Here is a 72,089-nt window from a genome sequence, read left to right as displayed (position 1 = left end):
TTCATTCGAGCACGAAGTGCGATCCACCACTGCTGCTGCTCCATTGCTGCTCGACGTGACGTGCCTGAAATCATATTATGATGTGCCATTATGATATGGATAGACTGAATCTGCCACCATTGAGCAGACGGTAATTATTTTCATATTGTGCAAACTAGATGCTCATTTCATTGAATGAGTCGATTAGCTGTTGTTGCTCGTCCAACACAACATTTGTATGTTGAAATGAACCTTACAGAGTGTAAGGCAACCACAAAATGAAAACAATGTACGGTTCAGATTGATGACGTTACTGTCAGAACTGAACAACAACTAAGAAGACGCACAACAAAGCCACTTTGGTTACAATCGTTTTGCTTGTTGGTTGGATGTTGTAGTAACAAACCTAAGCAATTAGCAAAAGAAAGGTGAGCAAGCATCCCATTTGTTGGGATGATTCCTAATGAGGGTGAAGCAATCACGTGGTGACTCACGCACTTCCAACGAACTGAGGGATCCTTTGTTCGATTTTATTTCTTGTCTAAACAGCATGCCTCTTTTTCTTTCGACTCTAAAGAAGGGCAAAGTTCATTGTATTGATCTTTCTTTCTTATCTTCACAACTAAATTATTACTTTAGCATTGCATAGTGGTCCAGCATGAAAATTTAACTAAAAATAGATCAAACGTTTACAACTTTATTGTATCTTTTTTCATATAAATTTTTTTGCGTGTTTGCATAACGTCAAAAAAGGTATGGAAAATGATTATTTCAGCCTCAAGATAACAAGCAATACTTTAAACTTTAGGGTGGTGGTAAAATGAACCTTTGTTAAACTATCATCTGGGCGGGCGTTCCCAGACCTAAACAAAAGGTGGGGCACCGTCCTTTCGAAAGCAAGTTTTGGACAGAAAATTACCACGTTATCCTAGAATAGTGGAAGTTAATACTCCAACGGGCTTGAAATCCGAGTTATATTAAAAATTTGATTTGATTTGAAATTGAACTGAACATCCGATAACAGATTGGATTTTAAATTAGACTTTAATTTGTAGCTGAAATTGGAAATCAATTCGACTTATGATTGGCTTTAAAATGGGACATTAAATTTGGTCCTATTTCAGGGATCACGATTGAACTTCAAAATTGGCCTTGAACTGCACTTTAAATTAGTCTTGGTATTGGACCTCAAATCGCGGTTTAAGTTGGATTTAAATTGGGCATGAAACTTGTCTTAAAATCGGACATTATATTGAACTTAAAATTAGGCTTAAATTTAATTCGAAATCATAGGTTAAATTGGAATTAAATTAGGCTCAAAATTGCACTTAGAATGGATTATTCGACATGAAATCGTACTTAAATTGGACTTGAAATGAAATTGAAATTGAATTGAAATTGAAATTTGATTTAAAATTAAGCTTGCAGTTGGACATGAAATTGAACCTCAATGAGACTTCAAAATGCACTTGAAATTGGACTTGAAATTTAACTTGTCATTGGACATGAAAATTGGCTTGAATTTAAACTCATCGTACTTGAAAATACTTGAATTCAAGTACGATACTTGAATACTTGAAGTACTTGGAAACACTAGTTAACAGCATTTATGAACTCATTAAGCTGAAGGTGGTTTTTCATGTAAAATTGGCCGCTGAATTAGAAAATGTGGTCAGAAAAATTTAAAGTAGGATAGTTTTTTAGATATGCATTAAAGTTGAAATTTTGCTTAAAGAAAGAAAGCACATGTACATAAATACAAATTTCTCCGACTGCGATACACCAATTTGAAATCTCTTTTCTCTATAATAAAGAGGAAAAAAATTGCTATCGATTAGTTGAACTTCATTTTTCTGTAAGAATAATAGTACTGTAGATATTTGAGAATTTGTTCAGAACAAAACAAATAAGAACGCATTTTTTTGGAATAATTTCAACTTTATCAAAGGTTTTAGACAAGATTACGCATTTCAAAAATTTCGCTTTATATGGGTCTTAAAGGCCAAAGAAATCATGGGGTTAATGATAACAATCGGTTGAAAATTGTAGAAGTTATGACCATTTTACTAAAATAGTAATATTTGCGCATTTAAACACCCCCTTACTTTACGCTTTTGCCCTCTTACTTGTCCACATGCCACAAATATACCTCTCTCGCTCTCTCTCCATCTCTCTCTCTCTCTCTCTCTCTCTCTCTCTCTCTCTCTCGATCTCTCTCGATCTCTCTCTCTCGCTCTCTCTCTCTTTCTCCTCGTTTTATTTTGCAAACACACGTACCACCATTAAAGTCGGAGCAAATTTTCCAATTATGTTTAACTGTATTTTATTATATGTAGAGCCATTTGATTCATGCTTATTATTTTTAGTATTTATTTATTCACATGCTTGTAGCATGGGCTACGGGAATCGAGGATTATTTGTTTCCCTGATGTAGTAATAGGATAGCACCGTTGCTTTTCAAGAGGTGACGCTTTTCTCAAAATTTCTCGGTTATCAGTTTAATTTGCGGCAATACGAAGTTTGTCGGGTCAGCTAGTGATCTATATAAATGGACACGGAATGGAAACGCAGTTTGCAATGAAGCAGTGAAATTAACCGGGGTTTTAAAAATATAGTTTCCACAGGCGTGACCGAGTTTATGTGGATTATGTTCACGTTCAAACTCATGCTTTGTTACGCTCATTTTTCTTACTGTTCTTCAAGCATGATCATGAGCATGATATTCAAATGCGCAAATATTACTCTTTTAGTAAAATGGTCATAACTTCTTCAATTTTCAACCGATTGTTATCATTAACCCCATGATTTCTTTGTTTTTTATCGGCCTTTAAGACCCACATAAAAGGAAATTTTTGAAATGCGTTAATCTTGTCTAAACCCTTTGATAAAATTGAAATTTTTCCAAAAAAATGCGTTCTTATTTGTTTTGCTGTGAAGAAATTCTCAAATAACTACACTACTATTATTTTTACAGAAAAATGAAGTTCAACTTATCGATAGCAAATTCTTTCCTCTTTAATATGGAAAAAAGAGATTTGAAATTGGTGCTCCGCAGCCGGAGAAATTTGTATTCACGTGCATGTACTTTTTTTCTTTAGGCAAAATTTCAACTTCAATGACTTTCTTAAAAACTATCCTACTTTAAATTTTTCTGGCCACATTTTCGGATTCAGCAGCCAATTTTACATAAAAAATTACCTTCAGCTTACCGAGTTCACGCTTTTTATTTTATTTTGTTAACTAGTGTAATTTATAAGGCTAATGCTACCTGTCAAACAAGAATAATAGCAAATCATTTTAGTCGAAACACATTTACTATTTTGTTTATTTTACCTCCGGGTACGTTCGTTCGAAACTCGTCACCAACTGATGGTGGGTAGTAGGCTGAGATGAGCCATTCCATGAGATGAACCAACGATCTGATTGACGCCGATCTGGCTTTGAGCACGGACCTCGTAAGGTATTGACCAACTCTTGCATGATCTGCTTTTAATGCGAGTAGGATCAGAATTGCACTAAAATTAGACATAATTAGACTGCAGTTAGACCAAAATAGGAATGAATTTGAATTAAAATTATACCAAATTAAATCACAACGCGACCAAAGTCGGACTATAAGGCTTATACAAATTTGAAAAAAAGTTTATGTCCTGGTCCTAAAATATTGTTGAAGGGGGGGGCAAGAAAAAAATAATAATATTAAACCTTCAATAACCAAACAAAAGAGAAGAAACCAGCGTTTATTTTTCCATATTTATTAAAATTTTAATACAAATATTTTGTACAGTAGTGAAATTTTAGTTCAACCCTTTCAAACTTCAAAAATTTTCGACCCAAGCACATCCTGTAAGTAAGCATCCTGGTAGAGATGAAGCAGTTTGATAATAGTGGAGTGCCACAGGATCACCTTAGAGAGCCACAAACGTATAACTTGATCTTAATTTTGTTTTGAATCTCCGTATCACTCGGTTAGTTACCTTGCTTTTTTAATAATCGAAATCCGTGTCACTTACTAGTTCAGAACTCGGTAACCACGACATAGTATCGTAATCTAACCATAGTGTGAAAATGGCAGTTTAGGTCCCTGCCACTTTATTACTTGGAACACTTATGCTGTGCTATCGACATGTTTTAAGAAAACAAATCTCTGAAGCTATTCACGTTTCTTGGTCAACCTTTTAGTCATGAATATCAGCCCGAGCAAAGTTTTAGAGCAAATTTAAAACAAAATTTGATATCTTGATGTAACGGATTTTGAATACTCGGTGTGATTTCATTTTGGTAGACTTAGCGGTTAAAATATCAAAAATGATTGCAAAAATTCCAAGCCGTGAAATTAAATTGAATACTACTTTTGTTATCAAAAATATCAAACGGAATACTTGCTGTTACACAATATTAATAGGAAAGCAGAATTAGTTGTCATTTTACTATTATATCATCATCATTTTGCTATCATCATATAATTTGAACCAACCATTTAACTAGAAAAAAATTTATATGAAAATAGATTAATTTAAATATTGAAGGTTTACTTACATCATAACTGGAATCTGTCAACAAATTTTCTTTCAATAAAAATGAAAACAAAATGATAGCAAAGTCTGATATAAGTGCCATTTTGAGTTGGTAACAAAACATGTTTTCTAGTTGATATCAACAGCAGAATATGTAATAATTTTGATATAGGGGAACTGTGGGTAAGACGAACAGGGTGGGTAAGACGGACAGGTGGTTGATTCTACCAGTTAGGCATTAAAATTCGTAAATGTTTTGATGGGCATTCAATCATCTTGCTATCTCATGATGTCTGAACGTTCTCGTCATCATTTAGAACTTTCAAATTTTGATAAAATGTAAAAAAACTGAAAATCAGAAGTGATCCTGCGTTTGGATGTAACTTTTTTGCCATCGAAATTAAGCTTTTTGAGTAGTTTAATTCTAAAATGTTACCAATAACATGAAATATTTCGATTTAATACCTTTTCAAGTAACGTCTGCATTGAAAAAATAGATAGTTTTATTTGCGTATGAAAAATTGCGAACGCTTTAAAAAAATGTATAATGATGGGGTGAAATGGACAACTGCTAATGTGGGTAAGATGGTCAATGAACATATTATAATAAAATTGTTGATTTTGCTTTTTAGTAATATCTCATGCATATAAATGAAAATTTAACCGGCAAATGTGGCTTCAAACAAATTAGCAGCAGCCAGGCATGAAATAGATTTTAAAATGCTTGTTTAGATTGCCGCTGTCAAACAATTTTCGATTGGCTGCCACTGGTGGGAGGGGGTGGACTGCCCCCTTCACTTTTGCACGTTACATCACCATATTTTACGTATTCAATTCGTTAATGGTCAAAAATAATAATATGCTCTCAGTTGGGGCGATTTAGAATACCTGTCCATCTTACCCCCACACATTGTCCGTTTCACCCGCAGCACTAAAAAAGTTCACTTTTTTGGACCATTTTTAATTCTCAAAATACACATTGAAAAACAGTTTTTTTTAATATTTCACTAGCCGCTTTTGAAAACAATATATTGAACTGAAGTAAACTGTATTTAGGTTTTATAAATCATAAGTTCTCTGTATTTTATTAGACGCTCTTCTTAACCTGTTCGTCTTACCCACAGTTCCCCTACTTTTGTTGTCAATCCTTGCTCGGGAGGCCTCTCCTTTGTCTATTAAGGATGCACACCGTTTCGAAAATTTCAAGTTTCGAATAGTTCAGTGACATCCTGCATGCTGCTTGCATCCAATGAATGGTAAAAACTGTATCGTTGAGTATCTCCAAAATTACGGTAGTTACTTGGACATTACGGAGTAAAACGACCAATTTTGAGCCCCGAAAACCCGAAAAATTGTGTTTCTATTTTTATCTTATCTAGTACCTTTGAGGGAAAAAATAATCCCACTGCAATTCAAAAATCGGAATATCTCCGTCAAAAGCGGTACCAAATTTCACTAATATATTGTTTAATTGATTATTGCCTCCATCTAATTCTTTTAAATGGTCATGGTAAATTAAAATGGAATCAAGCCGAAAGTCTGATTGCAAGCTCCCCAATTTTCGACGTCGGGCACTTAAAGATTAAGCACAATAGTTGCCTGTGACTTGCAGCAGAATCAGAAAGCTTAGTTGGTGAAAGAAAGTTGATCGAGACTAACGAGATAACTATAACTTTGCACATATTGGATAATTTAGAGATGTAAACTCATTGAACTGTGAAAAAATCCGCTTGCCACTAAAAAATGCAACAGACTAATATGACACTTTATTTTTTTGCCCCTTCACATTTCGAAAATTTTCAAAGGGGGGGGTGACATAAACTTTTTTTCAAATTTGTATAAGCCTAATTAAATCAAAACTATACCCCGATGAACATGGGACCTAAACTGGACCAACATTGGACTTTAATGTTGAGCTCAAAAATAGGATCAAAACTGTATTATAATTGAACTGAAATTGAACCAAAATTTGACCAAAATTGAACGAAAATTGGTCCAAGGTTGAATCAAATTCGAACAAATTTGACATAAATAAGACTATAAAAGCAAAGCCTTGATGTTGTATTCCTCTCTCGGAACTTGGCCTTCTGTTTGTTTGTAACTGACTTCGCTACCAGCTGTTAGAGTATTGACCTTTTGACTCTTAATTTATCCCAGGCCAGCTTCGAACCTACGACCAGTGTCGTACCTCGTGACCAACTGAGTTTTATTAGAGGTTTTTTACGTTATTTTGGACCGAAATTGAAGCAACGTTGGACGATGCAAATACCAAAAATAGGATCTAAACTGGATTGAATTGGGATCAAAGTCGAACTAGAAATGGACCAGATTTGGACTAAAACTGGATCAAAATTGGACTAAAATCTGTCAAAATTTGAACCACAATTCTACTAAGGTAACCATTGTACCATAATTGAACCGAAATTGGACCAAAATGGAACCCATACTGGATCAAAACTAATTAAAAAGCGAATCCAGACTAGAGGAAAACTAAATTAAAGTTGGGCCAAAATTGGAATGAATTTTGCCCAAATTAGAACTAGGATTATGCAAAATTGAGCAGGAATTGGGTTAAAACACATTGCCACAAAATTAGATTAGAACTAGACCATAAATAAACTACAATTTTGCTCCGATTGGATAGAAATTAAACCGATAGTGTATTAAAATTAGACCAAAATTGAAAGAAGTCAAACTAAAATTAAACGTAAATTATATCAAATTTGGACGAAAATTGAACCCATCGAACTACTGGATGCAGCTGCGACTGAAGAGTGGAATGAAATTGGAAAAAACTGGAGCAAAATTATCCTAAAAGTGGACCAAAATCAAACCTAAAATAAATCAAAATACACTAAAATGGGACTAATATTGGACCGCAAATTAGTCAATGACTGCACTAAAATTGGCCCAAAGTTGGGCCAAGATCCTATCAGAGTTTGTACAAAATTTGTCACATAGACTAAACCTGGATCAAAATTGGAACGAAATTAGATTAAAATTGGACCAAAATTGGACCATAATTAAACCAAAATTATGCCCCGATTGGACATACATGGGACCAAAACTGGACCAAAAATAGGCCCGAAACTGGACGAAAATTGCACAAAATTTGACTTAAATTAGACCATAAAAGCAAAGCGTTGTTGCTGCATTCCTCTTGCGGAACTTGACTTTTTGTTTTTATTTGACAGGCTTCGTAACCAACTGTTAGAATATGATCCAGATCAGAACTATGATCCAATTGACTGTTACAGCCTCTCCCAGACGAAATACGCACCTATGACCTCGAGGCCAACTGAAAGGTTTATTAGATTATATGGTCGGTGTTAAATCAAACCGGACCAAGTCGCAAAATTTACAAAAATGAGTTAAAGGCAGCAAACGATCAAGAATGCTCTATGCTACATTTTACTTTAATCAGGCTACATACATGCTGCAAACAGCCACAGTTATGAGATGATACCGAACGATTGATAGTTAGGGTAAGTGGACCCTTTATCTATAATGGACCTCGGGTACAGTTTCGGCGTTTATTTTAAAAAATGTGTAAAATATATACATCGAAAGTTACTCGTATTGTAAGTGCCATCGGTTACCAGTTTGAAATATTTCGTGGAAGAAAACTACTCAAGTACTAACTGGTCCACTAATGGTTGATTTACCCCGTAAACCAAAGAGAGCAGTAAACTTTGAACGCGTTTTTCTCAAAATCAGAATTTTGTCTCTTGGTTCGGTCTGACTTAACACCAACCGTATTGGACTGAAATTAGACAAACGTTGGACGTAGAAGTAGAAGGTCAAAAAACAGGCCCAAAAGTGAATTAAAATTGGGCTGAAATTGAACTAAAACTGGACCACAATTGGATTAAAACTTGGAATTAAAATTGGACTAGAAGGCCCAAAAATTAAACCCATTGGTGGACCGAGAAGAATTTCTTATAGGTCAATGGCCGCTCGAAACAGTTGCTCGCCAAATCAAATAATGGAGGCCTTCCTGAAAGGGTTATGTCTAGGAGTAGATTGTTTAATGCTTTGCGTATGAGGAAAATGTGGTGAAAAAGTTCTATTTGTTTATATAGAGTAAAAAGGGGTAAAAGTGCGATGGGGGTAAAAGAGTTATCGGTGCAGATTTCGAGTAAATTGACTACATTGGCATGGATGGGAGACTACTTTGACAGCTTGAATCTAACGTCAATTTTGGTTGCTTACGCAGCAGTTAATTTACGATATCAACAGGAGGATATTACTTGTTGAAAATTTGTAGCAGCGTTTTACGTCACTCATATAGCTGGTGAAAAGAATTTACAAAATATATTTAGCTTTTCCATAATTTAATCAAACTCCGTCAAGCATCTAGCGGGTTAAAGTGCGATTCATGGACGGGGTAAAAGTGCGACTCATGGACGAAGCAAAAATGTATAGCTACATAATTATACACAGCTTTAGGCACTATATTACAGATATTAGAAATGAAAGATCTGCAGAAAACTGTGTTATCTACAGATGTTGGCCGAAGGAAAACAATATTCTTCCGCTTATGAAACAAAAAACAAACGTTTGGAAAAGTTTCGATCTGCCGGAGGCTGCAATAAACCAGAGCAAAATAGGAAAGGTGCAAATTGAGAATATTCCTTACCGAAACATACCGCAGATTGAAGATAATATGCTTTTGTTAGCTACTGCTGTGCTAATTTCATGGAATCGAACTTCGCACTTTTGCCCCGCGGTATTCACACTTTTGCCCCACTAGTGGGGTAAAAGTGCGAATCGGCACTTGATCAGAAACATGAAACATTTATGTTGCATAACACTATAATTCCAGACGATTTATAGTTGAATGTGTAAACATTGAGTTACTGCATCACTATAAAATATATTTTGTTGTTGTCCTTCTTTATATCTCTCAAAAATTGATGACAACTTGAAACATCGCACTTATGCCCCGCCCTACTCTACATGATTATTTTGCATTAAATTCCGGTTTTTATTTAAGGGGAACCTTTATAATAACCTCACTCAAACTTAAAAAGTAGGATTTGAAAATATAGACAAACCTATAACTTTCCTGTCACAGACTTCGATTTCGTAAACTAAAGTACGCCCATGTACCAAACTCGTAAACCTTTTCCGGCTCACGTCTATTAATAAACATATTGCTTAATAGCTTTATTGCTTTTTCATTAATCACAATTTAGCACACTCGTTATCAAACTCGGCATAGAAATAACGGTTGTGTTGTAATCACGGAAGTCCCATTTGCTTCGTTTCTAGTTCATGTTGGATGGCAAATTATAGAAGTTGATATTAAACAATGACCATAAAAACACGAGGTTTTAACACACTATTCTAACACTAATAAGGCCCCACTTGATTGCACAATTTACGTGATCTTTTGTATTCACTTCTGCTTATCACAATTCATTCGCGCAGATTTTATTAAGAATTTCGCGAAATTTCTTGTAACTTGTGAGAGTTGATAGATTCATATACAGTGGGCCCCCGTTCGTTTGAACGATTCCTCATGCAAACTAACGGGGTTACTTTTTAATTTGAACAACTGGTAACCCGAAATATACTGAAACCTGTGTGAACTGGCCGCCCTGCTCTTTGTTATTGTTTTGGTGGTTTGTTTTAGTTGGCAGTTGCAAGTGCGAATATTGCATTTTCCGAATTTCTATCTTAATCGTTAGGAAAACGAAATGTGAAACCGATTAAACACGCTAGGTCAGTACAAACAAATCGTGTTTATGTGCCTTGTCTACATAAACAAATGATGTCATGTTGAGAATGACATTTGAACCATTTTTAATTTGCACGTCGTACAAACCAGCGGGGTTCAAATTGAAAAGTGTTTAGATTAAAAATTGTCAAACGAACGGGGGTCCACGGTATTATATTGATATATGTATATTGATAGCAGGTTTGCCAAAAGTCTGTTACGCTTTGTCTTCACGAGCAAATCTGGATTACGTCTTACCGCAGGGTGTCATTCCATAATTTAGATTATAGTTACCGTCACGAAAGCTATGCCAATTATGAATGAATTTTCATGGTTTAGATACCGATCGACTCATAATAGATGTAGCACAGACTAACAGACCTAGCACTGAAGTCTCATTCCATCGTCAATAAAAACGATCATTTCAAATTTTCGCTAAAGTCAAGATTCAAACAACAGTCGCTTTGCGAGAACGCCGGTCTCCTGCGTTGGCGCTGTTGTCAGATAATATACACTCAAGTCGCTTTTTACGCGCAGGATACGTCCCGCGTAAATCAAAACGGCGTAAAAAAAACCGCGTGAATTCCGAAAACCGCGTAAAAAACCGCGTAAATTCCGAAAACCGCGTAAAAAAACCAAAATTTCGCGTAAAAAAAACTTTGTGGATTTCAACACTACGCGAAAAAATAGACGTTTTGAGCACATCCGCGTAAATTCCGAAAACCGCGTAAAAAAAACCGCGTAAATTCCGAAAAGCGCGTGAAAAAAACACGTAAATTCCGAAAACCGCGTAAATTCCGAAAACCGCGTAAAAATAGTCGCGTAAAAAAACCGCGTATAAAAAAAACTTACTTATAAAAACTTATAGCATTTATAGCATTGCTAGGTTTATAGCAACCAACTCTGCGTAGCGCAAAGACTGCACCGGGTGATGCTAGTGTTTTTTCCAAGTTTTGCGGATGTCATTGATACGATGTTTTGTTAGAAAATTTGTTCAAAGTGTTACGTCTGTTAGTCTGTGGATGTAGCAACTATGTGGTGTCTATTATAATATTCTCGTTCAATCACTAATTAGTAAAAATTATCGAAAAGTTTTATGGTCAAATATCCTCATACATTTTCTTCGTGATCGTCTTACTTCACAGATATGGAAGACTGGTAAATACACCGTCTGTTTACTGTGATTTCGATTACATTCCTTTTAGAAAAAAAGGGACTGAGTTTCCCCGTCCCAACAGATCGAAGATTCTTTACGGTGATTAAACCTAGACTAGTTTGATTTCTTTGCTTGGTAAGTGTGCAAGAAAGAATGACAAAGTATCCTCGCACCAACAAAATTTCTTACAACCGCAATTAAACCTAAACCAATTTGACGACTGTGTTAGGGAAGTGTGCCAGAAAAAGTAACTAAAGTTCGTTGTCCCAACAGATCGCAAATTCTTTATGGGTCGGTGAGCGTGAGACGATTAAACCTAGACCAATTTGAAATCTGGGATGGAAAAGTGCGTGTAGTATTCGGTTGTTATATGATTCCCATATGTATGCGCACGTTTACCATTTCATTTGAAGAGTAGTGAAAAGAGAATGTATCATGTTGTGGCAAGGGTTTGCTACTGATAAAAAGGGATCGAGAGGTAAAATATCTTCAACGTGGGGGGAAGGGTTAGTAATAAAAACAATCTATGATTTCTGCAAGGTTGTCGTAAAGTCGTCCTTTTTTCGCCGGTTTATTTGCTTGTTTAGAGATTTTTGAGAACTACGTCTTACCGTAGGGTGTCATTCCAAGATTCAGACTTAGGCCAGCATCAAGAAAGAATGAAAGATTTTGAGCTCTACTAGCTCTTCTAATTCAGAACGGATTTTTGATGGTTCGCATATAATCCGGCAACTGTACGGTTTTCATGAAAAGATTGTTTTTCAATCGTTAGATAGCGAACACTAACGAAAACGAGCAAGGGTGAATTTCCCCATACATTTTCCGAGTGACAGTCCTGCTTCTCAGGCGCGGACGAACATTTCATACACCAAGCGTGTGGCTGCTACTGTTGTTTCAAGGAAACAACCGCCTTTCTGGCATGAACAGACTACTGAAAAGCATAAAAAGCAATCCACAGTCACTATCGACATTCATTCGCTGCTCGATTTAGTTCAACTTTCCTCTTCGATCTAGGCTTGAACCTTACCAGCAGTGGTGCACTCACGGACTGGCTAATGTAAATCAATTTTCGTGCCTTAATGATTAGCTACATATTCGGGCGACACGGAACATAATTATATGGCATCTGAACGACAAACTTGTTTTTTGATAATTGTCACAGCGAGGACAAACGTACGCTTAATGTAGATCTTTTGTCTAGAATTCAACCTTTCCGATTTTTTTTCTCTTCGAAGCATGTGATTAGTTTCAAGTAGAGCTTTTCAAATCTCTTTAAGAAACTTTTCTTAGACGAAAATTTTTCTAATTCGATCAGCGCAAAATGTTCTACCTTTAGCCGTATTTGGCACTAAGCTGGAAAACTATTTTTAATTGACTTTTAGAACAACTCTGTCGAGGATAATTATAACCAGTGTCGAAAACCTTTCCCGAGTCGAAGCAGGTGCTTCGGGGAACCACCTACCGTTGCGTGTGTCGTCTACCAACCAAACACTGCACAGCATCATCATCGTCCGGTGTCGGGGCGAGCAGGTGGGCTTGTGTTGTGGGTTGGGTAGGTATACTCCTGCCGCCTGACGATGACGATGAAAAGGCGAAATCTATATAGCAACACAACGAGAGCAGCATAGTGTGGAAACTTTTCGATAGCACGCTGGCTGCTAGCTGGTGGGTTTAACTAAAATTTGCACTCGCAAAATTCGTGCTGAGAGCTTCAGTTTCCCGTTGGCATTCGAATCGAGCAGAGCAAAGCAGAGCAGAGCTCGGCAGAACAGTAACAATCGTTCCGGTTCGGTTCGGTGTACTACACTATACTTGTATATTGTGTACTAAAAAGGATTAAGCGAAAACCGGGATACAGTCAGCATCCAGCTGTTCGTTGTACCGTAATGGCATTCATTCGTTTTCCCATGTGAATTGTTGTGCTCGTGTTGTGTTACTGTGGGAGTTGGATAAAAATAGTGCATTGCCCGGAAAAGCCGACAATAGCAGTGAAGTAATTATTCGAACCTGAATAGCTCTGCCGGTAGGTAGAGTGTGTCTCGAGAGCCAAACCGCTGTATTGGATTCTGCCGTTGGGTTAGTAGCTCTGATTCAAAGAATAAACAATGAATTGAAAATTTATTGGTTGTGAGATCAGCTGGAAACCCGGTTCGGGCAGTTTTATTGTGATCGTACCGAAAACAAACATAAATTCCAGTCAACTAAAACTGTTCCACTGTAGGCCAGGTGCATCCATTAATCACAATATGGCTCTATTTGCGTACGGTTATGTTCCCTCAATCGCAATTAATTAAAATGATTTTACTAATGAAACACATAATAATAATTACCTCCGGGCAAGCCACATTGCAAATTAATTCATTTACTTATTACCCACCAACACGTTGGTTCGTTCGTTCGTTCAACAGTGATTAGCGAGGCCGCAACAGTATTGATTACTGTCAGTTATCGTTTGTGAACGAACAGGTAATCGATTCTAGCAAGCCAGATAATTGTGAACGATTATCTCTCATTTGATGGTATGTAATCAAGAGCGTTGCCTACGAATATCGACAACATCGGCGGGTACTAGGATTATGTTGAGAGAGAAAAAATACAAAAATTCTGCAAAAACAATTTATTTTCCAACTTTACTGAAATGATTGACCATATTCCATAGTTTCGACCATCTACCTCCAAGTGAATTTAAATCCACAACAACGAAATGCATATATGGGTCACTTCCAGATTCATTCAAATCTGTCTTATCTTTCCCTCTTCAGAAGATCTTGAAAAATCACTACATTTGTGGTTTTGTGTTGCTCCGAATGCATTCACATTTACGACCAAAACATGCACGTATATTTTAGTTGTGGTGACACTGCTCTTTTTTTTGTAGGATTTGCACCATTAATCACTCGCTATTGCATTTGCAATACGATACTTTCATAGTTTTTGCTTATATGAACCCTTTTAATTTCCAGCATTCGCCGGGAAAAAAAATTACCACACATCTTTCACCGGATTTATTTCTAGTTTAGAATTTTTTCCGCACCTTCCGCTTTGCAGAGAGTGCAAAAAAAAATGATGCTTGTTTTGTGTTCTGTTCTCGGATTCAACAGCACAAGCATAAACCCCGCAGAAGGAAAGATGCCACTGCACTGATACAGTGTGTTGTGGCGTGGCAAAACTTATGTTCTAGCAGCTTTCTATCAATGGAAACTTTCCTCGCGCTGCCGAGAACTTTTCAAGGCGACAAACAAAACATAAATATCCAGCAACTCAGTGCAACATGAAATGGCAATGTTTGATCGCCGCACTTATAAAGTGTAATCAAAGGGAATCAGCAAAACGGTAACGTTTCGATTTTATTAGTTTTAAAACTTTAAATCGGTTTAGTTTTTTTGAGTGACGGTCAGCGTGTTCTTCAAAATTTATTGCAAACGAATCGTAAAGCAATCGAATTGTTAAATCTTGACATCTAATTGAAAAAATTCAACGAAAAAGTCGAAACTTTTTTCGACTTACAACTTCGTAAGTTTAAAAACGGACACTGATGAAGCTGCGGTTGGCAGTTACCGCAGAATTATGGTAAATAAAAGTTTATCCTAACTTCCTCGTTCCGTTGATTCGTGTGGAATAAGATAGTCAAAATTAATTTTATAATAAAATTAATTAAAAATGGAAAACATCAACAACAAGCACACATATCACGTAGCAGCAGGGTCACTCGGAAAAACAACATTTGTGTCCAACGCATTTCGCCACGAATTGCAGCAACCAGCAGTGCAGCGCAACCGTTAGCGGCTATTTGTCAAACAGACCTGACGGAAATCTCTTTACGCTAATTAATTATACGAGCATCCATGCATTGATCCAGTTTTATTGCATTTTTTATTGTTACCAAGATTGATGGTAGGCACGGTTTTATTTTGAATTACCTGCGTACGTACTTTTGCATGTTTCAAAAAAGAGAAACAGGTAATAATATATGAATACTCGAATAAAGATTTTTTTTCAAATGATATTTTACTTAGATTGATGAGAAAATTTACTTAAATTTGCATAAAACTATATTTGCTATATGTTGTGTGGTTTTTACGATATGAAATTTCGAAACAAGTGATGACGACTTAAAACTTTTTAAATATGTTTTTTGGTGAGGAACGGTAAGAAACATTGAAAATTTTACAATACTGTTGAAATTATAGATAGCTTTACAACATATAAACGGAACTTGAGTTCAAAGCAGAAATGGTACCATTTTTTGTATGGCAGAAGAGCATCTGGTTATAGAACTTTTGCGGAATTAATCCCCTTACTTGTTTTGCTTCGCAAATTTATATACAAACTTCTATATAGCTATGTAAACCCGAGCAGGAGCAAAGAGCAAAATAATATAAAAACAATATCAAACTGTGTTATAATGCTAGATTTTGTTATTGAATAGAATAGAATAATGAATAGTTATTGAATAGATATACAATGGTTGTAAGATGAGTGTAATAACTGATTTTGTATTAATACCTTATTTTGACCTTAAAATGACATTCGATTCATATTTTTTTTTATTGATTAAAGAAATTTTAGATAATAAATATTTCATAAAATTATTTTTTAATATGTCATATGCTACTGAATTTGTCATTCAATATCGTAATAATACTAAAATATATTATTCTAAACTCTGAATACAGTCATGTTATTGCTTTGTTATTAAAAATAACACAAGTAGTTATTCTTTTGGCCTTAAAGGAGCAAAATTTCGATATAATTTTTTGTTATTTTACCAACTATGTCAGCCAAAACAAGACCAAATTTTGATATGAGAATATTCGACTTCCATAACACATTTTGATATTATTTTGCTCTTCGCTCCTGCTCGGGAACCTCCAAGTTTGAGAATGACACTTGCGGCAAATTACTCTTACCGAAATTTGACTCTCTTTTATTACCACTGTCGGCCTGTGCAGTGTACAGGATAATTGCCAGAAGCCAGTACTGAAGTCCTGCTGAATTTTTACAATTTCTCGTACGTATAAAATTAACAGCTAGCATAGTGTCTTGTCGCAAGAAGCTATTTGGTATGTCATTCGTCGCTTCTACGGGATGCACTGTCCAAAAGTTTTTCACTTGAGCATTCATCTTGTTCATCTTCATGTTTTTTTTTTCTTATGGCATATCGACAATACCAAGTATCAACTCCAACAATAGTAAAATGTTTTATGAACTACTCATCAATTCATTATACCTATTCTAACGTATGCAGTGAAAAACGGATGGACGTATTTCGGATGGCGATGGAAAAAAATAATTCAGTAGAACAAAATATTCTTAAATTCTACATTCATTAAGCCTGTACAGAAAAAAACGACAGCCATGCCGAAAACAGTCGAGCAACTACGCTCGATACTTTGTTCGTACTGCCAGCGCCACCCCGGAGCACAATCCCAGAGCGCGCTTCGCCAGAGAGATGTTTTTCACCTTCAGCAGCTCTTTCTGGATGACTAGCTTCTGCTCAGATACGAACGACCTCGACTGACGCTTCCGCACAAAAACGTGTATTTTGGCCAGGTCAAGACGCGGAACAATGCGATCGCCTTGCTCTCGGTGTTCCTTTTCAATTTCTGCTGCATTTTACCGTCGCACAGTACCGTTGGGTGGTCGAACTCGAAGGGAGATGGTATTATTAACCTCGGATCGGCTACATTTCGTGAACTCAAAACACCGTTCGTTGCTAAGGGATAAAATGTCTCACGAGTGGATTTTATTCGCTTTTTTGCCATTTCGTGTTTTTGGAAGATATGCTTCTATTTGATTGCTTTAAAGTGGTTTTTGACGTAGGACTACGTCTTACGCCAAGTTTTGAGATAGGGTGTCATTCCAAAAAATCGAAAAATGCGAGCGTCACGAAAAATGAAAGGTTTTGAGCGCTAATAGCTCAGCGGTTTTCCGACCGATTTTCAATATTCTTACGCCAATCGATCGGAAAATCTTCTAAGAATTGACCCAAATGAAGAAAAGTATGGATTCTTGATGCTGAACTATTGAAAAATTGAAAATAATGAACCTATGTTTTACTAGAATTCTCGCTTTGTGATTGGTTGGAAGATTCTTTACGATGATCTAAACCTATACCAATTTGATATCTGTGCTTGGGAAGTAAGCCAAAACAAGCGACAAAGTTTCCTCATTTCAACAAGATTTCTTTAACACTGCGATTAAACCTAGACCATTTTGATGTCCTTGCTTGGGAAGTATGCCAGAAAGAGTGACAAAGCCCCCTCATACCAACAGATTTCTTACGAACGCGATTAAACCTAGTCCAATTTGATGTCTGTGTTAGGGAAGTGTTAGAAAAATGACACAAGTTCATTGTCCCAACAGATCGCAAATTCTTTACTGCGAGGCGATTAAACCTCGGCGAATTTGATATCTGTGTTGGAAAAATGTACTACAGCTGTAGTGTTCGGTTATAACACGACTCTGTATGAATACGCATGCTTGTCGTTCCATTAGAAGTGTAGTGAAAAGATGTGCTGTTGATCAAATAGGATTGAATTGGTAAAATCCCTTCAACGTGGGGAACCATGGGTAATAAAAACAATCTTTAATTTCAGTAAGGTAGCAGGAAAGCAATAGTTTGTGTTTTTGATTTTGTTAAATTGTTTTTAAATGTAAAATCTTTTGAGAATTGAACGTATGCAATGTTACTACATTGATAAATGTTACATATAACGCATGTAGCATTTATATATGTTGCATATAGCATGTATACATGAAGAATCGAATGATTACATGCTACTATCACTACAAAGACACTTACGTAGTCCTGCGTCACCTATATATGCGGTCGTGTCTTGTACACAACCCCTCTGATTTTTGTTACAGTTTATTGTAAGGGTTCGCGACGTTAGACATTGGACGGTAGGCATAATGGACGATAGCCATAATGGATGTTAGGCATAATTTACAAAACTTTGCTTTGCTATGAAAAAGGACTTGAGTCAATCATCACAATTCAATGAGAACCGGGTCAGCCCATTCAGCATAAATTCATTCGGTTTGAACATTCAATCCCCGCAATATTCTTATTTGAGATCTTCTGATTCTTCTATTGAGAATAGACAGTGAACGCCGAAAGGATTTAGACGTAACTGTTTTTGCGTCCAAACATGGTCGAAAGAACTAAGTAGGCTGAAATGCGTCACGTAGAAATAAAACAGTGTTTTTGTTTCACTGAAAACATTCAAAAAATCTCATTCAAAAAATTCATTGGATGTTTTATTCAATACTAGCTGAGTGCCCGATCTTACACGGGGCCGTTTTGTCTCACACCCAATTGCAGATCTGTTGTCGTAACGGAATTTCCAAAATGCAAGAAACCATACCTTTTTCCTCATTTAGACGTCCCTTCTCTTTTATTAGCTTCCACTTATTGTTTTACAACAGCTACTTGGGATACGGGAGGGTATTTTCCGGCTATTTTCTTTTTCTTTCGCTAAATAAACACTTTGCTCATATACTTTAATGTTACAGAGTTAGGCGGGGCATAAGTGCGATGTTTGAAGTTGTCATCAATTTTCACGAGATATAAAGAAGCGTGCAGTAATTGTGTTATGCAAAATAATTTCTTCGGTTTTCTGATCAAATGTCGAATCGCACTTTTACCCCACTAGCGGGGCAAAAGTTCGAAGTTTGAATCTATGAAATTAGCACAGCAGTAGCTAACAAAACCATAATATCTTTAATCTAGGATATGTTTCGGAAAGGAATATTTTCAATTCGAAGCTTTCTTATTTTCCCCTGGTGTACTGCAGCTTCCATCGGATCGAAAATTTAACAAACGTTTTTTTTGTTTCACCAACGAATAGACACTGTTTTCCTTCGGCCAGCATCTGTAGAGCACCCATTTTTCGGCAGATCTTCCATTTCTAGTATCTATAATACAGTGCCTGAAACTGTATATAATTACCTATGCATATTTACCTCGTCCATGAATCGCACTTTTGCCCCGCTAGGCGCTTGACAAGGTTTGATCAAATGGAAAATTCCAATTTCCATTTCAAGATAGATATGTGAGTGATGTAAAACGCTACATGTAAATGCTACAATTTGTCAACAAGTAACTTCCTCCTGTTGATATGTATTTGCTGTATAACGAAATCTATACCTATAAAAAAGGATTTCTGTCTGTCTGTCTGTCTGTCCCTATGTTCCTTTTAGAATCGAAAACTACTGAACCGATCGGCGTGAAAATTTGCATGTAGGGGTTTTTGGGGCCAGTGAAGGTTCTTATGATGGTTAGAGCCCCCTCCTCTCACTAAGAGGGGAGGCTCCCATACAAATGAAACACAAATTTCTGCATAACTCGAGAACTAATCAAGCAAATGGAACAAAATTTGACATGTAGGTGTTTTTGGAGACAAGAATTTTTTCTATGGTGAGTTGAAACATCTCCCCACTTTAGGAGGGGGGGCTCCTATACAAATGAAATACAAATTTCCTCATAACTCGAGAACTAATTAATCAAATGGAACCATATTTGGCATGTGGGTGTTTTTGGAGGCATGATTTTTTTCTATGGTGAATGGAGACCCCTTACCTTTTTAGGAGGGGGGCTCCCATACAAATGAAATACAAATTTCCTCATAACTCGAGAACTAATCAATCAAATGGAATAAAATATGACATGTGGGTGTTTTTGGAGACAAGAATGTTTTCTATGGTGAATTGAAACCTCTTCCCGCTTCAGGAGGGGGGCTGCTATACAAATGAAATACAAATTTCCTTACGACTCGAGAACTAATTACACTCAAGTACTTTTTTTACACGGTTTGTTTTTTCGATTATTAAGAACGGGGCAACTTAGGGACCATTCATTTATTTCTCAATACATTTGGGAGGGGCCCGACATTCGTCACGTAGTTTGTAAATGGTCCCTAACTTACACCGTTCTTGAGTAATCGAAAAAAACAAACCGTGTAAAAAAAGACTTGAGTGTAATCAAATGGAACCATATTTGGCATGTGAGTGTTTTTGGAGGCATGATTTTTTTTCTATGGTGAATTGAGACCCCTCCCCACTTTAGGAGGGGGGACTCCTATACAAATGAAACACAAATTTCCTCATTACTCGAAAATTAATTAATCAAATGGAACCATATTTAGCATGTGAGTGCTGAAGGCATGAGTCTGGAGGCATAATTTTTTCTATGATGAATTGAGACCCCTTACCTTTTTGAGAGGGGGGGGCTCCCATACAAATGAAATACAAATTTCCTCATAACTCGAAAAGTAATCAAGCAAATGGAACCAAATTTGTCATGTGGAGGGTTTTGGAGGCAGGATTTTTTTTAATGATGGTTTGAGACCCCTCACCCCTGTGGTAGGGGGATAAGGACTATCATGCAAATAAAACAGAAGTTTTTGCGTAACTCAAAAACTAATCGAACTCGAGAAATTTTAGACTCTTTCATAAAACATTAATCAATAACAAGACCACAAAAACTATCAATAGTAACATTAGCTAATTCAGCGCGAGACGGCCACAGGCCGCGAGTGTTGCCGGCGACCTGCCATCGGAAGCGTCGGCCACTGCGGGGGGCAGCCCCCCGTAGAGATTACCTCTATTTAGGTTTATTTATTTTAGAATTGGTGTTCCGCAAAATGGTATTCGGCAAAATGGTTTGTAATGATGGCGAATATTTAAATGCTATCCGCTTTATTTTATCAGGCTAAGCAATGGGGGGAGTTGTTTTCTACTTTACTGTGAGGAAATTTGTATGTTAAAACACCCATGAACTCCCCAGAAACTTGCAAAACTTGAGATTGTGACAAAGGTCATCCGAGATTCACGATTTATGTACAACACACTTTAATTTGTGGCAATACGAAGTTTGTCGGGTCAGCTAGTATCTATCGAGGGATTACATCGTCATGCTCAAGTTCTAAAAGTGCTCGAGATAATCGTGAACGACGCTTTGTTCGCTAGCTGCCAACACTACATTTCCTCAGATCAGCATGGTTTTTTTCCAAAACGTTCAGTCTCCACGAATCTCGTCGATTTCGTCTCGTTCTGCCTGCGCAACATGAATGAAGGGGTGCAAATTGATGCAGTGTATACGGACCTGAAAGCTGCGTTTGATCGGGTGGACCACGGCATCCTCCTTGCTAGGCTGGAGAAGCTGGGAGTTTCCGCACCGTTCTGCAAGTGGCTACGTTCGTACCTAACACACCGTAGGCTAAGTATGAAGATCGGATCAGTGGTCTCCGACTCGTTCAACAACATCTCTGGCGTGCCACAGGGGAGCAACCTTGAACCCTTGCTCTTTTCTCTTTTTATAAACGAACTATCAGCTCTTCTGCCACCTGGCTGTCGATCTTTCTATGCTGACGATGTAAAAATCGTTAAAGCAATTAAAAGGGACTCCGACTGCATTGTACTGCAACACCTTGTGGATAAATTTGAAGATTGCTGCTCGAATAACATGCTTACCGTCAGCATCTCAAAGTGTTTCGCCATCTCCTTTCATCGTAAAAATAAGCCCATAGCTTTTAGCTACAGCATGGCAGGACATTTGTTACAACGCGTCTATCACATTCGTGATCTTGATGTCGTCCTGGATAGCGCACTAACCTTCCGTATACACTACAACGACATTATCTCCAGAGCCAATAAGCAACTTGGATTTATTTTTAAAATCGCCAAGGAGTTCCGTGACCCGTACTGTTGTCGGTCTTTGTACTATGCACTTGTAAGGTCTGTTTTGGAATTCGGATCAGTGATCTGGTGTCCATATCAACAAATTTGGATCACTAGAATCGAAGCAGTGCAGAAAAAATTTCTACGGTATGCTTTGCGCAGTCTTCCATGGCGCGATCCCAGAAACCTTCCGCCATATGAGGAACGCTGCCGTCTGCTTAACTTGGAGACTCTTGAAAGAAGACGTGCCAACGCTCAAGCCACGTTCCTGGCTAGATTGCTACTAGGAGATATTGACAGCCCCGCTCTTCTGAGTCAACTAAATCTGTATACTCAGAACGACCCCTCAGAACCAGGTATTTCCTGCACCTGCAGGGACGGAATGCAAACTACGGACTGTACGACCCTATCCGATTTATGGCAACGCGGTTCAACGAACTCTACGGTTGGTTCGATTTCAACATGACGCCTAATAATTTTCAACGACGACTCTCTCGTAGACGATAAATTTGTAATTGTACTATTGTATGTATTTACTGTCATATGTGTTTATATCATGAAGACCACCTTGTGTCCGATGATTTTTTTTACAAATAAACAAATATAAAAATCGCTCTAAAATAACATTTGCACATAACTCAGCAACCGTGCTTCACAAATAACAAATGTTTATGATAGATTCAAGCTAAGAAAGTTGTAACCAATCCATGCCAATGTAGTTGATATACTCGTAATCTACACTGATAAATCATTGAATCGCCCCATTTACCTCCATTTTACCCCCATCGTACTTTTGTCCTTCTTTACTCTAACTATTTTCTCGAAAATGTGAGTAATCTGTTGTTTTTTATTCAAAGAACATCAAAACCATGGTGAATGACCAATTGGTTAAAACCACATTAAAAAATAATAATAGCATCAAAACCACCAGCTCTTCCACTAGAACTAGGCTTAGGTCGACGAAATAGAAATAATCGCTTAATAGATTGAAAATACCTTCCCTTACCCTATCCCACGTGAAAATTCTAAAGCCCCTTGGTTTTATTTAAACTTTATAAAGGGTTTATTGCGGTATCAATAATTACCTCTGGTTTTACTATGGTATTGCGCAATACCATGGCGATACGATACTGTACGATACGAGTCAAACAAAGTTATAATTTATAAAGCTGCAAAATGCATAATCGGTTTTATTGCTGTTTTTGGCAGAGCGTGATAAGACTACTTGAACTTATAACGCGATTCTTAAAGAGGTTATAAAAACCATCTGAAGAGGGGGCTCTTTGGTCAAAAGGCAATTTTATAGCGGTCATTAGGAAGTTCTGGTGGAGTTCATAGTTGTCTTCGCGATTCTATAAAATTGGTCATGAAAACCACTAAAGGAATGAAATTAAACTTTGAATTATACCTTGAGTCTCCTACTGTCCCTCAGCCACATGTAAATCTACCTTCTTTTCGATAATCCGTATAAAGTGAGTGATAGGGGAAGGTGGTATAATGCGCCCCTCTTAAGAATAAATGGATATATCTCTAACGTGCTTCACAAAATTAACGTTGGAACTACGAGTGTATGTTAGTATTTGAGTTGAAAATCAATTGCAATTATTAATTTCAAGTAAAATCTATACCTATAAAGAAGGATTTCTGTCTGTCTGTCTGTCTGTCTGTCTGTCTGTCTGTCTGTCTGTCCGTATGTTCCTTATAGAATCGAAAACTACTGAACCAATCGGCATGAAAATATGCATGTAGAGGTATTTTGGGGCCAGGAAAGGTTTTAGTGATGGTTAGAAACCCCTCCCCCCACTAAGAGGGGGGGCTCCCATACAAATGAAACACAAATTTCTGCATAACTCGACAACTAATCAAGCAAATAGAACAAAATTTGGCATGTGGGTGCTTTCGGTGACAAGAATTTATTCTATGGTAAATTGAGACCCCTCCCCTCTTTATAAGGGGAATTATAACTCCTCTCCTCTTTAAAAGGGGGGGCTTCCATACAAATTTCCTCATAACTCGAGAACTAATCAAGCAAATGGAACAAAATTTGGCACGTGGGTGTTTTTGGAGACAATTTTTTTTTCTATGATGAATTGGGACCCCTCCCCACTTTAGGAAGGGGGGCTCCTATACAAATGAAATGCAAATTTCCTCATAACTCGAGAACTAATCAAGCAAATGGAACCAAATTTGGCATGTGAAAGTCTTCGAGGGCAAGAATATTTTCTATGGTGAATTAGAACCCCTCCCCACTTTAAGAGGGGGGGCTCCTATACAAACGAAATACAAATTTCCTCATAACTCAAGAACTAATCAAGCAAATGGAACCAAAGTTGACATGTAGGTGTTTTTGGAGACAAAAATTTTTTCTATGATGAATTGGGACCCCTCCCAACTTTAAGAGGGGTGCTTCTACACAAATGAAATACAAATTTCCTCATAATTCGAGAACTTATCAAGCAAATGGAACCATATTTGGCATGTGGGTGTTTTTGGAGGCAACCATTTTTTCTATGGTGAATTGAGACCCCTCTCTTCTTTAGAAAGCGAGTTATGGCCCATCTCTTCTTTAAGAGGGTGGGCTTCCATACAAATGAAATGCAAATTTCCTCTTATCTCGAGAACTAATCAATCAAATGGAACCAAATTTGGTATGTGGGAGTTTTAGATGGCAGAAATTTTTTCTATGGTGAATTACGACCCCTTCCCCTTTTAAGAGGGGAGCTCCCATACAAATGAAATTCAAATTTCCTTATAACTTGAGAACTAATCAAGCAAATGGAACCAAATTTGGCATGTGGGAGATTTTGGAGTCTTGAATTCATTTTACGATAGTTAGAGACCTCTCACCCCTGTGGTAGGGGGATATAGACTCTCATACAAATAAAACAGAAATTTTTGCGAAACTCAAAAACTAATCGAACTCGAGAAATTCAAGACTCTTCCATAAACCATTAGTCAATACAAGACCACAAAAACTATCTATAGTAACACTAGATCATTTAGGACGAGACGGTCGCGAGTGTTGCCGGTGACCCGCCGTCGAAAGCGCCGCCCACTGGGGGACTTGCAAAACTCGAGATTGTGACAAAGATCATCCGAGATTCATGATTTATGTACAACACAGGTTAATTTGTGGCAATACGAAGTTTGTCGGGTCAGCTAGTCGTAGAATAAAAATGCCAGGACCACGTTTTTCATCGTGTTTACGCCAAGCATAACATTTAGAGCCTCAATGATTTTGCAAGAAATTGAGTTTGACTAACTGATGAGTATATTCATATTTTGTTAAAATAACATAATTTCTATGACGCGTTGATGTTATCCATCTATATTAATATCCACGAAACAATTTAATGCGCATATGCTGCACAACTCCGAAGACTGCTGAAAATTTAATAATTATTAGAAGACCCAGCGCGCGTTGCTACACCGTTTAAAAAGGGAGTAGATGCGTAATACTAGAGATTTGTTTGATCATAATCATGCACCAGCTCTTATTAATAAAACGTTTAAGAAGACTTGATCCCTGCTTATCGACAGACTTCGCAGCCGGCTGTTAGAGTACAGGACAATTACGGGGCTAATGCAACGACCCTACTGACTATCCAGCAGCACCGCCCAGCCGAGATTCAAACACATATCTATCATTAATAAAATCAATAGTGGAATTTAATTGGGAAAAAAATTCAGGTTTTGTATTCCACTAAGAGGTTTCAAAAACTTCAGTCAATCCACTGAAGTGCCGTTGCTAGCGGTTCATGACCATTCTTGTAGAGTTCTATCGGGAACCGGTCTTTCCGATGGCTCTACTACTATTCTTCAGCTGACCGATTTCTCGCCGGATCTCTTCAAGATCGGGGACAGGCACGCTGTTATTATTTGTAGGCAGTCCTAGGTTAACTTTCGTTACGTTTTGTTCTGTTCTGTTATATCGGTTTTGAGCTGCTCATCGAAAAACTGCATTCATCTGTGACCAGGTTTCCCTCCTCGTCCCTACACATATCTGGCTGCGGTGTGTATCCTTTGCGAGTTCGGTTCACCTTCTCATAGAACTTGCGCATCTCATTAGCCCAGAAAAGATGTTCTAGCTCTTCACGATTTCTGTCCTGTTTCTATTGACAGCTCTATTTTATTCACCGTTCTTTCCAACGCCTGGCCACATGTTCATCGTTGGTTTCGTATTTACCTCATCGTATCTTCCTCGATTTTGGTTTCAACATGAATACGTTACAGGAATTTTGCTTACCATTAGATAGTAGTCCAAGTCCGCATTTGGCTCGAACGACATCCGAAAAGTTCTGACCATCAACCAGAACGTGGTCGATATGACAGCAGGCCTCTTCATTAGAGCGTTTCCTGGGGGTGTATTCCATTAAGCATACGGACGTTAGGCATAATGGACGGTTAGACATATATTAGAAATTAGGTATGGCATTAGAGGGAGTCAGTACGTGGTCTTGGGAAAACTAACTAGAATGGGTAGACAAAGAAAAAGGAACAAACTTGGACGATTGTAATTTCTGCTAGGGGAGCTGGCCTGCGCTTCCAACGGCGGATTGCCGCCAATATTCGCAGCCTGCATCCGTCTTGCTCTGAATCAAACCTAACGTTGTGCACCCGTTCGACCTGTGCTTTTGTATCACCGATGACCTTCTTTATGTTATGTCCTGGGTACTCTCCATATGTCTTTTCGAGAAGCTCATAAAACTCTTTCCTCACGCCATCTGGTTTGTTAAAAATATCGTAAAATTCAGAATCTCTGGCCCGATAAATTTGAAAAATGCCCAACAGTTAAAAATTTTCAATAAAGAAATAAAATAAGTTTTCTGCCAATCAACAATATAACGTTACTGTATTTTTGTGTGGGTTGAGAGAAACTGAGGTACCGAAATAATTATATTGTGATTTGAACTAGTAAACTCTCTCAAATCCTAATGAAACCAAATCAAAATTTTCTCCCGACTGTAAAACACAAACAGCGAATCATATCTACATTCTAGCTTCATTTACATCTACTCATGCATGACAAAACGGGTTTGAGTCGTTTTCGTAATAGCTAAGTGCCGAATTTTGCCGTCATCAGTCGACGGCGGGACTGTGTGACAATAAAGTAGTTATATTCAAATGATGGGTACCCGCAGCGGTTGTGCCATGTGAGACTGGCGGTACGTTTTATAGCAAGTGTAGGTAAATCACAACATGCGTAGTAAATGCTGTCGTTGTGGGGCGGAAAATTGCTGCTCCTCGGTAAGCGACATACCTAGGTACATGTCGGTGTGTTGTTTTATGGCACGTATTCTGGACATCAAACTTTTTATTGGACAATATTTTATGGAAGATCAACATCACACTTTCCACTTTTACTAGCCCTTTCCTTCTACAATTTCCCAACTCTTAACAAATTATCCAAGCAACCCTATACTGTCAATAAATGTAGCAAAAAAAAAGAACTTAATCCCACACTATTTCAACCACACTCAGTATTGCTCATCTATCTTTGTGCCTCAAAATAAACATCCGCATTTGGGCCGCTGGCATAACTGGCACCGCATCCTTCCGCACAACCTCTTGCGCTGCTCTTGCTTGTGGTTCACGCTTCTGCGTCAATCAACCACCGGATCAAACTTACTAACGCTGTAGAACGTTCTCGACTGAATCTAGAATCCAAGTGTTCGTCGCTGCGCAAACACCTCAGCAAGTCGGCCTCGGAGCTCAGCTGTAACGATTGCGGCGGATCGGGCGATTCACCGCAGTCCTCGCCGCAGCGGGCACGCAGTGCCGTCGCGGCTCCTTCCATTCCCGGTGTCATCCAGCGGACGCATGGTTTTTTCAATACGCTAAGGGTGAGAATTGTTAGTTTTTAAAAAGGTACCATTTTTTTGATTGTGATTCCCATCCTAGAATCGTTGGTCCCGAGGTCGCAGTAAAGAACGGTCCCGTGGTGGATCCACCGGGCAGGATCTCGAACGACGTGACAGTCAAAGTGACTACGCGGCGGACAACAGTTCCGAGCACAGCAGCTCCGCTACGCCACAAACGCAATCACCCCGGCATCGGGCACAAACGATAGGCGATTCTCCGCTGGTGCGATCGAACGAAAGGAATGCCTCAATGAGCTCGGAGGGCAACGCTCTGAAGCTCACGACCAAAGTAGATGTTGAACCTAGCACCAGTAGTAGTACAGTAGCAGTAAGACACAACGATGTTCCCACCACGAGCGGATGCCCGGTTGCTGCCAGTGGCAGCACCATCGGAAGTCCGGACGACGTTCAACGGCGACGCGAAACCCAACTACGGCAACATTCGTTCTTCCAATTGCGGATACACCTCATCAGTGGCCACAATCTGGTGGCCATGGATAAAAGTGGTACGTAGCGTAACGTTTGCATTATGAATTTCGCCGCTTATTAGTCCTAATTCCACACATCCTTCCGCTAGTCAATCAATCAATCACTTGTTATGATTTTTCACAGGCACAAGTGATCCGTACGTAAAGTTCAAAGTGGGTGGTAGGCTGCTTTACAAATCGAAAACCGTTCACAAGGATTTAAACCCGGTGTGGGATGAGACGTTTGTCGTGCCCGTGGAAGACCCCTTTCAGCCAATCAATATCAAAGTAAGTTTGATTGTATCAACCATTTAACAACTCATCAATATCAGCGAACATTTCCTCCCCCTTCCAAATAGGTCTTCGACTACGATTGGGGTCTGCAGGATGATTTCATGGGAGCAGCCAAGCTGCAGCTTACCGCGCTGGAACTGAACCGAGCGGAAGAAATGATCATCAAACTGGAGGATGCCCAGCGGGCGAACAAGGATCTGGGGGAAATCAAGTTGAACATTACCCTGTGGCCGAAAACGCAGGAGGACAAGGAACAAGTAAGGCAATGAACGGTTCAATCGATTTAAAAGTGTCATATTTCTTTCACCCAACTTTACAATTTTATCGCTTTTTATTGCGCCACAATGCACCCACACATTCACTGTTGCACCACGGGAGCCGGAGGTTTAAATTGAAAAACTACCTTCCATACTGGATTCTTCTCACTCTCTGTCTCTGAAGAGTGGTAGAAGGATCTGTAGAAATTATGTTTTAAAATATGTCAAACCACTGGCGTGCCCAGGCTGGAACATACTGAGGCATACTAGGGCACGTGCCCCGCATTTTCTTGAAAATTTAATACAAAATATAATTTCTGTAACCCAAAAGTCCTTAGTTCTTAGTCCTCAGACTTGAAGTTCAGTTATAAATTAAGTAGGATTAAATTATAAATTAATAACAAAAATTGGAGAAATGCGAAAGATAAAGAAGAAAAACTAGCATGAACAAAAGAAAAACGAAATCGAAAATAGTGACACAATGAGACAGGAAAAAGGGGCGCAAATATAGAGAAAAGTGGAAAAGAAAAATAAACGGAAAAACGAGGAAAACAGAGGAGGCTGGACTGAAAAAGACGGAAAAAGAAAATAGAAAAGAAAACTAGCACAAACTAGACCGAAAAGGAGTCAAAGAAAACGAAATAAAAAAGGATAAAATGAAGAGATAAAATGAAACCGGAAGACAATGGTATAAAGCGACAAATAGAAGGTGACAGAAAAGAAGGAAAAGCAGGGCATAATAAGAGAAAGAACGAAACAGACGAAAACAGAAAATAAAAAAGGAGATAGAAAATAAAATCCGAGACTGAAAAAAGGAAAAGCCAGTCTGAAACTAAGGAAAAATGAAAGAAAAAAAGCGAAAATAAAGACTGAAAAGGGCGAAAAACGGGACAGAAAAAGAAGAGAAAGAGGAAACGAAGAAGGAGGAGAAAAGAAAACCCAGAAATAAAAGACGAGAAAACCAGACAAATAGAGGGAATACATAAAAAGAACAAACCGTGACAGAAAGGTGGGCAAGAAAGAGAATACGGAACAGATAACAAGAGAAACCAAATGAATAAAGATGATTAGCGAGTGAGTGAGAGAGAGAGAGGTATTAAAGAGAGTAAGAGAGAGAGAGAGAGAGAGAGAGAGAGAGAGAGAGATGAAGCGGCACAAATAGAGGAAAGACGGGACAAAAAAAGAAAAAAACAAGACAAGAGAGCCCAACCAAAAGAAAAAACAGAGAGCGAAAAAATATAAAGAAACCATATATATAAAAGAAGAGAAACGGAGAAAATGGTAAAACTGAAGAAAAATGGACACCGCAGAATAAACGTCACAGAAAACAAGAAAAACGGGACACCCAATAGACGCAATTGACGACAGGAGAAGGAGGAGACTAACTCGAAAAAGATAAAAACTGGAAAAACGATAAAGATAACGAGTCAAACGACAAAGGAAATGTGAACAAACTAGACAGAAAAGATGAAAAAATGAAACAAAAAATATAAAAATGAGGTAGAAAAGATTGAAAGGAAAAGGAGAAAACCCGGGACCAGGAAATTGAGAAACGAGTAAAGAAAAAAAGTGGAGAAAAAAAAGAAAACGGAAAACAAACAAAAACAAAAAAATTGAAAAGAAGTAAACGAGATAGAAAACAAAAAAGAGACGAAAACAGGAAACGAGCAAAGACGAAAAACAGCGAAGAAAATTTCAAAAGCGAAAATCTGAAGAAAAATAGCACTGAAAAAAAAGAGCCAGGAAACGAGGAAAAATAGAACAATGAAGTAGGAAACAGCCAGAATAGACGGACTGAAAAAGAGGAAAACGGAAAGAAAAAGAAGAAAACTGTGGGAAATGGGCATAAAACGGTATAGAAAAGTAGCAAAAACGAGGCTGAAAGAGAGGATAAACGGGACAAGAAAAAGAGAGAAAGAACAAAAAGCGAAAATAAGAAACGAAACTCGAGAGAGAGAGAGAGAGAGAGAGAGAGAGAGAGAGAGAGAGAGAGCGGAAGTAAAGAAGGCGAAACACATAACAGAAAAGGTATAACAACGTGAAAGAACGGGGAAACGGAAAACAAAAGGAACCGCAAAAAGAAAAAGGTATAAGAAAAGAAATATGAAACAAAATGGGGTAAAAGAAAAAATGACAAAAAATGAGAGATGAAAAAGGGATACTTCAGAGAACGAGGACAAAAGGGGGCACAACCAGCGTGACAGAATAGTAACGTCGATAAAAACATAACAAACATAATAAAAACAGAAAAGGTATTACAGAAAACGAAGAAAACGAAAAAGAAAATAAGAACAAACAAGACACAACAAGATACTGAACAAAACGGAAAACCCCGGTTAGAGAGTGTGGAAAAGATAGGGGGAAAATACGGGACCACGAAAAGTGAGAAACGAGAAAGTTGAAAAAAGAGGAAAATGGAGAAAAAAGAAAACGATAATAAAGGAACAACGAGCCCGAAAACGAGGAAAAACGGAAGAAAAAAAACGAAAAACAGAGAAAAACAAGGACTGAAAAGGGCAAAAAAGAGAATGAAAAAACTGTGAGAAGAAAAAGGAAACCCGAGATAGATAAGGAGTGAAAGCGTGACAAATAAAAAAACGACGGGACAGGAGCAAAATAGAAAAAAAGACAGAAAATGTGAGAAAATGGTAAAAAGAACGGAAAACGGAACTAAAAACAAGAGAAACCAAGAGAGAATAGCAAGAGAAAAGACAACTATTCTCGTAGAAGAAAACGGAAAAAAGAAATAAATGGAAAAAATGGAACAAAATGAGAATGGGAAATGGGATCAAAAAATGAAGAAAAAAAAGAAAAATGTACAAAAAGAGTGAAACTGGAAAGTAAGAGACAAAAAATGAGAGATAAAAAGAAAAACGGAGAGCAAAGAAAAATAAAAGCAACCAAAAGTAGAATAAATGTGACAGAAAAGAAGAAAACAGGAAAGAAAATTACAAAAAATTGAGGAAGAACAATAGTAAAATCAGGAACGATAAACGAAACGAAAAGACAAAAGAGCGGCAGAAAAAGGAAAAATGAGTGACAAAAGGAAATAAATGGAAGAAAGCCGGGACTGAAAAAATGTGATAGATAAGATGGGAAATAGAAAAGAAAAAGAGGAAAAACTAGAAAAGAAAGGGAAAATGGGACAGAAAACAAGAGAAACCAAAGGAGGAAAGGGACTCTAGTAAAACGGAAAAAGAGGTCAAACGGGATATAAAAGGAGAAAATATGGCACAAAATGGAAGTGGGATGCGAAAATGGAACAGAAAAAAATGAAAACGGGAAGACCGGATCAAAGGAAACCGTAAAACTGCAGAGAAAGTAACGAAAACGAGATACAGTAAAGGCAAACTTGAGAGCAAAACAAAAATGGGAGCCAAACACTGAATAAACATGACAGAAAAAAAGAAAAGAGAAGGCATATAAAAAAGTAAAATTAGAACGAACGAAGAAGAACGACTCGAGAATTAGAAAGGTTAGACAAAGATGAAAAAGGAACACGAAAAGAGGTAAAATGAAAAAGAAAATTTTAAAAAATGAATGAAAAAGGAAAAGAAAAAGAGGTCTGAAAATAAGAAAAAAGAAAACAGGAAACGAAGAAAACGAACAATAAAACATAAAATACGGAACAGAAAAAAAGAAAAATGAAAGAAAAAGAAACGGAAGAAAAAACAAGTAAAGTGAGAACCAAAACCAAGAAAACTTTTTCTGTACAGAAGAAGAAAAATGGAGCAAAAAGTGGAAAGACGGGACAGAAAAAAATAAAACAGGAATATAAAAGGGATAAAACGTGTGAGAGAGGAAGACGAAATATGTCAATCCTGATTTCAAGTAAAGCTTCGTGTCTAATAACGTGCGAATGCCCAAATTCAAGTCTAATTTAATGTCGAATATCAAGTTTATTTGCAACTCCAAGTACGTATCCGATTTTACACCCAATTTCAAGTCTAATTTAATTCCAATTTTATGTCAAATCTAATTCAATTCCAATGTTATGTCAGAGTTGAATGATTTTAAGTCTAGTAGTGAACTCCAATTCCAAGTCAAATCTTAAGTCCAATTCAAATCCAATTTATGTCCAATTTCAAATCCAATTGCATATCCAATTTTAACTTCAATTTCTAAACCAATTCCCAGTTCTAGTTCAATTTCAATTTCAAGTAAAATTTCAAGCTCAATTTCAAATAAAAATTTCAAATTCTCTTTGGAGTCTAACTTTACGTCCTATTCAAAGTAAAACTTCCGGTCCAAATTAGTCCAGATTCAAGTCCAATTGCAAATCCAACATTTGGTCCCATTTCTAGGCTTCAAGCCTTAATTAGTTGAAATTCAAATCTAATTTAATGCCCTGTATCAAGTCCGATCACAAGTCCAGCTCCAATTAATCCAATTTCAACTTTGATTTTAAATCCAATTGCATTCGAAAGTCCGAGATTTTCAACCTAATTAGCCGTTATTTCTACGATAAGTTATAACAGATTCACCATTCTAAAAATTAATCATTTTTATATGGCAATCATACTTCTGAAAGGTCGGTTTTCCCACCTTCTGTTGATGCCTGGGCACGCTAATGTTTAAAACCGGCAAGGTTGTTCATGCTGGCGAAAGTTCCAGCTACACACACCCACCCGCCATAGTTTTATGTTCAATGTTACGCTAGTTTATTGTTTTTAAAATTTTACTCTTCCCCCTTCCCCCCACACTTACCACAGACGTAGGCTGGCAATTTTTCTTTCTATCACCACCACTAAACAACACCCGCTTTCCTTAACCCGCTAGTACTTTCAGCGAAATCCCAAGCTGGCCGACGCTTCCCGCCGCCTAAAGTCGCAAATCTGGAGCTCCGTCGTAACGATAGTGCTGATCGAAGCCAAAGGACTCCCACCGGACGCCGAGAATGGACTGAACGATGTTTACGTTCGATTTAGGTGCGCATTTTAACCTCCACATGCTCAGGTACAGGTTACTAATCGCAGATTTTCTTCCAGGTTAGGCAATGAAAAATACAAAAGCAAAAACTCCTACCGAGCTCGCTGGCTGGAGCAGTTCGATCTGCACCTGTTCGACGACGATCAGCTGCTGGAGCTGGTCGTGTGCGGGAAGTACAACACCTACGGCAAGTGTACGATCGATCTGCGAAGTCTTCCCCGGGAACGAACGCACATTACCTGGCATCCGTTGGAGGAGTGCACCGGCGAGGTGCAACTGATGCTGACCATCAGTGGAACGACCGCTTCCGAAACCATTACCGATCTGACCGCGTACCGGGAGGATCCCATAGAGAAGTCGGTGCTGCTGAAACGATACGTAAAACGATTGCATTTCTAGCCACTTTAAACAGGGGTTTTAAAATTTTGGAAACTTGTTTCTTTAAGGTCTGGCACCATTCCCTGCAGAACCTGCGCGACGTCGGCCATCTGACGGTCAAGGTGTTTGGGGCCACTGGTCTGGCGGCGGCAGATATCGGAGGCAAGTCAGATCCATTCGTAGTGCTAGAGCTAATCAACGCTAGATTGCAAACCCAAACCGAGTATAAAACGTTAACACCCAATTGGAACAAAATCTTCACGTTGTAAGTTTCGCAAGCAACTGTCAACTTCCTAACTTGTACTTGTACTTGTCGGCTCCTTTACTACCGATTTTTGTTGTTTAGTTGTTGTTTATGCAATTTGTTTTGTTCTTTTTGCTATCATGGTCGTTCCTAATTAATTTATTATATTTATCTACTCCGTGTTTGCCTCTGTATGTTTTGCAGTAATGTAAAGGACATGTCCTCGGTGCTGGAGATAACTGTCTTTGACGAGGATCGGGACCACAAGGTGGAGTTCCTTGGACGAGTGGTGATACCGCTGCTGCGGATACGAAATGGCGAGAAGCGATGGTACACCCTGAAGGATAAGAAAATGTACACCCGCGCAAAAGGATCGCAGCCACAGGTACGTCCGTTAGCGCGTGGTCGCTTTTTTGTTATATTAACAGAAATCTATTGCTGTTTCGATTAAACTTATGTGTTTAATAACGAATTAGAAATTTCACAATCCTGTCATCCTGGAATACTTCTCACGAAATGATGAACGAGCTTCAAATGAAGCTGACGATTATTTCGGGAAATAGCAATTTGAAACGTTAACTTGATAATTTATAATATGCGAAAGGAATATTGTTTCTTAGGTATTTATTATTAGGAACTATTCTCATTTTATCTCATTAGAGTTCAGAATTCTCAAATTTAAAACAACAAATTAAACGATAAAAACGATAAAGAAATTAAACATGCATTGCTTCATGGTCCAGTGTCGTTGATATTCTCGATATCGAATACTATTTCCATCGACGGTTTTCGACGAAGAAGATTTTCAAGTTCTTGCCACGAAAAAGAGCAATTTTCAAGTTCTTACCACCCAAAAGAAGATAATTTAATTTCCTTCCGATCGTCCCACACATTTCAGTTCGTTATCAGATTATAGGTTTAGCTTTTCCGTTTACATACGCTTTTTCGTTTAAAAGCGACAGACATGTGGGGCATCGCTTTCACCAGAAAATGAAAGCGATGCGATACGATACGATAGAAAGGCGCTGCCAGGGATTTTTCAATGCAGCAAGAAGGCTTGAGCTAAGCCATATTACATTGTGAATAATTGAAAGAAGAATATTTGTGAAAAGAAGCTAAGATTTTTCTCCTGCATTTTCGGCTGGATTTGAAAATTTAGGTTTTTTTGCAGGATATTACAGTTTTAACCTGGTTGAAACTGAAATGTCTGCATAAATTTCCCGTCGACAGTCGACAGTCCGAGTACGTTGGTGTAATTCAATAAGCTTGATAATATCCGCGTTAAGCATTACAAGATAGTTTACGAAGTTTAGTGTTCGTTATAGTTTCTGACAGTATGCCATTTGATACTCTGGTACGTTCTGCAAGCCACAAACCGAAATCTCGGACATTTGCGTTGTTTTTCAGACTGAACAATTTTGATTGACTTTTTCCAAGAGATCTACTAAAGTTTCTAGAGTATAAAGGGTGCCCCACATCAAATTGCATCGCGGAAAAAACGCTGTAAACAATTACCAAGTTGACCGATCCTTTAAACTTGCAGACAATAAAATATAACCCCTTAGAGATATAGATGTGATGCGTGGGCACGTTGTACTGCCTTGAAGCCAGCGTGATAACCTAACGAAACCTTGTGCTATCGCTGACAACCGCACAGTGGATTCTCTCCATACAAAAGCTGGACAAAAATGAAAAAGTTGTCCAAAGATGCTGAAAATGCCTCCTAAGGGTAATTTTGGGTCGCTGAATCTGATTTTTGCATCTAAAATGTTCTAAAATTATCATATGAACGTCTGGGGTTGATTAAAAGAATATTTATACTGTAAATCATATACTTTATTTTCTGTATATACATTTTATGTATTCTGAGTGTTTTGCAACAAGCTGAATTACTAAAAATAAAATAAATTTTGCAAGCTCATGTTTTCAAAACATAACTGTGTTTCAATTTCAACGATTATTTCATATTCACGTATGTCAAATAGCAGATTAAAACTGTTTTTTGGCTATAGTGTTTCTTGCTATCCTTGGAATTTTGAAGCAATTTGAGAGATATTGATGGATAACAAAAATAGTAACCTAATATGGAAGCTACATAATCAGAGATAGATTTCGTTCGCTTTCAGATAATTAAGATGATAAAGAAATAATAAAGAATCAGGCATAGCTCAATCATTTTGATTCAATTCACATTCATTTGACCGTGCCGTTTCAATCAAGCATAATCTGAAAAAGTTACATATGGGGCATTTGTAGAACTAGTTATTGTCTTCAAATTTGCTGAATAAAGCTAATCTGTATGTTTTGTATTTAAGGTACTATACGGTTGCTACCTTGTTGGTAACCAAATGAGCATTCACTTAACTACCAACGGGGCAGCAGCATTGTAGCACAGTGATTACAAAAGATACAACCTAGCTTTATTCAGCAAAATTGTACACTATAGCTAGCTCTACAAATACGTCATACAACTTTTTCAAATTCTGCTTAATTGAGACGGTGCTGTCAAATGAATGTGAATCGCGCCAACCCTATTCAGAATTCATCAAATTTGAGACCCTGGCGCAGAACGACGCAAGATGCCACTATGATTTTTGAAAACTAGACAAAATTTCCAGTAAAATGAAACATGAGCGGTCGATGCACTAGTATGCACTCCTAAGTAGATGACGTCCTACAGACCGAAACACTGTTTAAAAATCAAATAAAAATGTGTATTTTATATTGTAACTTTTATAACAATGAAGTTTTGTGAAATCTAAAAATCCCATTGGATTCCCAAGAAAATTTCCTATCAAAACACATCTTTGCATGTACTGGTGTTCAATATTTTAAACTAACTAGAACGAGTTAAATATCAAAGGGAGTAAAGTTTTCGCATTACGATTTTCAACAAATTTCACTGACTTTGGAATCTTCAAAAAATTGTGCAAGCTTTAGTTTTTACTCGATTTACTTCAAAATTTGGCAAATATATATTCAATGATAGTACATTTAAGAACAAATATAAAAACAATAAAAATCGAAAATCGATTTTGGCATTTTTGTCCGGCCCGGTCCCTCTGTGAACCGGCGTAACAGGATCTGGAACAGTAGCTTGTAGGCTACGTTTACCAGCGTTGTGCCGCGGTAGTTACAGCAGTCGAGCAGTTCACCATTTTTGTAGATTTTTTTTTTTTTGTTTGCCAGAAGGGCATTGGGTTAAAAGGCCACTGCGACAGTCTTAATGATCGTCTTTTGTGGCAGGCCCCGATTGCTGTACACAGTTTACGGATCGCTCATACCCATTGATGGAGTTGAGCGGAATAGTTGTAATCCTGTGCCCCAATTCGGTACTACATGGTTTATAAAGCCAATGACCGTTTTGGGATTTAGGCTCCATACCTGATATGGAGTAAGAAGGAAACTTCCTAAGAAGTTGTGCCTTGATAATGCAAGAGCTCCGCAATAGAAGAGCAGATGCGCTGAACTTTCAGGTTCAGAGTTACAAAAGCGGCAGGTGTCAGATGATACCTTGCCGATATTCTTTAAATGATAAAGAGCGGGGCTGTGTCCTGTTAGGAGTCCCGTGATCGTGCGTAGTTCACTACGAGTTAAATGGAGTAGTTTTTTAGCTACTGCAGGGTTTGGGTAGATAAACTGTTTAGCTTGTCTACAACCCTGTGTTTGATTCCAACGGGATGCTATTTCTAGCTTTTCCCATGTCATCAGTTCGCCTTTCACGGCGGATGTGGAGGTGCCCAGAAACGGTTCAGGACCAATAAATTGCTGAGCTGATCCTTGTCTTGCTAGGTTGTCAGCAAATTCATTGCCCTCGATTCCGCAGTGACCGGGCACCCAAAGTAATAAAACTTTGTTTTGGCGGGAGAGTTCCCTCAATGCTGTGCTGCACTCCCAAACTAATTTGGACACGCATTTGGCGGACTTGAGAGCCAGTAGTGCTGCTTGGCTGTCCGTGAAGATACCGATTTTCGCATGCCTGTACTTTCGTTTCAAGCATATTGTCGCACAGATGTATATGGCATATACTTCTGCTTGAAAAACGGTGGGCCACTTTCCTAATGAGATAGTTTCCCTGATGCCGGGTCCGTAGACTTCGGAGCCTGTGCAGGCCCCCATTTTTGAACCATCTGTAAAAAAACAGATAGTTCCAGATGGAAGATCTGGCCCTCCATTATTCCACATTGAGCGATCTGTTTCAATCACCTCATATGGAACGTCCATATTGGGCCTGGCTTCCATGCAGTCAGAGACTGAAGTTACTAAGGGTGTCAGATTGAATTCCCGAAGTATGCGAAGATGACCGATTTGGTCACCTTCGAGTATGGTTTTACTCCTTTGCAACCGTAGTGCGCCGAGCTCTGCTTCCTTCTTCACATGATTTTTGTAGATAGGACAAACCACTCCTTCCTTCTGTTCCTTCGGTAGCTTCTCTTCCTCTCAAATCTTGGAAATTACCCAGTGAAGAGTCGTTGCCAGCGTTTCTCGGCCATGTTTATAAAGCTCTGCTGGTAGACGGTCCTTACCAGTGGTTTTATTGGTCTTTAGTAACCCGATTTCTCGTTCGACTTCTTGAAGATCAGAGACATTAGTATCTTCCATGAGCACTCCTAGGTTAACTTCCGATTCGCCTTCTTTTGTAATTTCGCCATTGCAGTGCTCATTCAAGAACTGCTTCCACCTCGCGCTCGTTGGTGATTGGATTCGCTCCTTCGTCTCTACACATGTTAGGTTTCGATGTGTAGCTCTTATGAGATTGACCTTTTTACTCCTCAGCATCGTGGTCAACTGGTTCCTTACCCGTCGGTATTTGGCCAAATTCTCCCTAGTGGCTATGCTGTTACAATTTTTCCAAGCACTTTTCTTACTCTTCACCGCTTGCAAACATTCCCCATCAAACCATTCATTTTGTATTCGCCGGGGTCTTCCACCCAGGACCTTCCCGTGCAGCTTTTACTTTGATTTACTTTGATCACTTCACAGAAAATCAATGTGGCGGCCATTGTTGTTTGGAGTACAATATCGAGGGCTCTATCTTAATGGGGGTACTGTCAAACTCTGTAGACCAAGATAGAGATGTCGAGGCGGTTATTATAGATAACGTAGAGATTGTTGTAGAGTTGTTGAGTGCCTTCGTGCCTCCTGATTTGAAAACAGGAACTAGACGGGCTATTTTTAAACAATTATGATACTGCTCTACAAACTGATTTCATTAAAAATATCCGTTAATAACCATGCGAAAAATTCGTGGTGATTAAGTTCGCTGTTATTTTATCTGCTTAAGTAGATTTTTTGTAGTCTAAATTGTTAATGACCAGCACTATCTCATTGTAATTGATAATTTTACAGAAATATTCATTATAAACCGTGCAAATCTGTAGTGAATCCTTGGTGATGTTCCCATTTTCCAGAATTGCAGTCACTTGGTTGCTTGTATCCGATTTCCCAATAGTTTGTTTTATTAGTTTAAGAGCATTAGCTTGATTATTCCAGTATCCTCAGAAAGTAAACTCCTTTGCATCGCGCTTTCTTCACCTGCAACATCTTCGACCCATGGGGTGGGCAGCTCGGCTGCACGTATTTCTCCTTTTTCTCGTTTTCCACACATATTTTCAACTTATCAATTGAAGGCGCAGATTGAATGCCGTTTCGATCACCTTGGATCTTGGATTTACCTTATCTTCTAGCGTGGTTTTCGGAATTCCAATTTTTTTCTGTGGTTTTGCAGACCGCAATGCATGCAGACATCAATTAGTTATAACTTACTTTTGACGTAGGACTACGTCTTACCAGAGGGGGTCATTCCAAAATTTTGATTGGAACCAGCGTCACGAAAGAGTGAAAGATTTTGAACGCTAATAGCTCTTATAATTCAGAACGGATTTTGAAGATTCTCATACCATTCGATTCATAAAAGATGCAACAATTGTCTGGCTACTATTAAATGATCGTTCTTTAATTGTTATATAACAAAAATTAACCAAACTACGATGAGGTAAAATTTTCCCATACATTTTCCATGCCATCGCTTTGCTCCCCAGGCACGGACGACTATCAGATACACCTACAATATGCTAAAAACAAACTCTAAAATCTTTTAGGAGGGAAAAAAAGAACAACAACGAATTGCGACACTCATTAAAACCGCCGAGTGAGTCTACTGAAACAGAGGCAAAATGGTATAAATACCATAACAAGGCTGGAAGCAGCTTCTTTTTCACTCAACCTTTGACAGGAGCACACCATTCCCATCGTAAATACTTATTTTACGTATTCTACCATTCCACCATTCCCTTCGTAAATATTTATTTTACGTATTCCTACGCCAAGCCTGCGTTCTGGTCCCTAAGCACAGACTCTTCTACTTATGTTGATACTGAACTTAAAGCATTGATTTCCTTGTAATAATAAGTAAAACTTGATGTTAATCTGCAAAAAAACTCGCCGGAGAAGAATACTGTTTGGCAACAAAACCATGTTTGTATTAATTTAACTTATTTTGCGCAGCCTACTTGATCGGTTATATTTAAACGATGTTTGATGTATTTGAAAAGTTTTCTTCATACACATTTAGGCTGTTCCGATAAGTGTAAATACACTAAAAATTAACCGTCATTTCAAATATCGTGCAGTTTTCAACCAAATTTTGGCTGCGTCCTGTTGTTTATATCCAAACGAAACAGATGTCGTCATTTTTTTTCGGTATTTTGTGCGGAAATTTCGCAGTGCGTGGCCTTTTTTCCGATCAAAGAAAACGGATTGTGCACAAATGAGGCACCGTCAGTGAACTTTCAATCAGAAAACTAGCTAAGGAAGAAGGTGTGCGGTTGAAAACCTGATTCCTTTGACCTTACAATGGACAGGAAGATAAGAGATTACTATAAGCGGCATCCTTCGGCATCAGTACGAGATGTGGCAAAAAACAGGGTACCACACCGACTATGGTGATGCGTGCCAAGGAGAGAATGGGTCTGCAGACACGTCGGAAGCAGAAGCTGCCGAAACGAAGCACCAAACAGGCGGAATCTGTGAAACCGAGCGATCGCAAGCTGTACGATAAACTTTTGACTAAGAAATTGGGGTGTGTTATCATGGATGATGAAACCTATATAAAACTCGACTATAAAACTCTGCCGGGACCACAGTTTTATACCTCAGCGAAGGGGAAGGATGTTCTTGAATCAGTTAAGGCCGTTTACACCGAAAAATTCGGTAAGAAGGTTATGGTGTGGCAAGCCATATGCGAATGCGGAAAAATGTCTCGTCCATTCATTACAACAGACACTATGAATGGCAAAATCTACGTGAAAGAATTTCTGTAAAAAAGGTTGCTACCCATGATCAAACAGCATGGCAATCCTGCAATCTTTTGGCCTGGGGTGACATTGCGCATCTCGTTTCGAGTGATTTTGGTTCGTTTCGACCACGTTAAACAAATGGGCGTCTCGAACCAAAATCACTCGAAACGAGAATCGCAATGTCACCCCTGATCTTACTTCTTGCCACTACTCTAAGGATGCGCTAAAGTGGTATGAAGCCAACAATGTCACATGTGTACCGAAAGACATGAATCCACCAAACTGTCTAGAGATTGGCGAAAGCAAAGCTGAGGAAAGACATGAAACCAGCCGTCAGCGTTGAAAAATCCAACAAAGATTGGCCTAAAGTGGTCAAAATGGTCGGAGAAAGCACTGTGCAAAAGCTTATGAGTAGTGTCAAGAGAAAAGTTAGAGAACTCGCTTACCCTACAAAAACTGATACAGCTTGAATTAAAAATAGAAAGAAAACACTATTGTGAAGCAGGTTTGGGAATAAAATAACTTAAAAAATACATGTGGTTAATTTTATTAAAGAAAGAAAGTGTATTTATACTTATCGGAACAGTCTATAAAACTACTTAATTGACATAAATAAATTGATTGAGACCGAATATGGGTACTGTCCAGATTTTGATGCAGCATGGTATAACTTTTGCATCAATACTTGCCAGTCACAACAATGTTGAATATATCATGACATACCATAATAATATAAATATTAGTGGTGTTTTAGTGAAATTCACTGGCGAGAAATACGTTTACTGGCGATTGAATAGAGTCACCCGCAGGCACGGTAGTTAGCGCAGCTTTTCATTTATTTTGAGCACGCGTTACGCGTATTTTATTTTGGACACTTTCATTTGATCTTGCCGAAACAGAGTCCACGTAATGCACTAAAAAATGAAAGATTTTGAACGCTAATAGCTCTGGCAGCTATGAAGGAATTTTGATGATTTGAATACCAATCGATTAGTAATAAAAGTAGCAATTATGTGGTTTTTATTACAAGTTTTATTTTCTAAACCACTAAATAGTGACAATTAACAAAATATTTCGAATTTCCCCATACATTTTTTTTGTGATTACGGCGCGACCAGAGGACGTGCAAATAGCGCACGAGTGCTGTACAGAATACTGACATTTAGCATATTTAAACTTAACTTCATTTAACAAATGTACATAAATGTTTAGGTCATTAAAGTACAATAAATTATAAATTTGCGTAACAAACTTAATATTTTCAAATTGTCAAGCATTGTCGATTTGTATTGCATTCGTAGTCCTACGTGAACCCCTCGTTTGTTCCCCGTGGCACAGCCCTCCATAGTTTTTAAATTGTATCGCTACACTACCACTACACGCATGTCAATTCCATGTACACAGGAAGCTCTATAGAAAATGGGACTGTAATGCGAGTAGCGACAGTGCAGAATAACATCGTGTCAATCGGTACGAACGGTACGTACATACGACCCAGTGTGTCTGCATCTAGGCGTTTTGAGAACATGAACCGGTCCACAGTGGTCCCATTGCACTATGGTCCAGAAAGCCAAATTAGGTGGAAAAAATTGTTTACTCAGTAATCGTTGATTTTAGACTATTTACGTCTTAGCAACAAAATCTTGTTTAAGGATGCCGCTTTTTTGGCATGAGCTATTTTAGGGTGACCCTTAAATTAACCAAGATCCAGAAATTATCTTCAAAACAAAACAAGATAGAGCGATATTTACTTCAACAATTTTATAGCTTGAAGTATTTTGAGTAATATTGCAGAAGACAAAATCCTTCTATCTCGAACCGTTTCCATATTAGAGCGATTTTCCTGAGTCAAGTTAGGGTGACCCTGCTATTTTGCGATTTTTCTCCATAACTTTTTAATTTTGCATTTCTCGCAAAACACTTCCTCAGATGACTTTTGAGACTCACTAAGACGCAACTTTTGGTGAAAAAAGAAATTGGCTATCTAATTTACTTCTACACTTATATTAAATTTTATGATAAAAATAGGCCGTTTTCAAATGTTAGTATCTCAGAAAGGTGCAAGCAGAATTAAAATCGGTTAATTGCGTTTGAAAGATCGTGATTTTTTGTGCATAATATCAAAAAATTGGAGGGTGGATTTTTGTCTATCTCAAATAAATCAACTTTGAATATGTGTGGTTTTAACATATTTAAGTATATAAAAGTAAACGAGTTGCGCCATAACTCCGGAAGGCCTTGACTGTTCTTGATTAAACTTAGCGTACACTCTTCTTGACATACGTAAATCAGCACAGGGTTATAAGTTGTGTGAGTGGTCCAAATCTAAAAGAGAATGTATAAACTTAACCTCATGTTTGTTGACTTAAACTTCATAATGAGGTTAGACATTAAAAACGGTAGACTATCCAATAAACAGAGGGAATGGTAGACGAAGTAATGAAATCATATGTGTTTCATAGTATCATGGAGTGAAACTACCGAATGAGAAGTTTAAATAGTTTTCTACCCGCGACGGGGATTTCCGTGATTCGCCCCTCCCCTTTCATCAGAGGCCACCATTTTTTGTCTTTCAGCCACTTGTACATCTGTTTTCGATAAGATTGAAAATCTCAGGCGAGCGAGTGTGAAAAGCATAGCATCCAAAGCTTACTCCACTGACGCAAGCCTACGCCAAACAACTGCTGGCACTGTGTGCATACATTCTGCTACCTACACACTCGCGAGTGTACAGCCTCATATCAACTTTCTACACATCCCGCCCGCGAATCCAAAGCTCACGAGCTGTCCATAGGTCGTGAGCACGAGCGGCACACTTGGATGTATGGATACGGATTTTACTTTTCTTCTTCATTTTACACCCTCGCTTACACACGCAGGTAAGTGTGCGGGCCAATGCGAGCGATGATAGGTATCAACTGCTGGGTTGTAATGACGAGCGTAAGCAACGAACGTGGCTGATAACTAAATAGCAAAGCATTGCAAAGCCTAGGTGCTACATTCCGTTATCGAAACTTGACCTTCTGTTTTTTTATACGACAGACTGTTAGAGTGCAGGACAATTGCAGGGCCAGTTGCTACGATCCTATTAACTCTATCAGCCTCTCCCAGTCGGGATTCGAACATATGACGACTGGCTTATTAGACCAGCATCATACCTCGAGGCCAACTGGGAGGTGATAACTAAATACGCTATGGCAAAAACTTGTCGCAGTGTATGAGAATATCAGAAAAGAAATCCGAAAGAAATGCTCATGCATATGTGTTCGTTAGAAGAAAATCGTGAGACAAAATTGGACCACACGAATGCGGGCTTCACAACACTACGTTTCAGTTTGCAAATTCTCATAATACAAAAAACAAAGCTTTTTTCCTCATTTAGACATATCTACCCCTCCCCTTGATTAGCTCTCCTCGGTCAGCGGCCATTTTGTCTACAGCAACTTGTACGTCTCTCCGAAGATAATGAAAGAGAAACAAAGCCTTCCTTATATTGTTCTACTTCCGTAGTTGTGACCCTCCCATCTTTTCACACGCTCTTCATCTAATCTCCCAGCCACTTGTACAACTTCTAACAGGCCAAATGCAAGATGTTATTATTATTATTATTCTATGTTTGAGAGGTTTTCAGCCTGTGGCTGGTTCGCCCCTTAATGCAAGATGATCGCAGTCACTTTTACTTATTTGGACCTCCCCCTCCCCCCCTTTTTAGCGACCATCCCCTTTTTGTCAACCTCCTGCGCTGATTCACTTGTATCAAGAAACATGTACGCCAAGTTTGCTGAAGAACAGTCAAGGCGTTCCGTAGTTATGGCGCAACTCGTTTACTTTTATATACTTAAATATGTTAAAACCACACATATTCAAAGTTGATTTATTTGAGATAGACAAAAATCCACCCTCCAATTTTTTGATATTATACACAAAAAATCACGATCTTTCAAACGCAATTAACCGATTTTAATTCTGCTTGCACCTTTCTGAGATACTAACATTTGAAAACGGCCTATTTTCATCATAAAAATTAATATAAGTGTAGAAGTAAAGTAGATAGCCAATTTCTTTTTTCACCAAAAGTTGCGTCTTATTGAGCCTCACAAGTCATCCGAGCAAGTGTTTTGCGAGAAAAGTAAAATAAAAAAGTTATGGAGAAAAATCGCAAAATAGCAGTGTCACCCTAACTTGACTCAGGAAAATCGCTCTAATATGGAAACGATTCGAGATAGAAGGATTTCGTCTTCTGCAATATTACTCAAAATACTTCAAGCTATAAAATTGCTGAAGTGAATATCGCTCTATCTTGTTTCGTTTTGAAGATAATTTCTGGATCTTGGTTAATTTAAGGGTCACCCTAAAATAGCTTATGCCAAAAAAGCGGCATCCTAAATCAAGATTTTGTTGCTAAGACGTAAATAGTCTAAAATCAACGACTACTGAGTAAACAATTTTTTCCACTTAATTTGGCTTTCTGGACCACAGTGCATTGGTATCAGAACACGCGTTTTTTTAATTGCGCCGAAATGGTTGATTATACTGGTTAAGTATGTTCAGAGAAATTTCTCAGCGTTAAAAGCTCTTTCATATGGCATGAACGATTATTTGATTAATCCCCCTAAAAGTTAGATAAAAAATTTATTTTTTGAACAGTAAGAGATACAGCAAAACAATGTTCTACAAAATTTACGAAAAGATTATTATAAAGAACTTTGCCAAAGAAAGTAACCTTCTAGCTATTATAGTTTTAGAGATAAAGAACAATTTTTATGGAGAGTTTACGAAAATCAATTTTTTGACCACAGTTCTTTCTACAGTATTTATACGCATTAGACATGTTCGGCAAAGATTTTCTAACAGTCAAGTTACATACTTTTGTAGAATATAGTAACTTGCTATCGTCAATATTTGCGGAGAAAATTAAAGTTTTCGTTTAAAAATTATACAATTTTCAACAGCAATAACTCCCAAACATGCAAATATATTCAAGCCATTTATTACCCATGTGAGAGTACAAGAAAAATACTACAAAATGCAAAACAAATTAGCTTGACCCTGGCTATCCCTCTACCAAAACACTCGTATTGAAAATTGTTACTCGGTTCAATTTAATATGGCGTAGTGTAAAAACCGTGTTATCCCGATCAAGTAAAGTGTGCAAAATAAATTATGAAAATGTTTAATCCAAGCAGCATGGATTATTAAGATTTTCAAAATTCGTTTTCGGATGAAATTTAATTACGGCAGTTCGAGGTGTACAAATTTCGAAGTGTATTTCAAGATACTTCATCGCTGTTACTGTGATTATCAGACCTCAAGTATTATCAGCTCGAAAGCTGCATCACTAAACACGTTTTCTGATGAAGAACTGAAGACAGTAACTTTTTTCGTAAAGTACGGTTGCGATGGAAGATGGAACCGCAGATCTTAGCCAGTATTAGCAAACATTCATTGATGATGATGGCACGAAGTCCAACTCAAGCCTTTGTGTCACATCAATTGTTGCCATGAAAGCAGTAACAAATGGAAAGAATATATTCCTAAATCCACATCCATCTTCGACCAGATATGTTTCTCTCATTTAGCCTAATTAGATCGTCTTCGACCAGGTATTGCCGGCCGTTGCATCTCCAGTTTGCAAGGGAAACGGCTGTACTAACGCTGCAAGAAAAAATTAACATAGACCAGCAAATCGCAAAAATTCATCCTACATCCATTGAATGTGAAGGTAGAACGGTAGTGGTTACGAGCTGATGATGACAATGGTGGACAAGGACATACAACAGTACCGAACTCATCACACAAGAAAGATCTCCAGGATGGTTACAAATACGGATCTTCTGCCGTCTGTAAGAATCTTCTGATCCGGTAATTTCTAGCATGAGGGAACTACCAAATAACAAAAACGCCATGTCCTCTGAAGATGTACCTACTGCAACTGTTGGTCAGTACATATGATATGCACAATAATAGCGATAGTGAAGATGAAGAATCTTCAAATACATTTCGAAATTCGTACACCTCGAACTGCAGTAATCAAATTTCATCCGAAAACGAATTTTGAAAATCTTTTTCTCTACAAATAATCCATGCTGCTTGGATTACACATTTTCATTATTTATTTTGCACACTTACTTGATCGGGATAACACGGTTTTTACACTACGCCATATTAAATTCAACCGAGTAACAATTTTCAATGCGAGTGTTTTTGTAGAGGGATAGCCAGGGTCAAGCTAATTTGTTTTGCTTTTTGTAGTATTTTTCTTGTACTTTCACATGGGTAATAAATGGTTTGAATATATTTGCATGTTTGGGAGTTATTGCTATTGAAAATTGGTTAATTTTTAAACGAAAACTTTAATTTTCTCCGCAAATATTGACGATAGCAAGTTACTATATTCTACAAAAGTATGTAACTTGACTGTTAGAACATCTTTGCCGAACATATCTAATGCGTATAAATACTGTAGAAAGAACTGTGGTCAAAAAATTGATTTTCGTAAAGTCTCCACAAAAATTGTTCTTTATCTCTAAAACTATAATAGCTAGAAGGTTACTTTCTTTGGCAAAGTTCTTTATAATAATCTTTTCGTAAATTTTGTAGAACATTGTTTTGCTGTATCTCTTACTGTTCAAAAAATAAATTTTTTATCTAACTTTTAGGGGGATTAATCAAATAATCGTTCATGCCATATGAAAGAGCTTTTAACGCTGAGAAATTTCTTTGAACATACTTAACCAGTATAATCAACCATTTAGGCGCAATGAAAAAAACGCGTGCTCTGATACCAATGGGACCACTGTGCGGACCGAAGACGCATGAATTTTAAAATTTCTAGGTGAAAGCGGAACAAGTTGAATGGTAATATTTGAAAAAAAAAATTGGTTTTGTAGTTCATTACAGATTTGTTCGAAAATTGCTGAATATATGATTGATGTTCATTTAATAAAAAATTTAATTACATTTTTGAGAAACTAGTGATAACACACACGTTAAAGTTGAACGTCGGCAAAGTATTTACTTAGCGAAAAAGAAAAATAGGCATAATTTAGAAACAGGCCGAAAATACTCTCCCGTTTACTTGTTTTAAAAATTCTTCGTTAGTCAAGAAGATCTCCGAACAACTGTTTGCAATTTTCAGTAAAATTCTGTCTTACCTGTAGTATTTTTCTGAACGTTTTAACATCCAACCGGCATAATAGAACAAATTCTTCAATGCGGAACACTTTCTGGGTCGCTTGGTCATCCGAGACAAGTCATCCAAATCCAAAAAATCTGCGACTTCTGATCAGTTTAGCTTAAATATAGTAATAAAATTTCTACTCAATATCTGTACAGAAAACAAGCGACTCTATAAATTTACAAAACAGTCGAAATCATCAGCATTCATATAAGTATAATTAAATTATCTAAATTTGTGTGTGAAGCTGAAATTGTCAATTTTCAGAACAAGAATTTTTAATTTTTAATCAGCAAAATTAACCCTCTAACGGGCAACACCGTAAAAACGATGCGATCAAGCTAATGACTATTTTATCATGAAAGTACACACGAAAAAACCTTAAGTTCTGATTTTCATGCAAAAATAATTATCTGGAGGAGCGCCAGGTAAGAAAAAGTCCAATTTCTCTTTTTCCTTTTTCATGTTTAACGCTCTGCCCAGATATTTTTTCAATTCAGATATATTACAAAATTAAAATAATGCATGAAATTTACTCATAGAAAAACTTTTTAGGTCAATCATTTTGTTCTAGATGTCCTTTTTCTACAAAAGTAAAAAAGGGAAAATTCGCGCATTAATTATTTTCGAAATTTTTCGGAATTTTTGTTTTTGAAAGATGATAACTTTTGAATGCATGGTCAGAATGTTATGATATTAGTATCAAAATGTCAAGAAATCTGTACAGAACATATTTTCTATATTGCCAATTAAAAACAAATTTCGTATGCGGCTCTGGAGCTCCAAAAGCGAAGGCCGTCTACAGACGGTCTTACCCGTTAGAGGGTTAATAATATTTTAAGGTTAAAATCTGCTTTCGAAATTCCTAAAACCAATGAAAATCCTTTATAAACATAACTTCATTCCAAAGAGTTATCACTGATTGTTTTCTTTTCCCACGCTTTGTTTTCCATTGCAAATCACAGATCCTGCTGGAGATGACGGTGGTGTGGAACAAACTGCGGGCGGCCCTGCGGGTGCTGGAACCGAAGGAAGAAAAGCTGGTCCAGCAGGAGGCGAAGTTCAAGCGTCAACTATTTCTACGTAACGTTACTAGACTGAAAGCTGTTATTATGTATTTTATAGAAGTAGGACAATTTGTTCAGTAAGTATTGCTCCCCCACGCCCGCCCCCTTTTAGGCCGGTTAGGACGGTGGTGGAGTTTCTTGGCTTTTCATTTCAATTTCATTCATTCATTCATTCATTCACAACAATTGCAGAAGTTGCTTCGAATGGGAATCCCCGGTGCGGTCCTTCATCGCACTGGTACTGTGGATATGCGGCTGCATTTGGTTCGATATTTCCACCATCCCGGCGGCGGCCCTGCTGTACTTGCTGAAGTAAGATCATTATTTATTCAGTCACCGACTGAATGAAGTGAAACAAATATGCTTTGAACTTTACCTTTTTGTTTCTGTGCAGAAACTGGCTGATACGATGGCTAACGGGGTCATCGTCGCCGTCGACGACCGACGAGTACGACGTGGCCAGCGACGACGAGGACGAAGAGGACAAGGAAAAGGTAGGGTTTCATAATTTCGTTACTACCAACCTTTGTTGCAGTGCCATCATGTTTTTATCCCGCTGCCTGCTGCAGGAGGAGAAAAAAACCATCAAGGAAAGACTGCAAGCAATACAAGAGGTTTCCCAGAGTGTGCAGAACACGATCGGCTATCTGGCCTCGCTGGGCGAGAGTGTTAAAAAGTACGATTTGTTTACATCTTTTAGTAGTTAGTTTGGAAAAGTTATTAACGTTTTATTCTTCGCAGCACCTTTAACTTTTCCGTTCCGGAGTTGAGTTGGCTGACAGCGCTGCTGTTGCTGATCGTCTGCCTGGTGCTGCACTACATTCCGATGCGAGTGCTACTTCTGCTGTGGGGACTGGTTAAGTTCAGTCGTCGCCTCATTCGACCGCACAGTGTTCCTAATAATGAGGTCCTGGACCTGTTATCGCGAGTTCCGGACGATGAAGAAATTGTAGCTTGAAATCGTCGTCTCTCCCATCCGAAACCAATTGCTCACGCTTTAATTTTATTTTTCACAGATCATGTGGCGAGAGTTGCCTCTACATTCAACACCGGATATGGCCCGGCGGGATCCTCGCAAAAAACACAAAACCTCGTAATGCTACCAAACTACCCTGAAGCGACACTTTAGGGAGCAACTTAGGAAGGTTCTGAATATCAACAAAAAGGACAACTGAGCCAACGTACTTTTGCCGATCTTGGTAACCCCCCTCCCTTACTATTAAGCTCTCATGTTTTTCTCTGATCTTTTAGAACTGTTAGAATCAGTCCAAATCCGTTCGATCGTCAATCATGATACAGTTACTTCCATCTAGCGTGTAAATCGAAACAATCGCAAACGCACTGAACGAAACCAAGAACGAACAAGAAAGCTACTAGTCTAGAAACAAGTTGAACTATTGCTGTTATGTTTGTGCAATTATTTTATACGAAAAAGAAGCTGTGACGCAGCCCCATTGAATTCGTGTTTAGAACTCAATTCAAGTTTAAATCAACTCCAAATAAAACCTTTAACAATCCAATTTATCCAAACTTTTACAAGTCACAAATGAACTCTAGAAGTAACTAAGCTGCAGTATGATTGTAAAAAGATAGTACTAGCGAATAGCAGAACAAAACATAAATTATTTATTATTAAAAAATCAACGCCGAAACACTAACAGAAGGTGGTGTGTCAATTTTAAATTTACGCTTGTCACGTTTTACTCATTGTTGTCCGTTTGAAAACCGATTTAACATTTAACTCTAGCTAGCTCAGTGAGAATTCAGCTGAATAAATCAACAATTCATTTTCACCAACTCTCCTATCGTGTAACTAAAGAAAAACAACTAAGAATCGAATCATACACACACACAAAAACTAAAGCTTTAATCAACATCAATTTAATCAACATAGCAGCAATTGGCTTGAACTTATTCGTTGTTTTTTCCATCATAAAAGAAAACAAAACTACGGAATCATCGGGCATAGTCAGAGTAAAATTTAGTATAGGAAACATACCCCCTGATCCGTCCAATCAAAGAGAAAAATTACTTTGTTTCGAACATTTTGCACTAACGCATAAACAGAGTTGTAAATATTCATCTTCGTCATTCAAGCAAACAGAAAGAAAGTAAGGCAAATCAAAACAAAACAAAACGTTCGCAAACAGTTCAGTATTTATCTGTGTTTACAATCATTCAACAAAACAATGTAAAACAAAACTATTTTTTTATACATTTTTCCTAATAATCGTTAATAATTCACTTACTTAAATTAAACAAAAAAAGGACACAAGACAGAGTAGGTTAAATTGTGCGAAAAAAAAAGAAAGGAAGCATGAAACAAAGTAGGCGAAAGGGCCGATATATTTTTCGAATCGATTAAATTTAAGCGTGCATGCAATTTGAGTCAATTTTGAATAAATCTACTAGCTTAGCACCTTCCAGAGCATGCTCCAGCCAACGCACTTTGCAATTTGCTTATTCGGTACAGCACAACACTTGCTAGTATATACTATTTTAGTGTAGTGATTAACAATTTGGCCTAAATACCCGATTGCTTTCCGGAATCGATTAGCTAGCTAGGATTGTACTTCAATTTGCTTAATTAAATTTAGGGTCGTTATAAGGAAGAAGAAAGAGAGAAACCCAAAAGGAGACAGTTTTGCATAGCGACAATGTCATCAACGATTAATCAGACAGAATTTGGATGTTTTCGGTACACAAAGAGGTAGACTACAATGAAGTGTCAATTATTGGTAAAAGTAAGAGTATTTGGTTGACAAAAAGGAGGAGTTGGGTATCTCAACAAAATGGGATAAAAACTCAAGCCTGCAGTGCCAAAAATCAAGAAAGTTGAGAATGTTATATTTTTTTGTCATTTTTCACTGTTTGTGTCACTGGTGTGCCTAGGATGGGTCACATTTGGGCCCGTTTGTTTGTTTAGCGTTTGAGATCGTGCATGATCTACAGATGATGCCCTAAGTTTCATCAATTCGCAGTTCTCCATTCATAGATTAAGTTCCTTTAAACTAAAATATATATCAGCAGCGCTTTATGTTTTCAAAATTTACGAACTGGACACTAATGCAGTTACGGATTATTCAAAATTATCGATCAGTTTGGGGTCTGGATTTGAGTTATAACGAAACCAATATTCGAAAATTCCAAGTCGCCTATTCTTCCGCAAAAATTCTTGTAAATTTCTCTATTTTGTCACGCATCGTTTATGTGAAAAGTTTATGACTCTTGAATCAATTACCGAACACAATCAAAATCAATCAAAACACAAAAACGATTTCTCAGCAATCCACAAAATATTAAAGTTTCTGTCCAGATTGTATTTTTTATAAAATAGAGCGAAAAATAGCTTGCATTGACATAGAAATCAGCACTTGTTTCCAACTTGAATAGGCAGATCAGAGACGTATTAGTCCAAATAATAACAACACATAAATAATGGATTTTAAAAGAGAAGTGTCATCTTCCTCCAGCTATGGATTTTATTAAGACGCTCCTAAAAGGCACAAATCTTCCTCACAACCAGAGGAACGTGCTGTTCGAGCCAAAGATACTGATAACTGATACACAAATGTGAAGCACACGCAGGGTTGCCAACAGGTTTTTCCGAAAATCTGGCCGAACACGAACAATAGTGTCTGGAAAAGCCCTTAAAAGTGTTTTCCTTGAAAAGCCCTGCAAGTTTTGCACATCACAGATGCAAGATTTTGTCTAAAATTAGAAGTGATGACCGTTTTGAAAGATGAAGGAACGAAAATCTGGCAAAAATCTGGCCAAAAATTGCCAAATATCTGGAAGAGTTTGAGCTTTGTCTGTTTGTCTGGCGCGCAATAAAAAATCTGGACAAATCCAAATTTATCTGGCATACTGGTACAAGTGACATACAAATGCGCAATAATAATACAAAGATGAAAACTAACGCAACAATAAAACAAAAAGGGCACGAAAGTAACAAAAAGAAACTGTTACAAACATGACAAACTCCTCGTAGATTTAAGTCAATGATGACGAATACCTGGCCTACATACAACATTGTATTTTTCCCTTTTTGGTTAATTTTTACATTGTCATAAAAGAAACCATAAAAGAACCAACCATAAAAGAAAAAATACAATGTATTCGTCATCATTGACTTAAATCTCCGAGGAGGCGTTAGCCAGAGGATTGAGAGACCCAAGGCTAGAATTGACGCTCCTTCCAGGTAACTTTTTCCATTTCATACCCTAATAGACTTCACTGTCTACCGGGTCGAAATGAAACAACACTCAGTTCAGAGACCGCGGTCCCTCATAGAAGTAATTTGAGACCACTTTTATTCGCGGGTGTGTACTGATACATACGAAACAACCGAAATCGAAAAATTTTACGATCTGAGATTGTCAATCCCGCGCTGCTTCGTCAACTTTATACTTACGCACCGTAACGTATTCTATAGATCAGACAATGGCTGCGACAATCTCCTAGAAACACCGGGTACGGCAACAATGATCTTATGATTATTATTTCCAAGAGGCACACAATGGCAAGATTCCTCGGTAATTACTGTCATCTTTCCGTTCCCCTTTTGCATGAACAGGAAACATATGCTAACGGAGACACCTCGCTAGAGACGGACAGGTTAAACATAAGCTAAAGAGGGATAAGCAGGGATCTTCGATGTGCTTTTTTAAAAACACAGGCTGAATACCATCTGAACTGGATTTAGTCGAGGATTTTAACATTGAGGCGGCTCGAGAGATCATTTCTTCACCCGTGTTGAAAACACCTAGAGCAGCGGTTCCCAACCCTTTTTCATTCGCGAACCCCCTGATGGAATTCCCTATACTTTTCTACAGCGAACTAAATTTTTGGCGAATCCTCATTTGGGAATAGCTGACTCAGAGTATTCCCAGTCGTTAGCAAGCAGTCTGGATGGCTTGCCCATCCGGGATCACTTCATCGCAAAAGATTCGCGCGAATTCATCAGCAAATAGCTAGTAGACAAACTGCGGATCTTAAGCAATCTCACCATTGAGGGCCATGGTTGAAGGAAAGCCAGATTTTTTTACGATGATCGCAAACATAGTTCCAGAAAAACCATTACTGCTAGACCATTTAGCGTAATATAGGCCCTGGCAGGTGATGTGGGTTCAAATCCAGTTATAATCTCTGATTACAGCTTGGTTCGACCCATGCACCTTCCAGCATTGGACAAAAGATAGGAGTCACAACGACAACTTGTTAAGCATAGCTACCTATTACCCCCCCTTCCTTTCCACCCTTCCCCTTCATTCCCGAAAAAAAAATCCTTCTTCATTACTTTCCCTTACCGTCCCTTCATCAATTGTAGAATCATCGTTTCATAAAAATAGTAATATAGACGCCAATCAATGGAACTAGGTTCGAGGACTAAACCGGTGATTGGAGGGTTCAGCGAAACGGATGAAAACGGCTTGAGACTCATCGACTTCACCACCTCCAAGAACATGGTCATACGTGGTACCTTCTTCCAGCATAACCTCTACCACCGGTACACGTGGAGATCACCCGACCAGACGGAAGCACAAATCGACCACGTGCTGACACATGGTCGGCACTTTTCAGACATTATCGACATCAGAACCTATCTGGGCGCTAACATTGATTCGGATCACTACCTAGTAATGGTAAGGATACGTCAAAAACTATCTGTTGTGAACAACATACGATACCGGTGCACCTCAGCACCGACATGGCAGCGCTGGCCATCAGGCGTCTCTTACTGCTGCTAGGTCCACAGCCGTTCGGCATAATCCTGGACAGCGCAGTAAACGCTGTTAACGCTTTATAACAAGCAGAATCCACGTGGCTAGTGAAATTGACCCTGTTGTCTGTCATAACACCCAGGTACTTCACACTACGTTTGCAGAACCGCGAAACCGCGCTGCCAGAAGACGGTAAGCTGGGTGAAGCCCCTCTTGAGAACTGTCGGAATGCCGTAAGAACAGCCATCAACAGCGTGGCGGAGAACGTCCTAGGCCATGTGGTACCGAATCGACGTAACGAATGGTTTGACGAGGAGTTTCAGCAGATATGGAATGAGAACGACGCAGCGCGTGTACAAATGCTGCGTACAGCCACCCGTCAGAATGTAGAGCGATACAAACAGAAGCGGAGACAGCAAATCCGCTTCTTCCAAGAGAAGCCACCAAGAGGAGAAGGAGTGCGAAGAACTCGAGTAGTTGTACCGCTTTCACGACGCACGGAAGTTCTATCAGAGACTCAACGAATCTCGCAAAGGCTTTGTGCCGCGGCCGAAATGTGCAGAGATAAAGACGAAGGAATCTTGACTGACGACGATCGAAAGGTGGAAGCAGCACTACCATAAACACCTGAATGGCGTGCAGGTGGAAGACCAAGATAGCGGAGGAAGTGAGCACATTGGTGTAGGAAGCAACGAAGATGTGCCACCCCCATCGATAAGGGAAGAATAGTATTGGAGCGGAACTTATTGAAATGGGCCCGGACAGGTTGGCCGGCTGTCTGCATCATTTTTTGGGAAAGGAGGCGAAAGAGTGGAAAGGAAGGGGGGGGGGGGTAATAGCTAGCTACGCTTAACAAGTTGTCGTGTTGAGTCACAACCAGGGCCCGGCATCGTCGAAACAAATAAATGAAACTGCTTCATTGTTGAGTGACGCTATGCAATTGAAGGTGACGTTGTCGGGCCCTGGTCACAACGATAACCTGTTAAGCATAGCCACCTATTACCCCCCCCCCCCTCCCCCTTCCTTTCCACTCTTTCCCCTCCTTTCCCAAAAAAATTTCATTACTTTCCCCTACCTTCCCTCCATCAATTGTAAAAACCATCGTTTCAAAAAATATTAATATTAATGCCTGACCGCATTTCAAGGTCAAAGACTGAAACACGAGTTTGGTCTATAGCTGCATCAACTAATTGTCAAGATTTAAGGTACGGAACCACTACCGGAGGAGTGGAAAGACGGGGTTCTCTGCCCTATCTTCAAAAAAATAAGCTGGTTTGTAAGGACCACCGAGCGATCACGATACTAAATGTCGCCTACAAAGTTCTGTCTCAAGTAGGGCTGTCTAACCGGTAGTACCGGTAGTACCGAAACCGGTAATACCGACCAATTTTTGGATACCGAAATACCGGTTTTGGAAAGGCAAAAAACCGGTATTTCCGGTATTTTCTAATATCCTAGTTTTTTTAGTTTCCTTATTCAAAAATGAATTAAGTTGGATAAAAGATCGTAAAACTCATAGAAAAACAACTTCGTGTTAATGCTGACGAGATTCTTCGACTACTAGCAATGAAGAGCGTGAAACTGTGGTTCAAATAATTATAGCTCTTGAACCCGTTTAACCCTTTATAAGGCAGTGACAACTATATTGCCACCAACAAAAAATTTTTATTTTGCTTCTATAATTATATTGATGTCATTATAGACGCAAAACAAATATTTTTCGTTGGTGGCAAAATAATTGCCACGGCCTTATAAAGGGTTAAGGCACAGCACAGCATCTTTGCTGTATGTTTCATGCAAACGTTTCATTGTATAAGCCAGACGTCACGTTTCAATTTATTTTTGAACAACTTGACATTTACAAGCCACCAAATTATTCGAAGCTCTCAAATGATGAATTTAGGAAACAAGATCAGAGCCCGGCAACGTCGATTGCAATAGTAAATACAATAGTCACTCAACAATGAAATAATGAAACTGCAGCGACGCCGTTTCGTTTCAAAACTGGCTTCAATCAGGCACCATGAAACGATTTTCACTTCGCCATGACGATCGGTTTTATTTGTTTCATTTGTATTCTTCTATCAAATATTCACTAGAAGGCCAACAACTTTGAATGCAATTGAATTAAATTTGAGCAAAATTTCGTACAATTTAATGCATATTACAATTAACCATCGATAAGCGTGGTGAATGACCAATTGGTTAAAACCACATTAAAAAATAATAAAAAAACAACGATAAATCGTGCCTGACTGCCAGCCGTCTTCATTTGATACAGTCACTAATTTCAGCTGAAGTTTGCTTAAAACGTTTTGCTCAACAAATGAAACAAGTGACTTCATGTGTGAAGCGATGGTACGAGAAAGTCAGCTTCATTTATTTGTTTCGATGATGCCGGTCCGTGATAAGAATTTTCGCGCTTTTTGAGTATTCTTGGCATCAAAGGATCTACCAGGAAAGAATTTGGAATATTTTTCAAGTCTTTCATATGATATATTGATTAAACAAATAGATGAAATCTCCAAGCCACTATCTATGAAGAGTAAGATTAAAAGCAGAGATGAGAAGGTATCTGTGCACGATGATGAAGAGAATGATGCTATGCAAGGGGTCCGGTTTAGGGATAGAGAAAAAATTCGTGAAGAGACTGTAAGAGACCAGTGCTGGAGGCTCAAAATAGTTAAAAGCGGGTTTCGCTACTATAAATTTGAAGAAATGAAAGGAAAATTCCTGATGCGCTTAAAGTCGTTCGTCAGACTTCGATGAAAGCGGAAGTTTTTTCAATTGTTAGAAGCGTTGGCAACAAAATTCGTTCTACCAAAGGAAACAAATCACTAAGTGTATTATTTCTGCCTTAATAGTACTTTGCAAACCAACAATACTGAAGTAAAAGTTTAAAAACAAAGATATTTACTGAAAAACATGAACATTTCTATTGATTCCGAATAATCTGCCAATACCGGTATTTTACCGGTACTACCGGTATTTTCTACGCTAATACCGAAATACCGGTTTTCACCAAAAGGGCCCAATACCGACAGCCCTAGTCTCAAGTCATCTTCCATCGACTATCGCCAATAGCCAATAGATTTGTGCATGGCTGGCGCTAGCCAATTTGTCGCTCCACGCAAATTCTCAAAATGGCGCCCCCAGAACAAACGAAAACACCACAACGAAAATTGCGTTGCTGTGTGCCGACATTCTGCTACCTACATACTCGCAAACGCACATTCTCGTAGCGTCTTTCTACATAACCACTTAGGGGAAGACTGTCCAGAAAGCACCGGGGGGGTAGAATGACCCATGCTATTAATTGTTTAAAAACGCGGAAACTATTTGGTAAAATTATGAATGCGCATTTTATTTTGGTGTAAAACAAGCTAATTCATAATTGTGTAGCATGTAAAACCATCAAACATAGCCACATCCAATAAAATCATAAAATCTAGCGATTATCCGCGATCTCATTCCACATGTATGAAATCAAAGTTTTCTCTTAAGCTTTTACCACTAGTCGGTATCCAAATTTCATAATAAATACAGTCTATCTGATTGATATACTATCATACTTGATGATTCATCACAAAAACGGCATTAACTAGGCATGCTTTTCACATATATTGCAAAAATCTTCAAAATACAAAACAGGAGTAGAGTGCATCACAGCGGGATCGAACAGTTATAAAATATTTTTAATTTGCAGTACATCTTTTGTTTCGGATTATTTATTAAAAATGTAGCAATATTATGTGTTGTATAAGACTTAGAATTTGCCTTAAACCTAATTGTACATTGTTTAATTTCCAATATTTCATCACACATCAGTTGGAGAAAAGTAGATGATTAAATTTTATTGCCAATTATGTTGAAATATGAACCCATTGTATCCCAGCAAACAAGCGTTTGTAACAAACGCTATAACGAACACTTCCGCCATTTCGGCAGCCTAGTTTTAGGAGTTTATACAACACGTGATTGAATGTAAATTTTTTGGTTGCGTTTAACGCCTAGCTGGGCAAACTTGGTGCGTTTTGTCCACGGCCTTTGGCGTTCTACCTCACATAATGATTTTGACACTTGCCAAAAATCGTCAAAAATAACAAAATATACTGGTCTTTGTTAGGAAATTTCACCAGGAGTAAGTGTTAAAAATATCCTAAAGTCTTCTAGAAGTTGAAAAACGTGGAACAAACACGCCGTTGCTCTGCAAAATGATGTTTTGCTTAAGCGGTGCGTTCTGCACTAATTTACCCTACGTGGCAAACAACTCGTGAGCAGCCAGCTGCCCGTGAGGGCTAGCGGCACACTGGGATACAGATTTTGCATTACTTTTTGTTTTCGTCTTCATCTTACGCCCTCGATTCTACACGCGGGTGGGAGTGCGAGTCCTCGCGAGTGATCGGTATCAGTTGCTTAGGCTGTAATAACATGCGACAGCGACGACCATGGCTGTTAGCTAAATACACACTCGCAAAAGTCGTTGTAGTGCATAAATAAACAAGAGCGGGAGTCCGAAAGGAATGCTCATGCCGGTGTGTTCATTAGAACGAGTACGCGTGTGTGAGAAAATTACCCCACACAAGTGCGGGCTTCGTCACACTGGTCACAGCGTCACAGTCAACCGCCATTTCTTTTGAATAATTGTCGGTTTCTTGAAACCCATTATCAGCCTTCAAAAACGAAAGAGTTCGGTTCATATTTCCTGTTACTTCAGAAACTTAGTCCTCATACCTTGCTACTTCATCAAAGATGAATCTGGTGATTGCGGATTCTGAAGAGATTCGAAAATCTTTCCCGAAAAATCAATGCCACTTTCCCACCACGTTTATCTCAGTGTTTTGATTACTGTGTTTTGTTGCGAATAGATTTTCATCAGGAGGAGGTGGAGCGCAAACCGAAAGCGAAGAATGACGTAAGCATGTGAACCATGCACTGCAGGCACTACTTGGAATGATTCTCAAAGTACACTTGTCGAAAGTTGGGAAAGTACAATAGGTCGGTCACGTCGCAAGAATACCGGATGACCGTGCAGTGAATCTGTTCTCTTCTAGACCTTCATCGGCCTTAAGGGCCTCATACACGTACGCATATGTTAGGCTGGAAACAAATGAAATGGTGGCGTGCCATTCAGGTCGAGCCCAACATCTTTAATTGCCTGCTTGGTTCGTGGCGCTCATACACGGGCGTGAGTGTTGACCGAACGTGAATTCACCAACATTTTCGGCCAACATGTTCGTACGCGTCTGAGGGCCTTTAGAAAAAGAGAAACCCAACTTACTAGATGGCTCGACCAGGTTGAAGCCGATTTGCTTGCGTCGAGATGCTCAACGAATTGGCGGTAAATAGCCCAGGACCCAATACAGCGAACAGTAACTCTAGTTGCACCACTTGCCATCCCGGCTTTATGCTGCTAAAGGAGAGGAAAGAAAGTACTTATTTCCCGAGTGATTCGCGATTGGGGCGCAACTATCAAATTGTAAACAAATCGATGGCAAGAATCGTTTCTTCTGTTTTAATTGTTAGAATTATTTAAAACAAGTTTTTAGTGATGGGCGATGGAAGTGTTAAATCAAAACAAAAGACAATTTGCAGTTTAGCCCCTTTCATTGTTATGAAGTAACAGGCTTGTTTGCAAATCGTTTTGTAAACAGGCGATAGTAAAGAGCGAAACTGCGTTGTTTTCAAAACACAGGCGCATTGTAAACAGGCGAGACTAAACAAAAAAATCAAAACAAGGCGAAACAGGGCTGGGCGAATCTCATTGTCAAAAGGCTTTGAGGCTCATTCCAAGGGGTTAAACTATAAAACTTAGATTTTGAGCTTGAATGCACAAATTTTCTGCAGTATTGTTGTGAAATTATAAGATTGATTTATTCTACACCAATTTATGACTTTAAACTCGATTTTTGTAACTTTTATTTAAATTATGACTTGAAAATGTACTTGCGAATTATCACAGTGATATTCCTCATTGTTTACACTTTGCTAGTTGCGCCCTTATCGCGTGTCACAATTCTACTAGGAGTTCGGCATATGTTTTCTAATGCTAATGGTTGGGGTACAAATGTTGAACATTTCAGCTACTTCTCTCAATGAAAGCTCTTTTTTTCTTTTTAACTGTTACGACTCCAAATTTGTAAAAGAAATTTGCATATGGACGACTGCCTAGTTCACGTTTTTGTACACCCGAGGCATCTAGATCTATGAACCGCAATCAAACGACAAACCTGCAGTATCTAATTCAACAATTGTTGATGAATAAAAAGCTGCTGCATGTATTTGGGACAAAGAACGAAATATAACCAAACAGAAACGTGATGTAAGTAACCCCGTTTTATGGTACTTAATGAACGGCATTCCAATGAGCTTTTCCAAAACATAAATATTGGAACGAAGCTCGAAATTTTTAATGAAGGCATTAAAAATATTTGTGTTTCGGTGTGTTTCTGGAAAGTTAAGAATTTTTTACATACCTGCGGAAATTTCAGGGATGAGAAATAAAGTTGTGAGCATGCGATGGAGACGCATGGTAGCACTCGGTGCCAGTAAATTCTATCATTTTGCATGTTGTACCTCAGTTGCTAATCTTAAGGCTGACTGCTTTCAATGCTTGTAAATGGTCGTTAGATTCATATTTAAGTGCTCTCTGCTTGAGCAACGTGAAGATAGGTATTATCTGTAAATTTTTTATCATCTCATTTGCTTGAAGGTTACAATCACATTTTTTATTACTATTGGACACAAATAAAACTGTGTCAATAAAAACCTCCAAGCTTCTGAAATCATAATCATGGTCGCGATCGAATATATGCATAAGCGCTACAGAAGCTAAATAGCCCTCCAGCAGACCCTGTGTACCGATAATCGAAAACATCCATTCAGCTGTCTCCACACGGCAATCAATTGCCAGCCAGCCGGTAATTGACATTGATCGCATCAGCTCAGCTCAAAATGCTATCGAGGAGCAGCACTAAAACGAAATGGTTAGGTAGTTAGTTAGGTTATAGCTTAGGATAGCCCGTTTAGCACAACAATAATGCCCAGCAGCGCACTTTTTTCCAAAGCCCCTTCAACCTAACGAATGAACGTTCAACAGCACCAACAACTGCAGCAACGGCAAATGAGCGTCAAAAGTCAAGTTTGTTTGTCAAGACTCAAGTTGAGTGAAACCAGCTCAGCCCGCTAATAATAACGGGTCAAAAACGGCCAGCCAGGCAACTTGAAGTGAATTATCTCTTTTATGTTCCAGTTACTTACCAGCCAGCCAGTGGTTTCGCAAAAACAATCTAATGCTTCCAATCTATCTATCCAAACGACGACGAACATAAATCATTGCAAAGCAATACGGACTTAAAGACTCGAGGACCGTGGGGCAGGGCATCGCATCACATCGCCCATCGCATCGCGCTTCTATTCATCGCCTTCCAAATCGATCTAATATCGTAAACATAACCTCTATCTATCACCTGTTCGGGCCCGTTCACTGTCTCTTTTCCCATTTTCTTTTCTTTTATCTAAAGGAAAAAAATAAAACTTAAACAAAAAGTGTGATCCATCAAACTCATTTGCCCACAGCAGTGAAAGTGACACTCTTTTTTTTTGCGCGCGCGCGCCTCACCAGGTCTGGGCTGGTCAGCCGACCATAAACCCCATTGATCCATTAAATAGCGCACTATCGTACTACTTAACGTACTACCGTAACGTTGAACAGTTCCAACCGTTTCAAACCACTAAAATTTTGAATCGTTTAACCATTCAAACGTGATTGATCGAAGCTAAAAAGAAAACTTTCTCATCACTAGAATAAATACCGACACAAACACACACGCAGATATTTTGTCATACAAGTTTTTCAACATCAGAATCGTTACTATTATTATGTATTGTATATTGATGCTAGTTGTAAACATAAGTCAGCAATCATCGTTATTACATTTTACATTTTTTGAATTTTTCAAAATAAAGACAAACACCATCAAGCAATTGAAAAACATTTCCTTTGACAAGTTGAACTGGAAAAGAAATGTCAATGTTTGAATCTGAACTGAAAATACTTTCCTTTTAACTGTTAAACTGCATTTGTCAATATAATTTTAATTCAACACCATAAAACGTTGATTGTAGCATAAAACGGTTTTTTATGTACATTTTATTTGTCGATCGGCTTAGCAGCTGCTTGTTGGGGTCAGTCCCACCTCAGTGCAGTGTTCTTTCTATACTTTATTGAAATCGACGTAAGCCATGACCGGTATCGGCTGTCAAAGTTGTTCGTTCGCGTGTTTTTCAAACAAACATTCAACTTAAGTTTTTATTTTTATTTTGTGAAAGAAAAATTTTACAAAAGGAAACGGAACTTGTGAACAATGCTGTCTTTTGGTGTGAATTGGAAGCAGAAGGCAAAGCAGCGCGAATTGTTGCCATTCATAAATCAATTGGGAAGTTTCGATCCGGAGCATTGATGGTAGCTCCCTTTGATTCGGTTACCGACTAAATGAGAGCGGAAGGAAACGCTGCCTAATTCAAAGGACCCGATGACGATTTCAGGAATTCAGGAAAAAAGTAAGTTATATCGTCTCAATGAAACCTTTATCCTAAAGAAACAAGTTGTGATGTGAGATTGTCACGCATGCTCGAAAAATATGGTTTGCTCTCAACACACAAGGTTGCCTTATGACAACTATCCGCCAGCGGCGGTGACTGCTGGGGACACTAAACAACTTGCTACCTATTGATCGCCTTTTATACATACATTTGCGGTAAATAGATTTTTTCTACATTCAGATGAATAGCCTTTGTGCACACGTGGCGATCGGACGGACAATATCCTTTTGTGACTAGATTCGGTTGGACAATGAAAACTCGTTTAACAATTACTGATCGGCAGGACCTCTGTTTTGTGGTGGGCTATTTGCAACTTCGCCCTCTGTATCCAGTTTTCTATTGTTCTTATCGCCTCGGTCGCTAGCATTTTCATCTCCTCCAGTGTTTCGCCTGTCGCCGATATTTCACAATATCATCAGCAAAGCCGAGAATAAGCACGCCTCTGGGCAGTTTCAGAGTCAGTACACCGTTGTTGTACATCTCGTTCCAAAGTTGCGTTGCGGAACTCCCGCTGTAATGTTCATTATCTTCCGGCCCTCGACGAACTCGTAAAGAAGCACTTTGTTTCGGAAGGAACTCCTCAGAATTCTACGCAGGTATCCAAAGATCTGCATTCTGTGCAGTGACTCGGCGATTGCCTCCCGACCTAGAACGTTTTTTACGTCGATCATTACAAGTTACAACGGCGCAAAAACGAGCTCCTCTTCGCTTCTGTTTGGACTACTATCCGAATTGCGTCTACAGTGGATTTTTTCTTTTCGGAAACCGAACTGCATGTTTGACAGACCTGAAGAATAATCCTCTCCAGGAGTTTTCCGCGTGTTTCCAGCAGACATATCAGCCTATATGATGTTGTATCCCTCGCAGGCTTAAGCAACAGCACTAATTTCTGGATTTTCCGCCTGACCGGGAAGCGACTATCTTCCAGACATTTCTACGGCACTGTCCTGAACATATTCGGGTACGCTTGAATCGCTGCCTTCAGGACCACATTAGGGATTCCGCCCGGACCTGGGTTGGCATCAGCATTCCGGCATAGCTCCTTGTAGCAATTGCTTTTGCTCTGCTTTATCATCCGTTTCAAAGCTGCCCTGGGTAATCTAAGCTCCACGCTGCAGCTCTTGCTCTCTGGACGTATCTTCTAGCTCTGAGACTCATAGTACGAAGATTGCTAAGTGTCTCATTCCGCCAGTAAGCTGCGCGCCGAGCATTTCTCGGCAGTGTGTCCGGCAGCTCGCGCGCATTCAAGATCACTCTTCCGCTGTCCACCCAAAGCACTTCAACGAATAAGTCCTTGCTAACGGTTGTCATCTTCCACTTTCGCTCTCAGGTTTTAGTTTTGTGCTTTGTAACCGGTTGGTATATTTTAACGCTTAGTAATCGCTGTGGTATACGCGTCTCAGACCCTCCAGATCATGTTCAGCATCAAACATGGACTACCAAAGGTGACGTCGATGTTAGAGCCGCGGCCGTCCTTAGGTAAAGTACTAACGGTATCTTCGTTGAACAGTTCAACTTCCAGCTTAGCCAGGGCTTCCAACAGACTGTACCCTCTGACGTTAGTGTATCTGCTACCTCAGTCCATAGCCCAAGCATTGAAGTCTCCTCCAATGAATGCTAATTGGCCTTCGTCCAACGAATTCCTCGTTCAACGCATCCAACATCTGGTGGAACTCCTGTGTGAAACGTTCGTACGAACCCGAAACTACGTCCTCGATAGAGAACTTCCTCATTACATGTATCGCAGCCTGCTAGCCCGTCTTCGCCTTTTGAAATGCTGCGCATTGGAAGCCTTCCTTACTTACTTACTTTTTCGCTGACAACCCGCTTATCGAGTCCATGCCGAATTCAGGAGCCGTCGCAACCTTTCTCAGTTTTGGGCTGCCGCTCTCCAGCAGCCCCTAAAACCCGCTGCTCTACCATTCACGTCAACAGCGATCATCCAATGGGTACGGAGTCTACCGGAGTCTGTCAAGCATAATCTGCCACAGCCTAAAGTGTGTCCCACAGCAAATTTCACCACGGAAGAAACGCTGTAGAAAATTACCCATTGGATAAAGGCCGAAAGGCAACGTTGCGAATTTATTTTGCGCAAGCGCCTGCAAAATCCTCAACTCTCTCATCATGAATGACGAGACTTACGTCAAGGCGGACTTCCGGCAGCTTCCGGGACTACTGTACTTCACCGCCCAGCACAAGTTTGATGTTCCGGAGAAAGTAAGGATGCAGAAAATTTCATAGTTTGCCAAGAAATACATGATTTGGCCTAGAAATACATCATGTGGCAAGTGGAGTGCGCCGTTCGTGACTAACGGGACTGTAAACGGACAGATCTACCTCAAGGAGTGTTTATAGAAGCATCTGCCTTCTCTGTCGAAGCAATACGAGGGTCCTATGGTCTTCTGGCTGGGTATACCTTCGTGCCACTGTTCAAAGGATGTATTGGAGTGGTACGAACCCAACGGAGTCACTTTCGTAGCCAAGGACATGAACGCCTCCAACGCACCGGAACTGAGGCCCATCGAAACATACTAGGCTATTATGAAGCAGGCACTACGGAAGCATCCCAAGGAGGTCAAGTTTGTGAAAGACATGAAGAAAAAGGGTATTTCCGTATAGATGAAGCTGCAGCTAGGTTGTACAAAACTTTTTGAGTGGAGTTAAGCGTAAGGTACGAGCATACGGTTATGGTATTGAGGTTGAATTCCCGGAATTTAACGAGGATTTGTCACAAGGTGAACAAGGTAGTCCATCGTGGAGCGTCCCTCTTGAAAACCTCACTGCCAACAAGCGTTTCCTGCAACGGCCTTAGTCTGAGATGTTTCTCGGGATGCGGGAGAGGATTTTGCATGCAGATCTGAGAAGAGTAATGTCTCGGTAATTGCTGCATTCGAGTCGGTGAACCTTATTGTAATGCCCTATTTACATGAATGAAACTTTCCAACCAGTTGATAGGTAGTTCTCCCTCAGTCCATACCTTTAGTATAACCTGATGGATGGATGGATTCATTCCAGCTGTTTTGCCGTTTTTCAGCTCTCGCTGCTTTTCTAACCTTGTTCAAAGTTGATGGATCTACAGCTTGTCCATCATCTTCAATCGGTACCCTATTTCTGTTAACTGCTCCATTTTGTTCACCATTCAACAATGCATCGAAATGTTGTATCCAAAGCATAACCACCTCTGATCTTTCGGTAATCAGGTTCCCCTCCTTGTCGTTGCGACGGTCCGGTTCCTGATTCCGTTGATCGTATTAAAGCAATTCTCCGCCTCCGCAAGAACGCGATCACAGTGCTCGCGTTTCCGTGTGTCACCGTTGCAGCCAATAACATCCGACTGGATTCTTCTCATCAGTCACTCGCTGGCGCTCTGCGTCAAACCACTAACTGAAATTGGCTGCAGCAGTAGTACTCAACACGTCTAGCGCTATAGTACTGATCGTGTCGTGGATGTGTCTCTACTGTTCGTTCAGGTTTGGAGAGAACCTCTCTCCAGTTGTTCACTGATCCTCTCATCAATTTTCCAATAGTATTCTACAACAACTCCTTCCGCTGATAACTGCCAAATGTTCAGTCATATCTTCCTCGTTGATTTCGATTTCAATACATTGGACAACCGGGCGCGGATCTTGCTTATAGTGTTCCGAGTCGACATTTGGTCCCCGAAAGGGTCGCACGTCTACGCCATCAGAAAAGTGCCGGCCATCATCCGCATAGATCAACACACTACTGTTTGGTAGAATCAAGGAAACATCATTGAAGAAAAGAACGAAAAGAAGCGGTCCTAAATCACTCCCTTGAGGAACCCCGCAATGCGGACTGCATGTTGTTGATTCAGTAGATTCTATCTTTACGTATAACTGTCGGTTTGCTAATTAAGATTTCAGCCAATCACAGAGTCTATCCGAGAAATCGAGATGTCGAAATTTGGCGTAAAGTATTCACTCGTGGTTCACTGTGTCAAAAGCAACTTTGATATCCGTATATATTGCATCAATTTGTATACCACCATCCATCTTCCTGATACAGAAGGAAGTAAACTCACAGAGGTTCGACTCCACAGAGCGCGTGCGGAAGAATCTGTGTTGAGATGATGTAATGTAGTGTATGCCTGCTGCAAAAATCACTTTGCTCAGTATGGTCTCAAAGCATTTCGACCCGGCTGTCAGCTAAGTTATCCCACGATAGTTGGCAATATTCGTTTTGTCTACTTTTTTTGTATACCGGAGACTTACACGAGCTTTTCTAGACTGTAGGGAATGTCCGAGAAGTTCTACTAGAGTACCGGAACACTTTTTCAGCACAGGCGATGGGATTTATCTAATAATCTAATAATGTATCTAATCCAAGCAAATGGCACCGGTTAGGATACGGAGCCAAATTGTCTGGATCACGCCAAGGCAGTTTAAGTATATAGAACCAGTCGTATAAACATCCTCTGGACTCGTTCAATTCGACGGTTCCAATAGAGCTGGTGCGGAGTCCAAACTATGCGTTTCGAGAATCGGACGGACTAATGCGCAATAGAGCGCTTTGAGACAATGCGGATTATTGAAATTTCGGCCAATTTTGGACGATCAAACGCCATTTTAGAGTCAAGTGTGACACCAAGATCGTTAACGCAATCGATCCTTTTTAATACTTGACCGTCAATTCTGTAGTCATATACGATCGGCGATTTGATACGGTGGGATGTCATAATCTCACATTTAGTAATGCTGATGGTCATGTAGTTCGATTTACACCAGTTCACAAATGTGTCTAACAGTATCTGAAGACAATTTTATGATCGTCAGCATATACCTATCTGCAACCAATTGCTAGAGCTGCGGTAGCGTCGTTGAAAGCTAAATAAACAAAAGTGGAACCAAGTTACTGTCTTGAGGTACCGTCATCCGGGGCGAGATTGTACCAAAAAGCATATGGTTTTGTTCTTTAGCTCAGTATACAAACAATTTAGGAACTAAGTTGATTTAAAACCTGTCAATATATACCAAATTGCTCAATTAACAACTACTGTAGAGATGGTTTAGTTACAATGAAACCTAATTTTACTGGAAGTGCATGAACTTTGGCACAATCTCACCTCTTCTAGGGGGTGACATTGTGCCAAAAACATTAAATTAAGGTAAATACCTAAACAGTGAACACCAGCATGTTTATAAACAATACACATAAATATCAGTAGAAAGTAGTTCATATGAGGCCGCCCATGAACTAAGTGAACTATTAGGAACAGGGGACCGGCCCAAAACAACGCATCATACAAAAAGTATGAACGAAAAGAACCTGGGGAGGTCTGAAATAACCAAAAATGAGTTGGTAGTCAATGGACAGCCTTTATATAGCCAGAAGCGTTTCTAGGGTTAACAAAGGGGAGACATAGGGATGGCGTGTATCCTAAGGGGGCATCCCAAGTAACCAAAAGTTTCGAGAGAAGGAGATTTTTTGGCTTAATCAGCCAACGAAATGATCATGAATAGAACTCTATTCAGCCTAACTTTTAAGTAATTAACCGTACTTTCAAGTGCGTATTTGATGATTTAACTACGAAGGGAATACAAAGCAACTTCTAACAAAACTATAAAATTCGCAAATAGTTCACTTAAGTCACTATATAGAACACTGTTCAGCTCAAAAGGAAACTCCAATTAAATTAAAAAAAGACTGGGGAATTTTTCCTACTTCTTCATGTATTGCAGATTCATGATATTTCCCATTTAAACTAAGGCGTTTAATTTCGGTTAATAGTGATAACCAATATCAATTATTTCATTTAATGAAAGATCATCAGCAGAATCGATCCCCAGCTAGCATTTTCATATGTATAAAAAAGGTAAAAATCAGCATTACGTACAGATATACATGCCAAACAAATCGTATTTCATTCGCAAAATTGGCATATCCGTACTATTTTGGAGGCGATATACGTGATTACGAATAATATTGAGCGTTACGACTATATAAGTATTTATTTACGATAATATCCGATTAAGCGCGAGTCGCTCCGTACTACTCTACGATTTTGTGCTGAAAATCGTATGTATGTCAGTCATTATCATTATATACGACAGAAAATCAGCTGTATATCCGCCGCCTTGGTCCCTGTTCTCATGAATTGATTAGGATGGTGAATGAAGATCTAGCGAGAATAATGGAATGGTCTCAACGTAACCAGTTGTTCGTCAACCAATCGAAGAGTACAGCAATGTTTCTGAAGAGTCGCCGTAAAAACACAGATCAGACCAACTTTTTGCCTTTTGTCACTATGGACGGGCAAACTATTGAGTGGACAGAGTGTGCGAAGAATCTTGGATTCATTTTCCAGACGGATCTAAAATGGGACAGGCTAGTAAATCAGCAATGCGGGAAAATCTACGCAAGCCTTCGAACGCTCTACGGTTCTGCTTCTGCTGCTCCAACCAGCACACACCTGAAATTGACCAAAGCGTTGATTTTACACCACTTCACATTCGGCGAACTACTGCACGTTAAACCAAGTGCGGGCTCCATAGACAGGCTAAAAGTCGCGCTGAACTCATGTGTACGTTTTGTTTACGGGTTAAACCGCTTCGCGCATGTAACTCAACTGCAGGAAAACCTGATCGGATGCCCACTTGAGAATTTCTACGCGCACCGCTCATGTGTGTTCCTACGCAAGCTGATCAGAACGCAATCTCCGCCAGTACTCTTTGACAAATTGTTACCATCCCAAGGGAGTCGGCTACAGAACCTGAAAGTTCCTCCCAACAACTCGACTAGCTACTCAAGCTCACTGTTCGTTAGAGGTGTGATAAACTATAACGCAATACCCCCGATTGTTAAACGATCAACTTCTGAAACAGTTTTTAAGAGGGGCTGCCTCGATTATTGGAATCGCAATTAATGTTAGTAGTTAAGTTTTTTTGTTAGAGTTAAGTTTTTGATGTACAATACTAAGACATCCGCAGGTAGCAAATTTGAAAAAGATTTACCTTTACGCTACTGGGCAATAAATAAATACTAAATACTAAACAAAATATACTAAAATCAACTTGATCCCACTTTATCCAGCTTTAGTTACGATTTCGAGTTTGTTAGGAGATATTTACGATAGTTTTCGTACATTGATATACGAGTTGGTGCTAGCTGGGGACTGTTCTTTTTATAAATATTAATTTATTGTAACTTACCGCACATTACCAACCACCAGACTTCGGGGATTTGAACTCTAATACTCTCTTTCGTTGACTTAGACGCATGCCACTACTCCGTTGCTGGAATATGCGATTTGCATCGATTTTACTCGATGTGCTAATTTCTCATTTACCACAGCCGAGCCCCGAAACGAACTTACACTCAAGAACAACTAATCGGCAAAATTCATGTCGCTAGCGGCGTCAAAGATGGCGCAATGCATTAGGATAGGCTTGCAACGCGGAACGCTCGGGTTCAAATCTAGCTGCAGCGTATCTGTTAGTTAGAGTTTTTTTGTATGGTCTATCTTAATCGCATGAACCGACTTTACAGAAGTTAGGAGAAGGCGGAGGAGGTAGAAAAATAAAAGTATAAAAATAGAACTTAAAGTGCAATTTTATAGATTTTTGACAAAGTTTCTGTAGCAGATGCTTAGCGTTCTATGCCGCGAACTCAAGACAACTTTAAAGTTCGGTTAATTACAGCTAAAGCTACTTAGCAAGCTATAGATGCATAGACATAAAGCTTGTTGACCTTTCTTAGACACCATTATCCGATTA

General features: G+C 38.9%; 1 protein-coding gene across 1 annotated transcript; it reads left to right on the top strand.

Annotated features, from left to right (window-relative positions):
• The first annotated feature begins 28,106 nt into the window (after nucleotides 1–28,106).
• LOC128737279 (multiple C2 and transmembrane domain-containing protein) lies at nucleotides 28,107–51,134 on the top strand. Its single transcript, XM_053831884.1, has 13 exons — nucleotides 28,107–28,424; nucleotides 28,531–28,673; nucleotides 28,745–28,936; nucleotides 33,725–33,864; nucleotides 33,925–34,243; nucleotides 34,312–34,508; nucleotides 34,692–34,872; nucleotides 49,928–50,106; nucleotides 50,222–50,341; nucleotides 50,424–50,523; nucleotides 50,599–50,705; nucleotides 50,771–50,978; nucleotides 51,046–51,134. Exons 1-13 carry the CDS (start codon nucleotides 28,169–28,171, stop codon nucleotides 51,124–51,126), a joined length of 2,223 nt encoding a protein of 740 aa, XP_053687859.1. The 5' UTR covers nucleotides 28,107–28,168; the 3' UTR covers nucleotides 51,127–51,134.
• The last annotated feature ends 20,955 nt before the right edge of the window (nucleotides 51,135–72,089 follow it).

The sequence above is a fragment of the Sabethes cyaneus genome, chromosome 2 (assembly GCF_943734655.1).
Source record: "Sabethes cyaneus chromosome 2, idSabCyanKW18_F2, whole genome shotgun sequence".
In the NCBI taxonomy this organism is placed as follows: Eukaryota; Metazoa; Arthropoda; class Insecta; order Diptera; family Culicidae; genus Sabethes; species Sabethes cyaneus.
Note: the sequence above shows the minus strand (reverse complement) of the source record. Positions and strands in the feature narration are given on the sequence as shown.

Bases quoted from the DNA above. Each gene is read 5' to 3' on its own strand.
- LOC128737279 (XM_053831884.1), top strand. From the start codon at position 28,169: ATGAGCTCGGAGGGCAACGCTCTGAAGCTCACGACCAAAGTAGATGTT. The intron at 50,107-50,221 runs GTAAGTATTGCT...CAACAATTGCAG, and splicing joins GAAGTAGGACAATTTGTTCA to AAGTTGCTTCGAATGGGAAT. The intron at 50,342-50,423 runs GTAAGATCATTA...GTTTCTGTGCAG, and splicing joins GCCCTGCTGTACTTGCTGAA to AAACTGGCTGATACGATGGC.